This window comes from Humulus lupulus, chromosome X (assembly GCF_963169125.1).
Source record: "Humulus lupulus chromosome X, drHumLupu1.1, whole genome shotgun sequence".
Classification (NCBI taxonomy): Eukaryota; Viridiplantae; Streptophyta; class Magnoliopsida; order Rosales; family Cannabaceae; genus Humulus; species Humulus lupulus.
In genome coordinates, this window is record NC_084802.1 from 126,930,987 (window position 1) to 127,003,075 (window position 72,089).

Sequence of the window (72,089 nt, forward strand, 5' to 3'; positions counted from 1 at the left end):
GAGCAAGCAAATGTTTAGTCCCATTACTACTCTCTCCCCCTAATTTCCTCCCACAATGGTTACAAACTGCCTTTAGTTTACCATCAATTTTTTGCAATGTAAAATGATCCCATGCAGGAGATGTTCTCTTTCTTTTAGTACTTCTACTCTCACTTTCATCTCTTGTATTTCCTAGAGATTGTGCCTCTTGTGTATGTGTTGAATGAACATAATCAACATCATCGACAAAATTAGATTCGATAAAATCTTGGTTAGACATGTTTAGTGTTTGGTCTAACCTACATTATATCCACATAACAATTAGGAACTGCTTGGCTCCAAAAATATTATACATATGTATAAATATAACTTAAAGATTACAACACATAAATTCTAACCAGTAAAGGCTTTGACCAAGAAAATAGTGCCACTGATAGTCCTAATGAAACACAATCCGCAGGGGTCCCTGAGTAGAAGAATCATCATGAAACCTATTATTATCAATGACCCCAACCAAAACACAAAAAAAAAGTACACATAGCAGAAGCTTTGAATGATTATGAGGCAATCTAATTCCAAAATAACTCAAAAGTACAAAAGAAGTTAAAAATATTATTTGGCTTCAAAGAAACAGTTACTGCAGAGACAGCTAGAATATTATACAACTAACAAAAAATGCTATTTGGCTTCAAAGAAATAGTTACTGCAGAGACAACCAGAATATTATACAACTAACAAAAAATTAAATGTCACCAAAAAAAATGTTTCTTATGTTTTACTGTAGAGACAGCCAGAATATATGCACCTATTCTCTTTTGAATTTATCTCTCTCTCTCTCTTTCTCTCTCTTTATTTCTTATGTTTTTTTTTCACTTTCCAATATCTATTATCTTTTCTCTCTTTTCTCTCTTTTTCTATTTTTCTTGCTAATTTCTATTGGCACCAATAGCTTTATTCTTAACAAAGTATCTCTGTTTAGTTTAGAATAGTTCCCCCTCTTTTCTAGTTGATGCAGAGCACATGAATATAGGGATAATGTTAGACAGTCAATTTAGTTAGTCTACGATTTCATCAATTTGTCCCTGCGGTACATTCTCTAACAAGCAAGAGTCCAGTAGTAAGCTCAAGGGATTAGAGTTGGATCCCCTTAGCTTAAATTACAAGCAAGAGTGGAACTTTCCTATTTCAATGTGGATGCTTTCTAATCCGTGAGCCAATAGAAAAACAACAACCAAATTGGTAGTCATAATGGGGTTCAAAAGGGTCCACATAGCAGAGCTTATTGACCATGGATCACAAAAAAGATAGAAACTTTAAAGACCCCACCTCACCTCATCTCACCTCACCCCACTCCAAACCCACTTGTTATGTTCATTTTTAATCCTTATTAATATCAATGAAAGAACTCCATGGAATCTCTCCAGAGATTGTTCACTACGGTTGTATGGTTGGTCTTCTCCATAGAGCTAGGATGCTAAAGGAAGCTAGTGATCTAATAAAGAGCAGGCCAATGGAATCTAATGATGTAATTTAGGGGTCTTTCTTGGTCGCTTGTCGAACACATAGAAACATTGAAATGGAAGCCTATGCAGCTGAAAGAGTGAAAGAGTTGGATTCTCAGAGGAGTGGAATTCATGTACTTCTATCAAATATATATGCTTTTTCTGGGAAATGGACTGGCGTGGCAAAAGTGAGGCTACATTTGAAGGAGAAAGGGATCACCAAAGTGCCTGGCACAAGCCTAATCGAAGTTAATGGAATGATTCATGAGTTCACCTCTACTGATGATTCACACAGAGCACAGTCAAATTTCATACATGCTGGAAGAAATAAACTGCAGGCTTAGAGATGCTGGCCCTAAACCTGATTTGGCTAAAGTCCTGCTTGATGTGGATTAGCTTGAGAAAGAGTATTTTCTAAGCAGCACAATGAGAAATGTGCTATGGCCTTTGAGCTTATCAGCACAGGTCAAGGAATGCCAATTTGTGTTGTTAAGAACCTCCAAATATGCTCTGGTTGCCACTCATTTGCCAAACTAGTTTCACAGATATATGATCGCGAAATAGTCATTTGAGATAACTACGGACCCAAATTCCTCATCAACACAAAACATAATTCAAATCATACCATAACTATGGACCCAAATTAAAGAAATCATAAATACCCATCACACAAACTCAAAAAATTTCAATAATAAAAGATCATTATCACCCATATATCTAAATATCATATTAATCTAACCCTAAAATTTTAATCAAGTTGTGTAGTTCTTGCAAAAATAAAAAATTATTGTAAGAGAATTTTACCTGTGAAACGACGACGTGTTGAACTCCACCTTCCTCATCTCCACTTCCGATTTTTCCCTAAAGAATCCAATTTCAAACAAACAAAAATTCAAATATCCCACTAACAACAAAATACAACCAGTCTTGATGACTAATACTGAAATAATACAATACCCATTTGAAAAAATGCGTAGAAGATGGAGATGGAGAAGAGAGCACTCACCAATACCCAAAACTTAGCAAAGAAGATGGAGAAGGTTGGATCGGCAGCAGCAGCTTTGGTTTGGAGAAGAAGGGCTTCATTTTGGGCTTTGGAGAAAAAGGGTTCAAAGTATTGTATAACTCACTTGAGAATAAAAAAAAAAGTAATCGGGGCGGGTTTGCCCCGACCCGCCTGAATTCATATCGGGGCCCAATTTTACTGGGGTAATGATGCCCCACCGGGTCGGGGCCCCGACCCGCCCCGCTCCATAGACCCATTTTGCCATTCCTAGAAGGGTTATGACCAACGGGTCATTAGGAAGGAACTGTACATGGGATGCGTCATCTTCAGTAAAAGTTATGGGTTGGGATTCAACCCTTTGCTGTTTCGGAGCTCTAGGTTCGGGTTTGTAGGGAGACCCGTCACCAATTTTCAGCTCATTCACATATCTTTTCTGGGCATTCCTACCCGATCCTGCAATATGGGGTCCCCCCGAGATGGTTATGACATCTTCTCCATCAATTGGAGGGGGTCATTCATCTTCTCGTGCTCGGGAGTTGCTGTTCTAGGAAGGTGGTGCAACTGCTGCCCTTTGGCTGGTGGAGGCCTGATTGGGGTTTTGATTTCTCACATATTGTCTGAAATATCCTCCAAAGATCAGACCTTCGATCTCATCTTTTGATTACCTGCATTCATCGATTGTATGTTCGATATCTCTATGGAATCTGTAGTACTTGTTGGAGTCTCTTTTCGTCTCTTGGTTTCTCATGGGTTCAGGCCGTCTGAAAGGGACCTAGTTTTCATTAGCCAGGTAGATATTCTCCTGAGACTCATTGAGCTCGGTATACACCTTGTATACGAAGAAATATCTTTCCCCCCTCCACCTTGGGATTATTCCCTTCATTTTTCTTTCTTTTAGAAGTGTTGTCCCCTGAAGGTTTTGACGTCGTAGGATCTGCCGAGGTCGAGGCAGAGTTTGTGTTTGTTGTTGTAGTTATGGGCTGAGAGGTCATATTCAACGCTGACCTCACCTCTTCTACATTAACAAACCTCTAAGCTCATTGATTGAAATCGGTTAAGGACCTTACTGACTTCCAGGCATTACTCCAGCTCGGACAACCATTAAATGGCCACTGTCATCGACGTCACGGGCTCGAGCGACTTCCAAGTTAAAGTTGTGATATAGCTTTTCAGTGTCTCATTTGGCTGCTATCGGACATTGGTCAAGGCAGACGCCTCAGACCTAATGCCGACCATAGCCTTGAATTGCTTCTTGAAATCTCTTGATAATTGATCCCAAGAAGCAGTCGAATGTCTCTTATACTTTTCTAACTAGTTTTTTGCTGGTCCTGTGAGCGAGGCTGGGAACATCATGCATTTGAGCTTGTAGGCCACATTACTGGCTCGCATGATTGTGTTGAATATACTTAAATGAATGTACAGATCCGAATTCCTATCAAATGGTGGGACATGGGGAATTCTGAATCCTTGAGGAAATGGGGTGCTGGAGATGTGCGGGGCAAAAGGCTCAAGCTCTTTGTCGAACTCTTTGTCCCTTTCCCGACTTCGTTCATTTTGTAAGAGCCTGAATGCTCTTTCCAGCTGGTCAATCTTTTATTCGATTGAATCTACGGGGGGTTTGACTTGAATCAGCGGGAACTGGTTATAATTGATTATAACTCCAGTTTTGCGCCTCGGCGTAGGGTTCTTATGCTCATTGAGATGATCCCTCAGATCTGGATTTAATTGAATATCATGCCCCCGATTATGGTTCAGATATTCTCGTAAATCTGGGTTATTTCTTTGATTCCCAGTGTTTCTGGTCGTATATACTCATAGACCTGGTGTCACCTGAGCCTTCGCTGACATGACTCGTTGCATGATTATTTCTAGATGGGTTTCTTGCTTGTCGCCTTGTCTCAACAGTTTGAGATCGAGACATTTGGCTTCTCGTGGGATTGGGACCCCTATGCTCCCTAGCTGTTTCCCCATTTCCACGCCTTCGCACAACCCGCCTTTCCTTATCACCATGGGTTGGTTGTGCATTCCTCCAAGTTGGTGAGGGATGCCTTATTGGCAATGGTGGGTGCCTAATCGGCGATGGTGGCTGCCATCCATTACGGGGCCTAGAAGGTTCTGAATTTGCTCGATCAGGTTCTGTAATGTTCTGTGCGGTACCAGGATTTTGGGTCCGAGCCTCCGAGGGGGCTCGGTTATTCCCTACTCCAGTTAGTGCCTCCGCAATTGGGTTGGCCATACCTTTAGCCCGGTTACTTCTCCGGGTTCTTGGCGTAGCAGGTTATTCTGCTGGCGGTGGAGGTTGCTTCGCTCTTCGGGTGGCGAGATTTTTGCGCGGCCATCCTTGAGGCCTACGTGGTGGAACGTGAACATCCTGCGGAGGCGGAGCCTGGGCATTTGGCGGAGGTGGGGCCTCAGCCACCTGCGCTTCAGCAGCTAGTCCGGCTAGCTCTTCGTTGCATTTCTTAGCCTCTGCCAATTGCTTTCGCAGTTGATGATTTTTGAGCTCCACTACCAAGACAAATCGTTCAGGATTATAGTACATGTCCTCATCGTCCCTGGGGGTTGGTGGTCCCCGAGAGTCGGATGAACCACTTCTCTCATCAGGATCTGAATTCACCATAGGCTGCTTTCCAGGGCGCCGGGGGTACTCAGCTTCATCTAAAATTTCCTCCTTAGGAACATTGGGATCATTTGCTGCCATTGTTGATTCGAGAGGCTCTCCGACTGAACAGACTCTTGCACGTACTGTTCAATAGCTCTCAATGAAAGCACCAAACTGTTGACGCTGTTTTTCATTAACTTAAATAGTAGAGCTATTAAACAATGAAATACTGATGCAAATGAATAAAGAGGAAAACCAGAGGATTTTTACGTGGTTCAGCAGGCCTAGTCCACAAGTCTGTGTTATTAATTGGGAGTTTTCTGGAAACTTTTCAGAGAAAATTTACCCAGAGTTTTTTCTCCAGAAATCAGAAATCGGTCCCTTACAAATGGTGTCTCCTTCTCTATTTATAGAGAAGGTTGCAGAATTCATTCCCACATATCTTGGGAAGATATTCTGTAAATCAATTAATATAATGCTATTTAATGCATTATTTCCTACATACACGGAAACGTCCCATGAAGATCGGGAACAGATAACAGATTAAATGATATCCCTTAAATATTGGGATTGTACAACAATAAACATATTCACACATAACTGATTAACCCAGATGATTCATCAAATCTTCGAGATCAGTCATTGGTATTGAACTTGCCGAGACCATGAGGCAATCACGAGCCTGTCACCTAGCTTCACGTTATGTTCGAAACATGTTGACGATGCTGTCACATCCGAGCTTGAGCCATCTTGTGTCATACCATGGCCATTGCGAGTTCAGAGAATATTTGAGGCTACACATCCTCGAGGTCGTTATTTACTTCAAAGAGGTCCGATGGTTGGATCATATGATGACCGCATATGTTTTGAGCTCACACCTGACGAACCCAGTTTTCGGGGTCATAACTTCTTATCTCGAAATCTGGGTGTAACAACATTGTCTATTTATTTAAAATTTATATGTCAATTAAAAAAATAAGCAAATATAGTTTCTAAATAAAACTAAGAAAATATAAATTACGCGTTGCTTTTACTTAGTATATATATATTTATATATTATAAATGTGAATTTAATGGAAATTGTTAGTTTCCATTAGATTTAACAATTTTTTTTATTGTTTTTTAACACCGTTAGTTTCAAAGTCATCTAGATAAGATAAATAAATAAATAAATAATAATAAAATCATATAAATAAGGTAAATAAAAATAATAAATGAGCCATAATAATTTCTCATCACATATTTTAAAATTTCATATTAACTTATTTAAATTACTCTATCAAGTATGTTTTCAAAACTATAACCGAAAAATATTTACGTGTTTAAATATATTCTTTTCTTTCTTTTATAAATTATTTATTTTGTTATTTAATGTATTTTGTTTATCCAAACATATATGTAGTAGTGACATAAAACATAAATATACATATTTATTATTTTGTCATTTAGTGTTTTTTTAATGAGAAATTACTTATTTTAATTGTTCTAGCCATTAATTAAATAATATATATTTGAATATAATTTTATTTTTTTTGTAAATTAAATAATTAAAATTTGATCAAATAAACTTTTTAAATTCATAGTTTTAATTTAGAATTATTGAATATTTTATTATATTAAATATTTTTCTAAAAGGAAGGTAGAAAAAAATATTTAATTTTGTAATTAGAATCACCTTATATAATATATATAAATCAAAACATAAAAAATACCAAAATTTAAATTATTATGAACACTAAATTTCAAGATAATAAACAATATCAAATAATTTACTTTAAAACTAGAAGGGATAATTGCGGCATAAGTACCCAATGTTTGGGTTTTGTACGCGGCATAGACCCAATGTTTATTTTTAGTGGCAATAGTACCCAAAATCAGTAAATGTGTAATTCCGCCAGCCTCCTTCGTTAGGTCTCCGTTTTGTGATGACTGGACCATAATGTGTCACTCCGTGATTGGTCCAGCTCAATAATATTTTAAAAATAATTATGATTTGGACCAATAAAAACGTGAGACGTGTCTGCCTAATCAGCTCATTAACAGACCTAATGGAGGAGACTGACAGAATTACACTTTTACTGACTTTGGGTACTATTTCCACTAAAAATAAACATTGGGTCTATGCCGCGTACAAAACCCAAACATTGGGTACTTATGGCAGAATTATCCCAAACTAGAATGCACCATATCTTTATATGTAAAAAGTGTGTATTTGATAGATTCTTAGTTTAACATTTTTTTTAAATAAAAAATTATTATATATATTTTTTAAAATATAGACAATTATCATATTATTTAAAAAAAAAAAAAAAAACTATAGACAATGTTTTGGCATAATTTTTTTAGTATCACTACAAGAAAAAATGCTTTTAATAACACCAAAAATGTGTTATCAAAACATACCATAACACTTTTTGATGTGTTAAGATCGACTATGTTTTCGTAGGTCAGGGTACTTTACATAACACTTTATCATTGTTATACAGATGTGTTATTATACTGTCAACGATAACACACTTTCTGTGTTATTTTAATAAATAAATAAGTGTTTAATTATATTATTTATAGTCGATTATATAACATATTTCTATACTTATAAATTTGTGTTATACTACACTTTAGTATAACACATTATTTGTGTTATATAATGAAGTTTGCATAACAAAACTCTTTACTTATAAAAAGTGTTATTGTAACAGATATTATAACACATTTTTTGTATTATTTTAATATTTAGATAAGTTTAAATTCTCATTATATATTCATTTATATAACACTAATTTATTCTATTATATTTTAATTTTTTTTTATATAATTAAAATTAGCTTTCTAATATATACTAGCATCATCAAATGAACTTGATTTTTAAATAACAAATAGTAAAAACATTCAACATTATATTAACAATCCACAAATTAGTTTAAAACATTCAACACTGTCATCAACAACAAAATGTTCTTAAAGTATTCAAGTAGTCTTAAATATTCAACATATTGAAAAGTTACTACTTTCAGCACAAAATATTCTACAGCTGCCCAACACAAAGCCTTCAGAATTAAGTGTTATCCAAAAAATTAGCATTGATGACGTGGCAAGTGGTCCCTGGACACGTGGCTGACACCTGGAAAAGTTCTGCTAGAGTATCGACCAGAAGACGCATTCAGAGCAGTAAGCAGCCTAGTCTTACCTGGGACCAGTCTGGTCGATGGTTCCGAATACAAAGCAACATTACTGAGAAGATCTTTGTAAATCCCGAATTTAACTCACACAATCTCCTGAGTATCTGATTATTCAGGAGAGAATATCTGTAACAATCTTTTGTAATCCCCTTGAGCCTATAAATAGCAAAAGATAGCTCAAGGAAGGGACTTTTGGCTTTTGAATCATTTGAGACTATAGTTATTCTCCTAGTGATATTGTATTTTTCTTGAGAGGTTAGTGAAACTCATTGAACCCGTGTTCTTTGATCACTCCTTTGGTTCTCATATCAATAACAATCTAAGTGGACGTAGGTTATTACCAGATACTGGTGCCGAACCACTATAAAAATATCGTGTTGTTATTACTTTTTGCCATTACGTTCTTCTCTACACATTCATTCATATCAAGCATATTCTGACTCCGTGTCAGTTGGCCAAATCTTGGGTCAACATTCTGGTGCTTTCATTGAGAGCTTGATTAATCATTGCTGAGCAAACTAATGGCGAAAACTGGAAGGAAAGCTGGACAGGCGGCCACTGCTGCGCCATCAAATCCACCTCCTCCTCCCCCTGCAAGTGTGGCAGAGGATGAGCCACATCTGGACTTTGAGGAGGAAGAAATGGATGATGCAATGCTGAAGAGTACCCTGGGCGCGTTGCAGGAAGAGCTGGCTAATCTGAGAGCCAGTCAGGAGACTGCTGCCGGAGTTGTGGCACGACAGCAGCAGGAGATTGAAAGGCAACGCGCGGAACTAAGCAAAAGGCAGGCGGAGATGGACCGCCGCCAGAGTGAAGCCATGGCAGCCCTCGAGGCGGCCTTGCAGCTGGCAAGGAATCAGGCCACACCTGTTTCGCAACCTGACCAACCTGGCAATGGGCCACCCCAGAGGGGTCCTAACCCAAGCCCACCGATCCAGCCTTCAAATCCACAAAGGCCCGACCAGCCTCAAGCGCCCCATGACGACGCCCTGCTGGACCCTGAGGCGCAGCCACCATCCCAGGCTGGTCACGGTGATCCCCCGCAACAAAGGCAGAATAGGGCCGAGCATCAGCCTCGTAGTCCTAGACGCTGTAGGGGTGATGTGCCAAACCTACCGAACAGAGGTCAGTATCCCCCTAGTAACAGGAGGGACTCAGAGTTAGGCTCTGCGGTCCGGGGTCCCCCACGGCACGATGATGCACGGGGACACCACGACCAGCGCAGGCCGCCCTCTAACGCTCGGGACGTTTTAGCCAGGAATGGAAATCGAGGGAACAGTCGATCCCACCATAGCCAGTCGAGGTTTAGAGATGGCCATGGATATAATGAGGCTGACTCAGGCAAGGGGAACGCTGGCCGAAGGAATGAAGAAAGAGGTAAAGGCAGGAGCCAGGTACCTCAAGATGACCAACCCAATAGATGAGATGCCGGGGGGCAGCCCAAACAAAATAATGTCTTCAATAGGCTCGGGGGTAGCGAGCAGCGGAGAAGAGATGAGGATTTGCATGACGTACTCAACGATCGCCGCGAGCGGCATGGCGAGAACGTCCCCCCAGCAACAGAGGCCACATCGATTCCTGCCGCTGTACAGGCCCAGATAGACGCCCTCAACCAGGCAGTGCAAGAGCTGGTCAGGGGAAGGACGTCTTACATCGACCACGATAGGAGGAAAGGCACTCCTTTCGTACAGAGGATAGCTAATGCCGAAACTCCAAGCAAGTTCAAAATGCCTACACTCCCAAACTTTGACAGGTATGGAGACCCAGTGTCCCATGTCAATAAGTTTGAAATTCAAATGGACATTCAGAAAGTGTCCGAAGACGCTCGGTGCAGGATCTTCCCTGCAACACTTTCTGAAGCTGCGCAGAAATGGTTTTTTAAGTTCCCTCCCGTAAGCATAGTTTCCTGGGAAATGTTCGTAAGGGAGTTTTACGGACAGTTCTATGCAGGTCGTGTGCATCCAACCGAAGCAAACCAGCTGGTTGAAATTCGCCAGCAGGATGGGGAGTCAGTAAAGGACTACATCCAGCGCTTTATGCGAGCGGCGGCTGGAGCAAAAATGGTGGGAGACGAAGGCAAAATGATGGCCATTACCGCAGGAGTAAAACGTCGTTCTCCCCTCTGGAAAAGTCTCCGAAAGGAAGGAGTGAGAACTACCCAAGAATTTTTAGACCGAGCTGTTCGCTACATCAAGCTCGAAGAAGCCATTGCTGATGACGGGAAGCCCTCAGACAAGGGTAAGAAGGCTTCCGAACCCGCCAATGGTTCCAAACCTAATGGCAACGACAAAGGCAACGGGAACGGCAATGGCAATGGCAAGAACGGTGGAAAACGGCCGTATAACGAGCCTTCCACCTCCGACAACAAACGAGCCAAGGGTAATCGTTATGAACCTCGGTTCACTAACTACACTGCCCTCGTTGAGTCTCGGGGAGAGGTTTATCAGGCCACAAGTTCTAGTGTGCGTTACAAAAAACCTGGCCCCATTCAGAAGGATATTTCGAAGAGAGACACTACCAAGTTCTGTCGTTATCATAACGACTACGGACATGACACCAATGAATGCAACCAGTTGAAAGACGAAATCGAGTTCCTTATTAGACAAGGACACTTGAGAAGATACGTACGGGCCTCGGGAAATTCTCAACGAGAAGCTCCGGGTGGCAACGAGCAAGCGTCCGCGCGCCAACGCTCGCCACCCTTACAGCCTGCCCACGTGACTGGAACACTCTTAACCATCTGTGGAGGCCCGCACCTCGCGGGAAATAGCAGAAAGGCCAAGGAACGATATGCTCGGACTCTGCGCCACGACCAGGACATCGAGATGATGACTGTGGAGGACCGTGCACCAAAAAAGGCTCGGTCAGAGGAGGGTGAGATAACCTTCTCTGATGGCGACGCCCAACACGTCAGGTTCCCACATTCCGATCCACTGGTTGTGGACATCCAGATGGCCAACATGATGGTGAAGAGAGTACTGGTCGATACAGGAAGTTCAGTGAATATCCTGTATAAATCTACGCTGGAACGCATGAAATTGTCCGTTAAGGACTTGGAGCCCTGCAACCAAACGATATACGGCTTCTCTGGAGAAGGACTCGCCCCCGCCGGATTGATCAAACTCCCAGTAACGACGGGTACAGCGCCTGCAACAAGGACATTACTCGCCACTTTTGTAGTGGTCGATTGTCCTTCGGCGTACAATGCCGTTATTGGAAGGCCCATAATGGTTGATCTGCGGGCCGTCATCTCTATGTGGCACTTGGCCATGAAGTTCCCAACAGACGCGGGGGTAGGTTGCGTGTTGGGAAACCAGAGGGAAGCCAGGGAGTGCTACAACGCCTCAATCACAAAGGCGAAGAGTGGAACGTCGAAGAGCGCTACCTCAGATAGGTTGTAGATGGCAGTTGATACACAAGCCCAATCTGGTGATGAAGTCACCAAATAGGGTGTTGCCCAAAGTGAGGATAGAGATTTGGATCCTCGCTTTGGGGATTTTGAAGAAAATGTTGGACCCGTCGAGGACCTGGAGGAGGTCTAACTCGACAAAGAAGACCCGACCAGAGTCGTAAAGGTTGGGAAAAACTTAGATCCTACCACAAAGAGCGCGCTGGTGGAATTTTTGCGAAAGAACCAGGAGGTTTTCGCCTGATCACATAAAGACATGGCTGGGATAGATCCCACAGTTATCAGCCATGTCCTGAATATAGACAAGACCTTTCCACCCGTGCAACAAAAGAGAAGGCTGCTCGATAAAGATAGATCAAGAGCCTTAAAAGAAGAAGTCGAAAGACTAAAGGACAATGGATTCATCAGGGTGGCATTTTATCCATCATGGGTCTCAAATCCAGTGCTGGTTCCCAAGCCTAACAGCAAATGGCGGACCTGCGTGGATTTTACGGACCTCAATAAGGCCTGCCCGAAAGACTGCTTCCCACTCCCAAGAATCGACCAGTTGGTCGATGCAACTGCAGGGCACGAGATCCTCTCGTTCATGGATGCATATTCAGGCTACAACCAGATTAGCATGCACCCCCCTGACGAGGATCACACCAGCTTTCAGACCGATACGGGCTTATACTGTTACAAAGTAATGCCCTTCGGATTGAAAAACGCAGGTGCGACTTACCAACGGCTAGTCAACCACATGTTTAAGGAGCAAATCGGAGTGAACATGGAGGTATACGTGGATGACATGCTGGTAAAGTCTAAAAAGGCAGAAGGACATGTGAGGGATTTGCAAGAGTGCTTTAGTGTATTGAACAAATACCAGATGAAGTTAAATCCCCTCAAATGTTCCTTCGGAGTTGGATCAGGGAAGTTTTTGGGGTTTATTGTGAATTCAAGAGGAATCGAGGCCAACCCCGACAAGATAAAAGCCCTGATCGACATGAAGTCGCCAGAAAGGATCAAAGATGTACAAAGTTTAACCGGAAGAATCACAGCCCTAAGTAGATTCATTTCAAAATCCACAGACAAGTGTGTCCCTTTTTTCAATCTACTTAGGGGAAATAAGAAGTTTGAATGGACAGGAGACTGCGAGCAAGCATTCCAGGCCTTGAAAGCCCATATGGCACAGCCTCCCATCTTATCAAAGCCAATTGAAGGAGAAACTTTGTTTATTTACCTGGTGATTACTGAAGTTGCTGCTAGCGCGGTACTAGTGCGAGAGGAGGAAGGTATACAAAAAGCAGTCTACTATGTCAGCAAGAGATTGATCGGGGCAGAATTGAGATATCCACCAATTGAGAGGTTAGCATACTGCTTGATCCTGGCCTCTAGGAAGCTATGCCCCTATTTTCAAGCCCATCCTATTACAGTTCTAACTGACCAGCCCCTTCGGCAAGTCCTCCAAAAACCAGAAGCGGCTGGACGATTATTAAAATGGGCAGTCGAACTGGGGCAGTTCGATATAACTTATTCACCGCGAGCAGCAGTCAAGGGACAAGTCTTGGCCGACCTTATTGCGGAGTTCACCGAACTCCCAGACAGCGAGCAGTGCGAACAGCCTGAAGCGCCCGAGCCTCAAGACAAAGCTCCTTCGTGGAAGCTATTCACAGATGGTTCATCCAACGAATCCCACGCTGGAGCGGGAGTGATATTGATAACGCCGGAGGGGCATCGATTTCACTGCGCCATCAGGTTCAATTTTACCGCGTCAAATAATGAAGCGGAATACGAAGCACTCCTCGCTGGTTTGAGAATGGAAAAGGATATGAGCATAAAGATGCTTGATATCTATAGTGATTCACAGCTGGTGGTGAATCAGATCCTGGGAGAATATCAAGCGCGAGGCTTGAAAATGGTGGCCTACTTAAATAAATCAAAAGATCTGCTAGCCCAGTTCACGAAGTACACCCTCCAGCAAATCCCGCGAGATCAGAATTCGAACGCAGATGCCTTAGCCAAACTCACGAGCGCGAAGGATGCTGGCACTTTGAACATCGTGCCAGTAGAGAGACTGAGTGAGCCAAGCATTCAAACAATCGAATCCAGTATGGAGATACGGATGGAAGATACATGGATGGCACCTTATTTGGAGTATCTGACAGATGGTACGCTGCCAACAGATAGGAACAAAGCCAGAACTCTACAAAGGCGAGCCGCTAGGTACATAGTGGTCGATGGTGTTATGTACCGAAGAGGATATTCAATGCCACTACTCAGGTGCGTTACACCAGAAAAAGCTAAGGAACTCATGAAGGAGGTGCATGAAGGCTTCTGTGGGGATCATGCTGGGGGGCAGAGTTTGGCAAAGAAGATTCTAAAGCAAGGCTACTTCTGGCCAACTATGAATGAGGATTCGATGGAGTTTGTACGAAGATGTGATAAATTTCAAAGATTCTCCAAGATTCCACGAGCAACTCTAAACGAATTGAAATAGATGCAAAGTCCTTGGCCTTTTGCAGTGTGGGGGATAGATTTGATTGGATCCCTACCTACAGGAAAAGGCGGAGTAAAGTACGCGGTCGTAGCGGTCGATTACTTCACCAAATGGGCCGAAGCTGAACCGCTCACTACCATCACGACCAAGAAAGTCCTTGACTTCGTTATCAAAAACATTGTCTATCGATATGGTTTGCCTAGAAAGATAGTTTCAGACAACGGGACTCAATTCAACAGCGACTTATTCACCGATTTCTGCGAAAGACATGGAGTCATTAAAAGCTTTTCTTCAGTTGCACACCCCCAGGCGAATGGGCAGGTCGAAGCCGTGAATAAAACTCTTAAAGACACCCTGAAGAAGAGGCTCGAAGAAGCTAAGGGAGCATGGCCAGAGCAATTGCCTGAAGTCCTCTGGTCGTATAGAACGTCTCACTGAACAGCGACAGGACATACCCCATTTTCCTTGGCCTACGGATATGAGGCGATGTTGCCTGTCGAATTAGATCCCCCCTCACATCGACGTCTAACATACGACCAGGACCAGAACAACCAACTAATGATGGAATCCCTAGACTCGATTGACGAGATACGGGAGAAGGCCCAACTCCGAGTTGTTGCATACCAACAAAAAGTCGCCCGGTACTTTAACTCCAAAGTTAAAGAAAGAAAATTCAACGTCGGAGACCTAGTGCTACGACGAGTTTTCTTAAATACCCGCGACCCTACTGCTGGAGTGCTCGGACCTAATTGGGAAGGACCTTACCAAATTGAAGAAGTCCTTCATCCGGGCACCTACAAACTTGCACGCTTAAACGGAGATCTCGTTCCATGCTATTGGAATGGAGAACACCTGCGCAAGTATTATCAGTGAACAATCCTTTTTAAAGGACTGGCTTGTATTAATTTTACTTTTTACAAGTTTAGCAAAGAGGGTTAGCCACGCTATATGGCTAATCGCTCATATATGTAAGATTCTATTTCAGAATCACTCGTAAATACGAGATTATAAGGGACTGTGCGCAGCCAGTCATTCTTGCCAACCTTTGTGAATTTATATTTGCAAGTATTTGTTCATTACGTGTGTTGTTTTGCTGTATTACAAGTATTATTTTTACGCACGAACAGGAATGTTCGAACAGGTCATGGTCAAGGCAAGTGACCAAGGACCTAAAGCTCCTCGATCACTTGGGGGGCATATAAGGCACATCGATAGCAAAGCATACCATGAGGTATGTAAACACATGAACAAAATGAGTGAAAGCATGCTAAGGTACTTAGAGTATTTTTCAAAATTTATATTTTGTTAAATCATGCCAAAGTACTATGCTAAGTTCGGTCATACGGAAAAATGTTATAATAAATGAAAATATTATAGCATCATGCAACCTTTTACACCGCAAGCATCACTGCTTGGATGTAATTGTTCAAGTAAAAGAAAATGATTTACTGCCCATGCAGCAAAGTTTAAAATAAAAATATTGTCTTTACATCACGACCCGTGGGTCGTGCAATCAAAAAGAAAGAAAAAAATAATGGAAAAAGTTCAAGAGGCATTTGGGGCCGGAGGGTCATTAGCAGCATTCTGGTTGACAGCATCCTCAATAACCCCTTCTTCTTCAGCACCAGCCAGGCTTGGGGAAGCAGGGATCCTCGCTCTTGCCTCCTCTTCGGCCAGTTGGACAGCACAGCGAGCCAGCTCGGCAGCCCTGATATCCTCTGAAAGATAGTTGAAGTTGGCTCCCTGATTGTGCTCCCAGAAGTTGTAGAAACATCAGAGTGTCGTCCTCTTATACCTTTCCAGATTTTTGGAGTTGTCGAGCTCTAGCTGCTTTACTTTGCCCTCGAGAGTGGCGATGGCCTTGTCCTTGGATTTAAGCACCTCTTCCAACCTTCTGATTTTGCGAAGGTGAGTGCGGCTGGCATCTTGATAGTCCTGCCTCGACTTTATCGCAGCTTCTTTTACAGCTTCAGCCTCCGACAACTTTGTCACCGCAACGTCCCTCTGTTGGACCATCGCCTCCAAATCCATGGCGTGCCTGGCCTCTGCAGCCGAAAGCTCATCGGCTGCCTTCACTTGGTACCCCTCAATGGCCTTTGCCCTAGCCTGCTCGATGGTAGCTTGGGTGCGGGTACGAGCAGTGGTGGCAGACAGCAAAGCCTAAAGACAGAGGATAAGAGTTAGAACTTGTGGCAAAGACTAAAAGACTAAGGCCAAAAGGATTAAAGAAGTACTTACGCTGGCTATTTCGTTCAAGGTCTTGTTCAGGATCAGGTCGAACATCATGTTTTCTGCCTCAACCATTGCATCCTTGACGCGGTCATTTTTCTCGATGTACACGATGCGGTCTTTTGCTACTCGCACGGCACAGCTCGAGAGTTTGGCCCCAAGGGTCTCTTCCCGCCTATCTTGTTCCTTGCTGGGTGCAGCCGGAGGAGGGTTCTTTGGAGCCGGAGGAGGGATCTTTGGAGCGGGAGGAGTCTCTTTCTCAGTAGGAGCTGGAGGATGAATAGTAGTTTGCCTAGCAGGCACGTCCCTGGGAGGGTCCTCTGTTCGACCTTTCTTGGCCGGTCTCTGGCTTGTTTCGCCAGTTTGTCTCCGCGACGACTTCCTTCGGAGCTGAGGAACTTCTTCTTCCTCCTCAGCATTGTATAGATCGAAGACGTTGGGAGTGGCCATATCTGCACACAAGAAAAAACATGCAATGGGTAAAGATAAAAGCAGATGAAGACTATCGATCAAAACGAAGAAGAAGGTCACAAAGTTAATACCCGAGCTACAACTACTGGTCGGTATACTATTGACTCTATTAGTCATACACTCATTATCTGGCATGAAGAACTCTGGCCCTAAATTTGGAGTATATGTAAAGTTGCCCTCCCCGTCAAACAAATAACAGGGAATTGGCAAGCTACTTAAAAGCAAAATAACTTTACCATTTTCATCAGAGGACTCCCCCAGGTCCACAACTGGCTCTTTAGCCTTTTGTTTCCCCTTGCCTTGGGGAGCAGAAGGCCTTTCTGCGGAAGGATTGCCCGTGGGCTCCTTGATTGTAACCCCCGTTGGCCTCCTTCGAGGAGGGGACGCGGGAGGTTGCTGCTCGGGAACCCCCTCGGCAGTGGCATCGTCTACCACGGACCCTCTTGTTTCATGGCGAGGAGCCAGGAGGCCAGACAGCCTCAAGTTTTCATTGGTGACCAAGGACTTGACGCTCTTTTCTGCGTCTGTCATCCTGGCCAGTCTGTTGGACCTCAACACCATGTCTGGTGTTGGGGTCGGACGTAACCATGGGCCTAAAAGACAAAGTGCAATTTGAGAAAAATGAAAGGAAACTCTTTGATTAAAGGTATCGACCAGTCAAAGACAAGCAATTACCTCCTCGAGCGAAGGCCGGGTTGTTGTTGGTTATGTCCGGTGTAAGGAAGTACTCCTTACTGTACTGCCCCACGTTCGATATATGCGTGGTGTCACTCAGGAACGTCCGGTTGGTCTCCTGGTGACAGAAGTGGAAGAAACCCGTTCCATATTGTTGCGGGTTGGATTTAAGGTCAAAAAGATAGTTGACCTCGTGAGGGGTAGGTTCTGGCCATTTCTTGAGTTTGTACAGGATATAGAGTGCGGCCAGCATTCTATATCCGTTTGGAGTAATTTGGAAGGGGGAGACACTGAAATAATTGGCCACCCCCTCGTAAAAAGGATGTAAAGGGAGGTAAGCCCCCGCCTCTAAGTGATACCGAGACCAGGCGCTGTATATGCCCCCAGGGAGGTTAGCCCTTTGGTCTGCGGTAGGAATTATAATGGAAACCCCTGTAAGAGGGTATTTCCTGAAGTAGTTAGCAACCATCCGCACGGTCACTGAGCTGGTCGGAGAAGTATACCACTCGACATCAGGCAGATTCTGATGGTGAGGGCGAGCCCTGGTTTGGATATTAGGGTTAGGAACAAGATTTTCTCGACCACTGGTCGAGGGAGCCCTAGCCTGTGAATCAGGCTGGGGAGAAAGGTTCAATTGTTTTCAGACTCAGGTCTTTTCTTGCCTACAGATTTGGAACAGGCCATTTGAGGAGGAGAAGGACGAGGTCTAGTAGATGATCGTGAGAAGGGAATCTCGTGAACTCGGTCGGCCAGTTGTTCTTCACCCTCGAGCAGCTGGGCGAGAAGGTCATCGTCGATGGGCCGTTCACCTCCCCACAAATCTGGCATCAATGTCTGCAAACAGAAGAATGGGGAGGTGAGGATAAAGAATTTTTAAAAGCTTTTTAGAATAACGCTGGTCGAGTATGAAAGCCAAGCTTTTATACAACAACATTCTAACAAAAAGCTAAGTGTTCCATACGAACAGTTTGAAAGACGGATCAAAGGGTGAAAGTAAAAAGTTTTTCAAAAAAGCTTTTTCAACTCCCCTTAGGGCGGGAAAAACCTATTTTCCAACTAGCCTAAAGGTCGAATTTTTACTTCGATCTTACGTCCTAAAAGTATGATCCTGACTATTAAACTAACTCGTAACCCTTTTTTGCCTACAAAACATTCTACTCACAAGCATCTCGAACCAGAAACAGATAAACTCATACAGTCAACATACAGAAGCATGCACCACGAAAATTTGAAGCATAAGGATTCAAAAACTTACCAAGAAAATGATCGTGGAGATGGAAAAAGGGCCTTCGGAGATCAAGGAACTCTCGGTCTGGGCCTTGGAAGTACAGAAGAAACGGTCTCCGGGGACGGTTAAAGCTCTGGCTTTTAGGGTTTCTTGTGAAGACAATGGCGTGCGTAAAAAGAAAAGGAAGATTTCGAAGGTATTATATAAGTTTGCCTGTGGAATTAAAAAGGTGTAATCATCAGTTTCCCTTTTTCGAAGTATGGGGAAGCGGAATGGCCGTCGAATTATTTCTGGGGAACCGAAAAGACGTGATTAGACGGAAGTAGGTTACTTTTTCCAAGAACACATGAAGGGTTCTGACACATAAGGCGGGGTTATCGAAGAGTCGTTGTCTAAAAGTTTATTTATTGCTCGTGATAAATAAACTTGGGGGGCAAATGTTATCCAAAAAATTAGCATTGATGACGTGGCAAGTGGTCCTTGGACACGTGGCTGACACCTGGAAAAGTTTTGCTAGAGTATCGACCAGAAGACGCATTCGGAGCAGTAAGCAGCCTAGTCTTACCTGGGACCAGTCTGGTCGATGGTTCCGAATACAAAGCAACATTACCGAGAAGATCTTTGTAAATCCCGAATTTAACTCACACAATCTCCAGAGTATCCGATTATTCAGGAGAGAATATCTGTAACAATCTTTTGTAATCCCCCTTGAGCCTATAAATAGCAAGAGATAGCTCAAGGAAGGGACTTTTGGCTTTTGAATCATTTGAGACTATAGTAATTCTCCTAGTGATATTGTATTGTTCTTGAGAGGTTAGTGAAACTCATTGAACCCTTGTTCTTTGATCACTCCTTTGGTTCTCATATCAATAACAATCTAAGTGGACGTAGGTTATTACCAGATACTGGGGCCGAACCACTATAAAAATATCGTGTTGTTATTACTTTTTGTCATTACGTTCTTCTCTACACATTCATTCATATCAAGCATATTTTGATTCCGTGTCAGTTGGCCAAATCTTGGGTCAACATTAAGTATCATTTTCTATTTCGCTTGTCACATCTGCAAAATAAACAAAGAAATATTTTATTGTTATTATCTAGCATCACAAATTACTTCAAGAAAAATGCTATGGAAATTATTTACAAGAGAGGACACTTGTAATGAGCATAATATTAAGTCAAATTGGCCCCATTATCATTTTGTCTTTCTCATCTTCCCTATCAAATCAATCAAATTATACTATCATAATACTATCATTTGAACCAACAACTTCTCGTATTGTTAATCCATCCTCATCGGTATTATCAAAACACAGACCAACTTATTACTTTACACAAAACACTACCCAAAAACAAAGGCAAAGGGTTGTGTATGCAGCTGACTCCTACTTTCGATGCCCTGATGATGCCATAAGAACATCAATAGCCACAATAAACATAGACAACATACTTACTAGCAATATATATGTTCTTCTTGACGATTTTCTGTATTCTCCAAACAAAAGAATTCCCCAGAAAGTGCTTACTAGTGGAAGTGCCTGCCAATCACCACCCCAAAAAAGTCCATATTAGTATGTGATGCATATTTTGGTTCTGTTGAAATTTTGCACAAACAAGTTTATCCCACAAAAGAGAAGTTTGGAATCAAGACAAAAAAATATATTTGAACCAACCTGAACAGCATCTGTTGCAGCATACCCTGCAGCTTGGCCTCCCATGAATTGGAGACCATTGCCAAAACCGCAGAGCAGACCGACCATTAAGGCCCAGCCTCTGCCATTCCAGTCATTCATATAAGCCTTGAATGATGATTTCGGTAAGTCCAGCACAGGGTAGTAAAGGAATGTGATGTGAGGATTATAGCAAGGACAAAAAAAGATACTGAGAAGTAAAAGAATGCTGTGTAGAGAACCAAGTGAGGAACCCCATCTTTCAATGTATGCCATTGATCATTTGTTGCCAAGTTAAATGCTGGTGAGAATAGAGAAAAGCAAACACCATCAAAGAAACATATGGACAGTCCAATGAGAGTGCTTTTCCCAAACACCTATAGCAAGAGTTATAATTATTAAATGTGATAGAGAATCTGAGATGTTTGGATTTGAATGTCAGGTGATGAACGTCCAAATATTGTTGTGTAGTATTTTTGCAACACAAGATTATCACTTTTCATCTAAATGTGAGAATTTTAATTGATTTTCCATACTAAAAATTATTGTCTTTTACAGTGCCATCTATAGTGGTACAACTAGTTTTCTACTCATTCTCATTATCCTTAAGTGCACCATCAAACAAAACAATTAAGTAAAAATTGCATCACTCAACAAGCTCGATGATTTTATTTTTAAAAATGAATAAAAACAAGATAATTCTTTGACAACCTTAACATTTAATGAATGAAACATACCCCTCTTTAGATGAAAAACCTTCAAGCTTTTCTTTATTATCAGCTGCATTAGATGAGTGGACAGTAGAAGCAAGGCAAACTGCAACCAAGAAGCAACCAATGCTAGGGAAAAGGATCTCAGCTCTATTAATTCTATTGTCTAAAAAGTAATTCAAGGTTGTTCCTGTTACCATTAAAGATCGCAAGAGAAGCAAAAAATTCAGTATCTATAAGAGCAACACAGACAAACATCAACTTCTATGACTGATAAGCCAACAAAATCCCAAGCAAGGACTTATAATAACTGTTATGCTTGCAGTGATCACTTCTATGACTGATAAGCCAACAAAATCCCAAGCATACTAAGTTGAGAGATTTCCAAGGCTAAGTACCACCCCTCCTGCCATTGCAAACATCACAGAAGGCCAATTATCCTGCACCAATCACCCTAACATGAATCGAAACCAAATACATACAATACAATACAACTCCATTATGGCAAACAGATTAAATTTTCATTATGATGTGTTCCTTATCACTGGTCTCTCCAAATAGCACCACATTCATCAAAGAGAATAGAGAATGAATGAGCTAAACTTTATCTAAATATATGCAAGTGTTGAATATTTGTGATTCAACACTTGTAATGAGCTAAAAAATATAATCAATACTGAATTAATCATGAGAAGGAGCAGCCAAAAGAATTATATAAACAAAAAGAAGAGGAAAAACAAAAAAGAATGGATTCTAGACATGTCTCATAATAATTGGACCTTTTTATTAAACTTCATGGAGACAAGACTGTCACAATAAAATTGTCTAGCAATATTTTTATCTCATTTTCTTATCTAACTTTTAGCTTCTAGCTTCTATAAAAATAAATTTATTTTCACCTCTCCTAAATTGATTTTCAGCTCTGTTAGGGTAAAAATAAAAAAAATAAAAAGGAGAACAGAAGATTCTGTTTTGGGGGTAATCTCTGAAAATTACATAGGCCAAAAAAATATGACAAAAGCCTTTGGCATGCCTTAGTAATCAATGGTGGTCATTATCTAGATGGTATCATCATAGGAAGGAGCACCATCACATTGTACTACATGGTATCATCAGCATTCCTTTGTGATTAAATAATAGCATTTCATACTTCCAAATAGGGCCCCCTATGTGATCGCTGCCATCACACACACATAAGAGTACTTAATAGAAAATGAATTGGATAAAATGATCTCTGTAAATGTACCAGAGATATGGGACTTTATTATTTATAGCTAAATAGTACAAAGATACAAAGAGAGGGAAAAAGGAGCTGGAAACCAAGAAGTGATTAACAAGAAACTAACCACACTAATCTACTAACTATAGCTTAACCTATATTACAGTTAGAGCTAACTAACTACATGTGCAAAAGTATTTGAAAACCACATGAATATAGTTAACTCATAGTATTTAGAAATCACATGAATGTTAAATTCTGCAAAATTAGGAACCAAATAAAATTAGAAAGAGATCCAATTCGTTTCATTCCTAAAAATATCAAGGTACCAAATACACATAAGGACCGAGTATGACTACCGCAAATAAGTACAAATTTAAGGTACTCAAATACAATACATCAAGCAAGCCCAAATGAAAGGTCAAGTACAACTACCACAGGTAAATTATTTGTTCAGTGTATTTTGTTCAGGTAAATTACTTTAAGTGGGCAATATTCTATTTCCTACAAATTTAGAAGGATTAATACTATAGTCAAAGACTTTTTCGATTATATATTTATCATAAAATTTGAAGCAACTTTAAGTTGTATTTTCTATCTTTCTTTTTAATGTTTGGTGTGATTTCTTGGTGCATCTGAGCTGGAAGTCTGTTGCTTAAAAGTGTAAATTAAGTTGGTATAATTGCAATGGTTAAAATAACATAATGTTTCTGCTCAAATTCTGTTTTTGAAGAATAAATTGTCTCAACCAAAAGATAGTTAACATGCATGCCAGAAAAATAGCATAAGAAAACTGAATTCAAACCTTTACTTTTCTAGCCGAAACATCTTCCAATTGTCACATAGTCCAAGTAAGAACAAAAGCACACACCTGAAATTTTTCTTAACAATATTTCAGCAACTTAAAAACAAAGGTAAGAGTGGAGATTATCATGCTCTTAGGGCCAAAAAAAAATGTTGGAGCTTATTTTTTCAAGTCAGTATTGAGATGGCTAATTAAGATTCAAACCCCATTGGACAGTATGTGGATTCGAGAAAGAAATAATGAGCTTTAATGCAACCACACCTTGTTTGATTTAAAACATGAAAATTTAAGCAATAGCATGCTAGAGAGGCTGATGTATAACTTACTAATTACAGAGTCTCAAGTGTCTTACACAACTTAAACACTTTTATATAGTGATAATAATAAACAAACCTGAAGGGCACGACGAGCTAACTGAGTTGGACATGTCCTGCGAGCAATGCTAGAAACATCAAGAACAGAATCACCTCCTACTGCATGAACAGCATCTGCCATGGCTGCTGCTTCCCTGCTTCCAGCATTAGGAATAGAGGATATGAGAGAAGCTTTTATCTCCTTCCATTTATGTTCTTCCTTCTCCAAGAGAGCCTTTTGTCTTTCTTTACCTTTACCCTCCTCTTCACATCTTTGCATTAATAGCTCCTCTTCCATCTCCTTTTCTCTTATGTAATTGCAAAGTGGTACATACAAGAGTATTTAGAAACTTGCACAAGACACTGCACAGTCTCATACGTCGTAAAAGAACGATTTTCCTTTTATGAGCATTTAAAGGTAAGTAAAAATATATACACGTATTTACTTGCACATTAGAAAAGTTGAATACTTGAATTCAAGTGTCAAAACTCAACATGTTCATATATATTTTGATGCATTCAGAATGAAGAAAATGACCATAAGGAAAAAAGAGAAAATTTAAAGATGTTGAAGACAATGTGGACTGTTTATGCCAAAATTAAATTTAGACTGGCTCTTTGGCTAATCGATGTAAAAGATTCTGTGAAGGATAGGAGCTTTTTTTCTAAAAAAATTTATTTTTATTTTCTTATAGTCTGATTTCCTTTTCCACAATTGTTTATTTGTATTATTATCACTACTCATTAATACTATTTTCATTTTTATTAAAAACTAATGATTATATATTAAAATAATTATACATACAGGAACCTACTAAAAATAAGTGCCCAACTCTTTAAAAAAAAAAAGAAGTGTCCAACAAAATTTTCTAGACATTTTCTTTGGTTGCTGAAATATTCTTTGGCTGTGTATTAAATTTGATTTAATCAAACTTATATCATTCACTTCTGATTGATTTATTTAATTGTTCATTTCTTTTGGGTCGTTTAGTTATTTTCAACTTAGAACCAACTTTTGAAATATTAGGGGTTTTTATTTTGTTAGCTTATTGGAGTAACTTTGTGTTGTCTGCATGCATAGTTATGTTTGTTGCAAATTAAATGCCCAAAACAGATATTCATTTAGCAAATTCAAGCCTAGAAGAGAAGCATACCTTGCGGGATTTCGAGGTCATAGCCATTTCTTCTACTTGAAGTGAACATAGAAAAGCCATTATTGAACAAACAAAGAGAGACAGTAGCAGCACTGCAATCCCAAATTCAAACACGAACCATTTGATTAAAATGAACTAATCAGGTAAATGTAAATTATACAACTAAATATTCAAATAAATCCAATTTAACATACACACTTACATGTATAAATATACAAATATATGTTGTTCTATGGACAATAAATACTTCTTGAAATGTGTCTTCTCTTTTCTTTTTTATGTTATGAACATTTGAATGATTCCAAAAACTGCAGTAGGTGACATTTATTAAAAAAAAAATATCATGGTTTACTCAAACCAGTTACAATTTACAATTTGTATAACTTGACATTAAAAGTAACTAAATAAAATGTAGAACAATGACTATAAAAGCTATAATCTCCAATAATGTAACCTTATAAAATTTATATGCAACTAAACCATCCCTTCTCATTAAGTTATTCATATAATATGTATATTATTGATTTATTGGAAAAAAAATGGAGACACCATCTCTACATGCACATAAAACTTTTCAGTTCCAAGGAACGCATAATGCACATCTTTTGTTCTTATGCCAAGGGAACCATGTTATTCACACCCCTAATTATATTAATGCGCACTAATCAAGTTATAAATATTTAAATAACTCCTCACTGCCACTGATACAAAGAAAATACCACCACCACCACCATAACTAGGAGCACATATAAGATCAAGCAGTCATCTATAATTGAGCACCACCACTACTTAACATCTCTGTCGAGACCAACAACTCAAAAAACTAGTTTGGTACAACTAATTTCTATAAAATAATAAAGCCAACCCAGATTTTGACCAAAACCAGAAAAGAGGAACTGCAAACCAATAATTTCTTTTATAAAAGAACTCTGTAATCATTCTTTTGAAGATTTTGTTGATATACTACGATTTGAAGTGTGAAATACAAAAAAAAAAAGGTTCATATAAAACAGGAGGCTTACTTATACTTCAATCCCTCCCGAAGTTCTATAAATTAAAGATGATGAAATGGGATGAGGAAACACTGAAAAAAAAATCATTAACTCACTAAGAGCAACTTAATTTTATTAGTATAACAACACAAAACCAGAACAGAAACCTACAGAGAACTACTTTACTATAACCAAAAAGTGGAATTTATGGAGAACTTTTCGAGCCCATAACAGAAACCATAACAAACTTCAACCATCAATAGAGGAAAACTCATGAAGCAAAAACTAAGATGCTACAGTATTAGTGAACTTCTAACTTGAATAAAAAAAATTCAGACAAATAATCACAAACAAATTGATCTTAGATAAAAAGGCTAACACAGAGAGCTTGAGAAAGAGAGAAAGAGAGAGAGACCACACTTCGGTAGAGAAAGATAGAGACAAACAAAAACCAGATTATCTCCTTCATGAAATATTTAGCTTTGCAAATTGAGAATGATGTGAACAAACCTTGAGAGTCAAGTAGGGACGGGACACAGCAAAACCAAAGGAAACAACAAGCTTGGGTAACTGCTGATACCGCAGCACCAGCAAATGGAAGATAAATTTTCAAACATAGACAGGGAGAACTCGGGGAGAGTAAACTACAATAGGTGGTGAAAGAAGAACCTGCAAAGAATACCAAAAATACAATTTTTTTTCTTCGCCTATATAAAACATGACCGCAAAACATCATTAGATAACGAAGAAAATTATTGAATTACTAGAACATGACCAGGAAAAAGTATGAACTTGGTCTCCTCCAAGAGAGAAGACACAAGTATCATATCATGAACAAAACTACCAAGACTAGAGGGAAAAAAAACTAGTAAGAATAAAAATGTTACCACCCAAATGCAAATCCTCCTCGCCATCACCTTGAACAACAAACCTACGATGCCCTGATGAAGAGGCAGCCATTGGCAAAAATGGTTGAAAGGAGAAGCCATTGACAGTATCTGAAGTGTCACACATACAAAAATAAGTTATAAAGGAAAGCGCAAGTCATCTCGAATACAAATTTTTCCACATTCTAGTGGACCAAAATCACAAGCCAAAATAGCAAATACCTGCAAAAGTTAAAATATCCATATTGACCTTCCATTCAAATTAAAAACAACTAATTTTAAAAATCATTTCAAAGGAAAAAAATGACTAGTTAACTAGAAATAGGAAACATATATACAAATGAAAAGGTAGCGATTAACAATTATTACTTGATAAAATCAGTGGTCCTTTCATACATTCCACGCCCAACATAATAGCGTTCCTACAAAAATGATTAATAATAATTAATAGACCAAAATTGAAAGTAAAGCAATGAACAATAGGAAAAATGATAGTCAATGCATAATTAAATAAAGATTAAGTCAACAGAATTATCTCATTTCATATGATAAAAAAAATAAAACACAACTTGGCGCATCCATTTGACGAAACAAATTAAAGGCCAGCGATCACATTGATTAGTTAGTCGGTGACAGGCAGGAATTCGCATCATGAAACTAATGAAAAATTGGATGCCACCATAAATGGCAATGACAATCAAGTATAATCTGAATATAACACCATTTCCATTTGGTTTACTCTCCTCCTGAAGTGCTTTCATGAATTAAAACAAAGAATAAAGATTAAATTTGACTCAAAGAGTTAAGCCCAAACAAACCAAAGACAAAACAAAGATTGAGTGCATACACATATAGGAGAGGTACAACAACTGAAGCAGAGCCAAACCAAATAAAACAAAGAAAAATATGAGCAATAGCAAGCCTCCGTGATGTAGAGTATGCCCCAAACATCATGATAACATCTAGGATACCTAAGAGAAAGGGTAGAATTTCTTAATATAAGAAATCTAATTTGCCAGCTAAGTAGCTAACAATAATAAAACGACATTGTTTGCACGAGATAAAGACATACTCTCAAAAAATTTCATTACAACAAATGTTGGAGCAAGACTGAGAACCTCCTGAAAGGTCTTACCGTTAAGTTTTTCATCATTGAATGCGATAATGACAAGTCCCTGAAAATCAGAAAGGAAGTAAAACTATTAAAAACGCAAAAGACTGCAAAGTCCTAGAGTTAACTAATATTAGTTGATATAGACTGCAATATCAGAAGCTAAAACACAACAAAATACAACAATAAAAAGTAAAAGAATGGAGAATACAAATCAAAGAAATAGAAAAAGACTCAAACATGAAGTTTGACTAATTAATGATAGCAAGTTACAACAAAGACTATAAGATATCGATAAATTGGCAATTCAGTGTAATTTGTTAATATGTATACCTGGAACATCATCACAAGGAATATCCATAGGCGATGAAAGCTATGATAGAGATGAAGAAAAGTCCGGTGCTCAACAAATGAAGTTTTCCCTCGATGTTTACTTCTGCCTGATTTAAGCATGTTCTGTATTAAAACAAATCAAAATCAGTAGCAAATGTTTATGAGTAGGTTTAGTTCATAAAGGTCAACAAAAAATTAAAAAGTAAATTAAGTTTACAAGTTTAGTGTAGAACTCAGCAACCGATAGTGAAAACAAAAACGACTTAAATTAACATAAACCAATACTTCTAAATTTAATGTAAGATAGTGTTGTTTTCAAGAACCTTTTCATTATCACTTCACCTAGGAATAAAAATGAACTTTGAATGCCCATACCTATAGTAACATCTAAATGCAGTACAACTGCCAGTAACTTCAATAATCTTAGGGAGAAAGTAACCAACCTTCGATAGTTCTGGCTTTTGAAAAAAGGGTGAGCTTTTCCGCCATGGCCAGCCAAGTTCAAAACAATGAAGTGACCTGAAATAAAAATTGTTAGCACCGAAAATGTGAATAATAACTAAAAACAAGCATTGCCCCAAAAAAATCTCACCAAAAATTCTCATTAAAATCATCATAATTGCGCCAGACAGAGTGTGGTGCTTTTCTGTTTTTATTACTTCTTGTTTCCTGTGCACTTTTAAATATGAGAACTTTACCAAAAACATTATAAACATTTTATAAAACAAAGAATCATCCTAAAACAAAATAAATAAAAAAATTATAAAGAGGAAAAAGAAAATGATTACATCACTTTCTAGTAATAAACCCAAAATCCCAATCTTAGTTAGGAATACCAACACCCAAGTTAGATAAACACAATTCTAACTCTTAAGTAAGAGTTATAAAATATAAATTAGAATTTAAAGCAAGAAAATCCTTGTCGGATATTAAAAATTACTTCTTTTAATTTCAATTTGACAATAATATATTTACTTAAACATACCGCTTCCAAAACATCATAGAGAGGAAATATAACTTGATCAAGGAATGAAACATTATCCCCAGACTTGCAACTATTGGCTGGCTGTGGAACCTGCTGCCTTAAAATTTCATCTAATTCTCTTGCCATCTGCACATGAAATTTATGGTTCAAAGGAAGGAATTCAGAAGAAGAAAAAAACACTTTATTAGCAAGAAAACAGAACCTACAAAACAATTTTGAAAACAAATATCAACGTTTTCAGTATAGCAAAATAACATAGCCACATGCCTCATATTATAGGCATGTGACATAACAAAGATGGTTTGGTTTATTCAAATGATTTGGTATGGATGGAAATTCTATGGTAACTGCAATTCTAGATGTAGGTATGGGAATTTCGAACGCCAGTAGAATGCTCATTATTATACCAGCTGTTGACGGTAAGAACTCGTCAACTAAGGTAAGTTGGAAAAAATTGCAAAGTAAAGATTATTAATCAGAAAGCCTTAGAAATTTAAATAATAACTCAAGAACACTAGCAGAACAACAATGGAGAAATTAATATTTCATTCACTCTCATGCACTTGCTATAGTAAATTTTCCAACCCACCTTCAGGTGGAGTTAGAGTTCATTTTATAGTAGGCTCTAATGGCCCTGGGTACATGGTGGTCAAGGAGACCAAGTGGTACCTAAGTACTCAGTCAGGAGAGTGGTTTCAGAGGTTGTGGTCATGCATCCAGAACAGGGGCAGGCGTCAGGAGGATGTCTCCACTACTTGTCCGTACCCATGTCAGAGGAGTGGTGATAGACATAGTGGCACAGGTGGTAGTGGTGTCGACTCTGACTCCTGGCCGTAGACGTACGAGCCATAACCCTTATCCCAGCGTTCCCACTACCTGCTTTGCATGAAAGCCACGGTCAGACGTACGGGCCCTTACAAGCCGTACCCCGTACGAGATTGTACTATCATGACCCTTCAGAATCATACTTGGACCTTCCCTTTTAAACGGTGGGGTTTTCATAGGCCCCCATGGGTGATGCCATTTCGTGATGAAGGGTGCGGGATGCCCTCTCACGAGGCCCTCATGACATGGTCGTGGCGAGGCGAGGGCTTGACGCGCGAGGAGGATGCGCGTAGGGGCGCGGGGCCGTGGGACGCGCCTGACGCTGGCGCGCGCGAGGAGGATGCGCGCAAGGGCGCAGGGCCGTGGGACGCGCCTGACACTGGCGCGCGCGAGGCGGATGTGCGCAGGGGCACGGGACCGTGGGACGCGCCTGACGCTGGCGCACGCGAGGCGGATGCGCGTAGGGGCACGGGACCGTGGGACACACCTGATGCTGGCGCGCGCGAGGAGGATGCGCGCAGGGGTGTGTGGCCATGGGACGCGCCTGACGCTGGCGCGCGCGAGGCGGATGCGCGCAGGGGTGCGGGACCGTGGGACGCGCCTGACGCTGGTGCGCGCGAGGAGGATGCGCGCAGGGGCGCGGGACCGTGGGACGCGCCTGACGCTGGCGCGCGCGAGGCCACGGTGCGGGGCATGAGCCTGGGCACGCGAGGCCATCTCGTGGGGCTTGGCCCTAAGCACGCGAGGCCTTTCTACAAGACATGCACCTGGGCACACGAGGCCTCCCCTGTGCGTCATGCACCTAGGCACGCAAGGTCATCTCGCGGGGCATGGTCCTAGGCATGCGTGGCCATTGGGAGAAGGTGGTGGCCTGAGCGTCTCGTGGCTTAAACATGAATTTAGGCCTTTAAGGGACCTTTGCACACGTCTTGGACCTTTTATGGGCCAGGGAATATTGAGCGTCCACACTTGCCCCCCAGTCTAGGAGGGGACCTTTAGGTGCTCTTGTAGACTATTCTTCTTGATTCTTATAAATAGGCCTTCATGCAAGGCCTATTATTTTCACCTTACTTCCTTGGCTTAGTGGTTTGGAGAATCCTTCCTCTTTCAAGAGGTGACGGGTTCAATCCCCCACAGCCTCACTTTTGCCATAGTTTCCTTTATTTTATTTTTTCACTTCATTTTCATAATTCACCCCCCCCCCCCCCCCATTTTTTTTTTTTTTTACATATAAGCTAATTTTTGGCATGTCTATTTGGAGTCTTACACATCCTTTTGGTCTATTCTTGCAGACGCGTACTTTCGACCCTTTGGTGCTTTTTGGCCCTCAACCTCCTTTCATCCCCGACAGTACTCCATCTTATCTGCTTGAGGTATATATATATATATTTTTTACATTCATCGGGTCCAAATTAGCATTACTTGGGATGGGGTACCTTGGCCTGAGCTCGTAGTGAGTCTGACCATATGCATGCCCCTCTTTTTTGCACCCGGTAGTGGGCCATTTAGGACGTTTGCATCTAGAGATATTAAGCCTATTCCTTTGTGTTTTGTAGCCACCCCCTCATTTATACGTGAACCCCTTTTTGCTTTCGGGACAAGGTCTAATGGCCAGTGATGGCCCGTCCAACATACCTCCGGGGGTTGAGTTTATTGACCTGTCCTCAGACTCAGAGTCCCTTGAGGGAAACCCTTACCAGGACTATGACTCCTTAAGGCAGGCCCGTATCCGCCATCTAGAGTACATGGCTGAACTTAGGCGTAAAATTTGGGTGGTGGAGAGCGAAATTGACTCGGTGTCGAGAGGAGATGGAGCACCTTTCCCCCCAGACTTTAATAACCATGTAGCGAGCCTTAGGATGACCCTCTTAGAGTTGCAGAGGGAGTTGGAGTTTATGGAGGAACACCTTCCGCCTGAGCCTTCCAGCCCATCCTTGCCTGATGACTGTCATGGGGCTGCCTCTGCTTCTCCTCAGCCCCTAGTCTCGGTTTTTCCTAGCTTAGCACTCCCGCGATCGCTCCCTCGATGGAAGACTCTTGCTAGGAAGAAAAAATGGAGGGTCAAGTGTTCTGTTCCTTCCTCACATTTTTCTTTTGAGTTTGCAGATATGCCGAGGGCACGACGACAGGTATCTATCCATGAAGAGGACGATGCTCCTTTACTGGCGTCCGAGCTGGTGTCGCATGTGTCAGAGAATAAGTTGAAAGAAATTGTGAAGCATTATCATGTTCCCCCGGAATACGCCTTATACGCTCCTTTGGAGACATGTCGGGCCAACCGCCCCAGGCCTGGCCTCGTGGCTCTTAGCGAGAACATTTTGAAGGCGGGTGGCACCATCCCATTGCACCCGTTTTTCGTGGCGGTCCTTAACTATTTTGACCTGGCCCCCCTTCAGCTGTCACCCAACAGTTGGTTGACCTTGAGCTGCCTTTTTGTGGCGTTCAAGCAACTGGCTAAACGTGCTCCTACGACGCAAGAGGTGCACTTCCTATACAACCTCATGGCCTCTCCCAAGTCCAAGGGCTTCTACTATTTGCAAAAGGCCAATAATGAGCTCCCATTGATAGAAGACTCAGTGTCCAATACGGGGGATTGGAAACGAGAATCTTTCTTCGTGGATGTCCCTCTCTCTGTCTGCGAGCGCTTTCGCGCCACCCCCAGTAAGTACCCTGGTCCTCCTTTTCCTTTTGTTAGAACTTACTATTTTGTACCTACGTTTGTATTGGCAATGGCGTGGATCATGCAGAGCAATTTGCTGTTCCCGTGGTCCTTGGGTCGGAGGCAAACGCCGTGACAGACCTCATTAATGCTGACTCCGCCATGAAGAAGGCGGCATTCTTATTCACCATGGAAAATCTCGACCTCCATCAACTGTCCCCGATTTTGGACCCCAAGTTCCTGTGGCCAATCCCTGGGTCAAAGAAGACAATGGCTGCGCCGACAGAGCCTTTCCCAGACGAAGGTGAGGCTGAGGATGAGCCAGGGGAAGCCCCCCTTGAACGCGGGGGACCTCACCAGCGATCCTCGTCTCCCGGGGGATGCCCCCCTTACGATTCTTATGATCAAGACATAGCCTTCCAATCACGAGGCCAGCATGTCACACAGGGATGTTATGTTTGCCCTGACCCTGAGGGCTAGGAGGCCTTTACTCAAGCTCCTCTTGACCCTGGACCGTCAGGGGCTTCTTTCGCCGACCTTCCGGAGCCTCCCTCCGATCTACCAGAGCCTCAGTTTTCCGCCTTCAATGTGCCCCCTCCCGTTTCAGCGAGCAGGTCGTCCATCCTCATCCAGCCAGGCGCCCCTGGTGCGGATGGGGAGCCCTGGGTGACTAGGATGGCGACGTCTTATGGGTAGGGATATATCCAACTTGCTTCAAGCCTCCCCATATCTGACTGGAATGGCCTTGGGAACGTTGCTCAGTCGGATCTTGGGGAGAACTTAAGGCGTACCATGACTTGGGTAAGTTCCTACACCTCGCATCGGCTCTATTATGTATAGGCGTTTATGTACACATCTTTTGCTTTTGTCACTTATTGCTGCTATTGTTAACCTTTTTGTGCAGGCCTATATGGTAGCCATGCGGTTTGCCGACTCAGCTAGAAATCTCTCCACGTCGTGCATCGAGAGGGACCGTCTCGCAACACGGGCTCATGAGCTTGAGAGAGATCTTAATGAGACCAAGGACAAATTGTCAAGGGTTCAGACCAAACTTGCCAATTCATCAACAAAGAGGAAGAAAGCGGTTGCCAAGGCCTCGGGGCTGCAGGACACGGTTGCCAAGCTAAAGAAAGAGCTCCAGGATGCCCAGGCTACCGCGGCTGCTGCACAGGCGAGGGTCTCCTCCCTAGAGACCAATCTTGAAGCTGCTAGAGCTGAGGTGGCTGCGTCGCAGGAGAGGGTTGCCTCTTTAGAAGCGGAGAGAGCGACTACTGAGCATAGGTCCATAGAGCGCGCCCTCTTTGGCGTTTGGAGGCAGGACCCCAATTTCGACTTCTCCTCCTTTGGCGAGTATGCCGTGACCCGGGCGGTTGAGTGGAGCGCCCGGGGCAGGAGGCCCCGAGGTTGCTGTTTCATCACCTCCGCCAACCCGTAGTAGGTGTATGCTCGCCTGAGTTGTTGTAATATTGTTGTTCTTGCTATTTTTTTCTTTTGTAACTCTTGTACTGTCTCCAAAACTTTCTTTTTCATTGTATATATACATGCGTTGCTATTTATCTCTTATTCTACTGCATTTAAGGCCCTTTTGAGCCTGTATGATGGGGTTTGGCAGGTTCCCCTCTTTTCTTTACTAGGCTGGAGGTCCTTCAGAGCCCATGTGGAAGGGTTCCCTGGGACCTCTTTTGGTTCCTCTTGATTGCTTTTATAAGGATATTTTGACCCCTTGGGTCCTAACTATCCTTTTATATGTTCTTGCGCAGGCTTATTATTTGTTGCAAGAAGCGTCCTTCTCGTCGTTATTCATAGTACTATTTTTGCAAGGGTCTCTTTTGGGACCCTTTTTGGCTAGGCGGCTTGGTGGCCGCTCTAGACTTATTATTGTTGTTACCATATATTGGCTAGACTTGTTACTGGCTAGACGGCTTGGTGGCCGCTCTAGACTTATTATTGCCGTTACCATACACATTTTTTTGTAAGTCCCTATGGCCTCGTTGGTGTTCACAAGGGTAGCTAATCCTTGTGATCCTAGGAGATGCCTTGTAAGAACTTCGCTTATGGCCCTGATATAGGGGGTCCTTCTAGGATCCCCCATTAAAGGGGTCCTTTTTAGGATCCTCCGTTAGAGGGTCCTTTTTAGGTTCCCCTTGCCAGTTGCATGTTTTCGCCTCCTGTCCTGCCCCCGAAGTGCTTGGTGAAATTTATTTCGGCAGGCACTTTGGCTGATGCCCGCGTAGCGAATAAAAGTACATATGAAGTTGTAAACAGTTTCATTCATAAATTCTGGCTACAGCGATACATATGAGATTTTCATAGAAAGTAAAATAAAAAAAAAAAACTCACACCTACTCGGGAGGTTATCTAAGTAACCTCTTTGATTCTTCTTTACCATACTAAGATAGCGTGCAACACTTTTCCTTTTAGCACTGGGCGTGGGCGCCTTACTAGTAGTACTTCCTAAGGTGCTCCGCGTTCCATGCTCGAGGTATGACAGTGTCGTCCATGCGCGCCAGCTTATAAGTGTTCGGGGGTATGCACTGAGCAACCTGGTAGGGCCCCTCCCAGTTCGCCCCAAGCACTCCTGCTCCTGGGTCTCGCGTGTTAGGGAGTACCTTCCTCAGCACCAGATCGCCAACTCTGAAAGTTCTCTCTCGCACCCTCGAATTGTAGTACCTTGCGGCGCGCTGTTCGTATACCGCCACCCTCATCTGTACTTTTTCTCTCTTCTCTTCAAGCATGTCCAGGCTCTCGGCCAGAGCTACGCGGTTGGCCTCGTCTCCATACGCCTGTATCCTGAGGGATTCAACCTGCATCTCAACCGGGAGTACGCCCTTGCATTCGTAGGCCAAGGAGAATGGGGACTCCCTAGTAGTCGTGTGTGGGGTGGTTCTGTATGCCCACAGCACATTTGGTAGTTCCTCTACCCAGGCTCCCTTCATCTTTTCTAGCTTTGCCTTCAAGTTCTTCTTAAGGACCCTGTTTATGGCCTCCACCTGTCCATTGGCCTGTGGGTGTACAACCGCGGAGAAACTTCTCCTTATCCCCCTTCCCCTACAATACTCCTCGAAAGCTCCCCCCTCGAACTGGGTACCGTTGTCAGAAACGATTTTGTAGGGTACTCCATATCTACAGACAATGAATTTGTTGTCGAAAGAGGTGATGTGCTTGGCCGTTATCTTCACGAGGGGTTTTGCTTCAACCCACTTAGTGAAGTAGTCCACTGCTACCACCGCGTATTTCGCTCCACCCCTGCCTGCGGGAAGAGCGCCGATCAAGTCTATCCCCCAGATAGTGAAGGGCCAGGGACTGGTCATGCTAGTTAGCTCACTTGGGGGTTTCCGAGGGTAGTTGGCGTGCCTCTGGCATTTGTCGCATTTCTTGGCAAAGTCATGCGCGTCTCTCTCCATGGAAGCCCAGTAGTATCCTTGTCTTATGTCCTTCCTAGCGGTGGAGGGTTCGCTCTCATGGTTCCCACACTCTCCCTCGTGTATTTCATGCAATACTCTCAACGCCTCCTCCCCTTCCACACACCGCAGGAGTGGCATTGAGAACCCTCTCTTGTAAAGAATCCCATCTACCAGGGTGTATCTAGCGGCCCTGTACACCAACCTCCGGGACTCGTTTTTGTCTACAACAAGGTTCCTTCCTCCAGGTATCTTTTGATTGGCTCAGTCCACGACTCCCTTGGGACACTAATCATATGCACGTCCGCGCCTTCGATGCTGAGTTTGGGTAAGTACTCCACGGGTATCGACTCCAAGATATCACCGTCCTTGGTGGACGCCAGCTTCGCTAGTGCATCAGCATGGGTATTCCTTTCTCTGGGGATTTGCTCTATGCTATATGCCACTAACCGTCCTAGATAGCCCTTTACCCTTTCCAAGTAGGCTGCTATCTTGGGTCCCCTCGCCTGGTATTCCCCCTTTACTTGGTACACCACCAACTGAGAGTCGCTAAAAATACGAAGCCGCGTCACTCTCAGCTCCTGGGCCAAACGCAAGCCAGCCAGGAGCACCTCGTACTCCGCCTCGTTATTGGAGGCCTCAAACCCGAACCGGATCGCGCAATACATTTTGTGCCCCTCGGGCCCTGTCATCATGATACTTGCTCCGGATCCTCCCTCATTGGACGCCCCATCAACATGCAGACTCCATTCTTCCAGACCCCCTCGCTCTTCCTCTATAACAGGCTGCTCCCCTTCTTCACTTCTTCCTCCATTCGGCTGATGGGTGAACTCTACTATAAAGTCTGCCAACACCTGTCCATTGATGGAAGCTCTTGGGGTATACACAATATCAAACTGACTCAACTCGATCGACCATTTCATCAGCCTCCCTGAGGTCTCAGGTTTATGCAAGACCTGCCTCAAAGGACTATCTGTCAGGACTTCAATTGCGTGTGCGTGGAAGTAGGGCCTCAACTTCCTTGAGGCCACAACTAACGCATAGGCCAACTTTTCAATCTTTGGGTACCGGTTCTCTGCGTCCACTAAACGCTTGCTGATATAGTACACGGGTTGTTGCTGCTTCTTCTCCCCTTTAACCAAGGCTGCGCTTATGGCATGCTCAGACACTGCCAAGTACAGGTATAGCTTCTCGCCTTTCTAAGGTTTTGCCAACAGGGGTGGCTTCCCCAAGAGCTCCTTCAGCTTGACAAATGCCTCTTCGCATTTTTCATCCTAAGCGAACTTTTTGCTCCCTTTGAGGATGTCAAAGAAGGGGAGGCACTTATCGGTGGACCTTGAAATAAATCTATTAAGGGCCGCCACCCTTCCCGTTAAGCATTGCACTTCCTTCTTGTTCTTTGGCGGGCTCATCTCTATTAGGGCCTTTATCTTATCAGGATTGGCCTTGATGCCTCTGGAATTGACCATGAAGCCCAAGAATTTTCCTGAGGATACACCGAAGGTGCACTTGACGAGATTCAACTTCATTCGGTATTTCCTAAGTGTGTCGAACATCTCACCAAGGTCCTTGTTGAGCTCTGTTGCATTCTTGGTCTTCACTAACATATCATCAACATACACCTCCATGTTCCTCCCTATCTGGTTAGCGAACATCTTATTTACCAACCTATGATAAGTGGCAACCGCGTTCTTTAACCCGAAGGGCATCACCTTGTAACAGTAGAGCCCTTTATCTGTAATGAATGACGTGTGCTCTTCATCTACTAGGTTCATTAGGATCTGGTTGTACCCCGAGTAGGCGTCCATGAAACTCAGTAATTCATGTCCTGCCGTCGCATCTACTAGCTGATCTATCCTTGGGAGTGGGAGGCTGTCCTTAGGACAAGCTTTATTGAGGTTCGAGAAATCGACACAGGTCCTTCATTTCCCATTTGGCTTTGGCACGAGTACTGGGTTCGACACCCACACAGGGTAAAAAGACTCATGGATGAACCCGTTGGCCTTCAGCTTGTCGACCTCCTCCTTTAATGTCGCGTACCTTTCTGGGTCTAGCGCCCGCCTCTTCTGCCTAACAGGCCTCGCTTCTGGGGAGATATTCAGATGGTGGCACATCACACCGGGGTCTATACCCACCATATCCTCATGAATCCATGCGAATACATCTAGATTATCCTTCAAAAATCTTATCAACTCCTCCTTCATGTCACTTTGCAGGCTTCTCCCTATCTTCAATTTTCTTAATGGTTCTTCCGTCACTGTAACCTCCTCTACTTCCTCCACTGGTTCCGCTCTTGACTCTTCCACGACTCGAGGGTCTAACTCCTGCGGGTTCCCCGCTGGCACACGTAACGCCTCATGTATCACCATGGCCATTGGTTCCCGCAGTTTTACTGGTGTGCGGAGTGAGGTGTTGTAACACTCCCTTGCCTCTCTCTGTTCTCCTTTCATGCTAGAGACCCCTCCTGGAGTTGGGAATTTGACAACCAGGTGATTTATTGAAGTTATGGCTTTCAATTCTCTTAGGGATGGTCTCCCCAATACCGCATTGAATGCCGACGCGCAATTTACTACGACAAAGTTTGCCATGACTGTAGTCTGCCGGGGTTGCTCCCCCATGGTGAGTGCTAACTCGATCATTCCTAAAGGTTGCACCGAATCCCACGTGAATCCGTATAAGGACGATTGGCAGGGCTTTAGATGACGAATGCCCAGTCCCATCTTTTCCAAGGCAGGGCGATATAGGATGTCCACCGAGCTCCCGTTGTCCACTAGGACTCGATGCACGCACATGTTTGCCAACTGAACTTTCAACACCAGCAGATCATTGTGGGGAAAGTGTACCCCCCCCCCCCCCCCCCCCCGCGCATCCTCCTCAGTGAATGTTATCGAGTCATTTTCCCCCTTGAAGCTTTTCGGGGGTTGCTATTCCAAACTCATGACGCAGGGGGGTGGACTTCGCCGAGCCTCTCTTGCATATCTATCTCGCCCCTTCCGAGAGTCCCCCCCCCCCCCCCAAATCTTGGACCTCCGAAAATGGTTCGGACCTCCCCTTGTATTTCTGGGGCTCGCCCTTGTGTCTGGGGTGCCGCAGGCTCGTCCTCTGGCTTTGGCCTTTCTCTCCTGACATAACGGCCTAGGTGTCCCCTGCGGATGAGCTCCTCAATTTCTTCCTTCAAGTGGATACACTCTGCCGTGGTGTGACCAATATCCTTGTGGTACTGGCAGTATCTACTGGGATCCCTTTTGGATTGGTCCTTTCTCATTGGTGGGGGCTTTTTGAAAGGAACTCGATCTTTGTTGGTGAGGTAAATATGCTCCCTCGTATCTGTGAGGTTTGTATAGTAAGTATAAGCTGATTGCCTATGATCATTCCCCCGTTTGGTTTTCCTCTGCTGGTCATCTCTTGACCCATCGTACGCCCTTTTCTTCTTTGTTACATTCGACCCGTCATTAGCTGGGGGCTTCGCGTGGGGCTCCTCCTTTCCTGCCTTTAGGTTTGCGTGGCCATCCTCCACACGAATGTACTTCTGCGCTCTCTTGTAGAAGTCATCTAAGTCGGTGACTTCCCTCTTCAACATGTTGTCCCACAACTTGCTTCCTGGGAGCACTCCGGCTGTAATGGCCATTTTTAACTCTCAGCGAGTTAGGCTCCCCACTTTCGCGGCCTCATTGTGTAGTCCTGCACGGCATGGTGTTGTTGGAGGAATTCGTCAGAAAACTGCTGCCAGGACCTGATGGTCCCTGGCCTTAATCTTTTGAACCATTTGTAGGCGGGTCCTTTCAAAGTGACGGCGAAGCAGTGGCATCTAGCTCCACTTCCAATCACTCTCAGTTTCATCAGGTTGTTAAACACATCCAGGTGGTATTTTGGATCCGTGTTTCCTTCGTAGGGGGTCATATTGGGTTCCTTAAAGTTGGCAGGGAGCCGGATGGCCTGAATCTCTCTCACAAAGGGCGACTCATGGTCGAATTCTTCCTCAAAAACCTGGCCGCCTGATGCGGTGACGATCTTGCTTCGCAGGCTCCTCATTTTCGTGTCCAGGTCCTGCCTCCTCTTGCTTAGAGAGTCCCTCAAAGCGGACGGGCTAAGATCCGCCTTTCCCTTGCCCTCTTGAGGTGCCATAGGGGGCGTGGTCCCTTTGCCCGCCCTCTTTTTATTGAGCTCCTCCTGTAAATCTGATGGTGCTCTTTTAGAGGTGACCTCGTCCTCGTTACGAGGGGCAGCGTTGGTCCTTGGCGCTGGTTTCTGGGCCTGCTTAGGTGGTTCAGGATGCTCGCGTTGCTTCGCTCGGGGGGTGTTACTGGTAGAGTGTCGGGTTCTCCCATCATCTATTGGTACGGTGGTCTCCATCCCCTCCCAGCCTTTCTCCTTCCTCTTAGGCAAGGTCACGCTCGATTTACCCTGCAACAAGCCATTCAGGACCTCTTGCATGTTCTCCAGGGTGGTCTCCAACCTTTGGTTCTTACGGTGGAGCTCACGTATTTCCTCTTCATAGAATTAAGATTTCGAACTCGAGCTCACGGAATGGACCCGGGGATGCTTATCATGCCTACGGGTAGAGGGGCTCGGGTCTTGCTGGCCGGAGTTCGGTACCTGTGGTGGTTTTGGGAGGGGGAACATATTAGCATTTCCCGGAACTGCTCTTGGAGGACTTTCTCCAGGTGGAGCGGCCGGTGACGAGGCCTCTCTATCACCTCTGTGAACCTCAGGGTCCCTCGGGGGTTCCACGTCTTTGGGCGGAGGAGCGTCCTTCATGGAGGCCTTCAGCTGGACTCCGTTCAGGTGGACCTCTACTTCCCGTGGCTCCCTGAGTCGCTTTGAACGTCTTGGCATTTCTTCTTGCCGAAAGTTATGGTAGAACAATAGCTTGGAACTGACGCTCCCACAGACGGCGCCAAACTGTTGACGGTAAGAACTCGTCAACTAAAGATTGCAAAGTAAGGTAAGTTGGAAAAAATTGCAAAGTAAAGATTATTAATCAGAAAGCCTTAGAAATTTAAATAATAACTCAAGAACACTAGCAGAACAACAATGGAGAAATTAATATTTCATTCACTCTCATGCACTTGCTACAGTAAATTTTCCAACCCCCCTTCAGGTGGAGTTAGAGTTCATTTTATAGTAGGCTCTAATGGCCCTGGGTACATGGTGGTCCAGGAGACCAAGTGGTACATAAGTACTCTGTCAGGAGAGTGGTTTCAAAGGATGTGGTCGTGCATCCAGTACAGGGGCAGGCGTCAGGAGGATGTCTCCACTACTTGTCCATACCCATGTCAGAGGAGTGGTGACAGACATAGTGGTGCAGGTGGTAGTGGTGTCGACTCTGACTCCTGGTCGTAGACGTACGGGCCATAACCCTTATCCCAGCGTTCCCACTACTTGCTTGGCATGAAAGCCACGGTCAGACGTATGGGCCCTTACAAGCCGTACCCCGTACGAGATTGTACTATCATGACCCTTCAGAATCATACTTGGAACTTCCCTTTTAAATGGTGGGGTTTTCATAGGCCTCCATGGGTGCGGGATGCGCTCTCGCGAGGCCCTCATGATAGGTCGTGGCGAGGCAAGGGCTTGACGCGCGAGGAGGATGCGCGCAGGGGTGCGGGGCCGTGGGACGCGCCTGACGCTGGCACGCGCGAGGAGGATGCGCGCAGGGCCGTGGGACGCGCCTGATGCTGGCGCGCGCGAGGCGGATGCTCGCAGGGGCACGGGACCGTGGGACGCGCCTGACGCTGGCGCGCGCGAGGACGATGCGAGCAGGGGCATGGGGCCTTGGGACGCGCCTGACGCTGGCGCGCGCAAGGCGGATGCGCGCAGGGGCGTGGGACCGTGGGACGCGCCTGACGTTGGCGCGCGCGAGGAGGATGTGCGCAGGGGCGCGGGACTGTGGGACGCGCCTGACGCTGGCGCGCGCGAGGCCATGGGACACGCACATGTGAGGCCACGGCGCGGGGCATGAGCCTGAGCACGCGAGGCCATCTCGCGGGGCTCGGCCCTAAGCACGCGAGGCCTTCCTACGAGACATGCATCTGGGCACACGAGGCCTCCCCTGTGCGTCACGCACCTAGGCACGCAAGGTCATCTCATGGGGCGTGGTCCTAGGCATGCGTGGCCATTGGGAGAAGGTGGTGGCCTGCGCGTCTCGTGGCTCAAACATGCATTTAGGCCTTTAAGGGTCCTTTGCACACGTCTTGGACCTTTTACGGGCCAGGGAATATTGAGCGTCCACACCAGCCCTAAAACCTTTTTAAAAATTAACCCTTCTGGTTAAAGATAAGAATTTCCATTTCTTTTATAACAAAATCTATTCCATTTCATTTCAACACTTAAAGCCAAACACATTATCAAGATACCACCATAATTTGAGTCCCACCAAATATTAACCTCGTATTCCACCAATCACTAGCAAAACAAGACCCAAGTTTTCTGATCTCTTTTCCCCTAGTAAATATTATTTTTATATTCCACAATTTGGTTGAAAAGAAATAGTCAATTTTTTAAGGAACAGAGTATGATATGGTTTCTTTGTAGGGAAAAATTAAATATTTAACTTTTCTCTGGTCTTCATTGGTGAAAAAAAATAAGGATCTCCCATTACTTCTTTTTATAGGAATCAAAAACAAATTTGAATGATTTTTACCAAATGATTAGAAGAGTTGAATCCAGAGAAACCAACCACCATATTAAAATTATCACATATGAACCTAGAATGAAATACTCTACAAAATACAAATGTCAGAATCAATACCACATATCTTCTTCAATTTGTGTACAACCAAGAAAAAACTCAGCCAACTTCAATTAGAGAGAATAAGGAGAAAGAGTACATAGAATCAAATAATGCATTCCACTATAGAAGAAAAAAAAAGTTAAATTCATTGTTCCTAAGACATTGCATACACCGCTTGAGGGTTGACTTACATGATGAAATATGTAGCACAAGCATTCTGGAATGAATCTGACATTGGCTGCTTCACCCCATATCAGAAAGTACAAGGAAACAAATAGTATTTTCTTTTCCTTGACAATAACTTCAGAACTAAATGCCATCAAAATATTTTACAAGTGTCAATCACCTTAATCCAAATAAACATATAACATAAAGTTGAGTAGCATCATATGAATAATATAGAAAAAAATTGAGACGCATACTTGTTCCAAATAGGCTGAATGCACAAGTAGTTGCACCACTTTATATAATTATCAAGGGACTTCAGGAATACATTTTGCACTGCATCTTCATCCAATTCCTAAAGCAAAATCAAGAAACATATTGGTATAAAAACACATAATGAATTTCAGAGCTCAATGATAATTAAAGGAATCAATGAAATTAATATCCAAACAAATTCAATTAATAAAAAAAACTGTCACATACATGTTTTTGATATACTCCGTTGAATATACCTCTTCTAACATTATAAAGGCTAGAATTTTATTTATACATTGTAAAAACCTTATAAAATAAATAATTCTCATGCGTTGGTTCGGCCCAACAGGTTACTAAAACTCAGGGCCTGTTACCAAGCCAGGCTTTGGGTTTCTAGGCTTAAAAGGTGGCACAGCTCTTCAGCCCTGTTATTTAGTACATTTTTTGCTTGAATTGGACAGGTTCTTCAGGCTGGGCCAAAATTTGAGCACCCTATAAGATATACCACAACTTTATTACACTATGTTCTTTAAGGGCGCACTCAATTAGCAACCCCTCTTCCTAAATTATTATTATTTCTTAACTAGGCTCTCCGCCTAACTCTACAATATTTGGAGACTACAAAATACAGACTAGGAATGCATAATATGTAGGTACCCAGAGAGATCAACCTCAGACTTTGTAAAAGCAAACCATATGCTTGACAATTTGAGCTACCCCTCTTTGGTAAACCACTCATCCTACATTATGAAACACTTTAGAACACTATATATCCCTTATAAGAGAAAATTTAAGAATCAGCCTCAATGGTAATAACCAATCACTTTAAATATAGATCAAATAAATAGATGTCTATAGCTTTTTTTTTCATTCAAACATTCAATCAAACATCATAACTACATTAATTAGATAGTTAGATTGTATATTTTATAAACATTTCCATTCTCACAAATGAATCACTGATAATGGAACACCACTATCAAATACACACATTTTCAACAAAATCAGTAATACTCAATCAAATTTATTTAAATATAAGTTATTTTGTAGAAAAAAACTCATCATAGAAAAAAAAAGAGAAAAATACCAAAATGCTTAAATGCTCAGCTGAAATGCTCGGCTTGCATGTCTCTAGGTTGGAGAAGGTGGCTGGGCGACGAAGAATTCTCGAACTGAAGTCTCGATGGAGCTAGCTGGTCTCACGCCGGGAAGAAGAAGGCTTGGTCGCACACAGGGAAGAGGAGAAGAAGAGCTGGCCTCCGGTGTCGTCGTTCACCTCTGGTGTCGTGTGAGGGCTTGGGCCCGCATGGCTTGAAGCTTCGACGGCCTCTGAAGATCCCTAGCCATCGCGTGTAGGGGAAGGTCGGGCTCCATAAAGACACAGGAGAGAGAGAAAGAGTGAAGGAGAGAGGTCTGGTGGGAGAAAGAGATCCGAGAGAGAGGAGAGAGAACGATGAGGAAAAAGCAGAAGAAAAGAAAGAGAAAGAGAGATCTGAATTAAGTGAGACATAGAAAATTAAAAAGAATACAAGAAAAAGAAGAAAAAAGAAGGAAATAACGAGAGAGAGGAAAGGATAACACATTTTTTTTATTCTGGCGCCATTTGTTTTGCCAATTTTCACTTTACCGCTTTTTTCTATTATCAATTATAATACTTTTTAAATAAGCTTATATTAATGTGTTGTAGAAAGTATTATTTGGTGTAGTGTATGTTTATGTCATTCTTTTATAATATATGACATTGTTCATTTATTTAAAATTTATATGACAATTAAAAAATATAATAAAAATAATCAAATTTATTTTCTAAATAAAACTAAGAAAATATAAATTAGGCGTTGCTTTTACCTAGTATATATATGTTTACCCTAAAAAATACTTACTTGTTGACGTGGCAAGATTAGTGTGCACGTGGGTTGCACGTGTTTATTTAGTGATTACATCTAGGTCGACCAATGACCAGAAGAGAAGTTTCTTGATTGATTTAAGAAAGATAATCGTACGACAAAAGCTGTGCTGCATATGCGATCAGGTCTGGTTGTGGTAACGACGCCAAAGTTTAAATACAGTTATAAGTCAGATATTTATAAGATATTTGACCCTATTTTTATGTAAAGATTATGATTTCTATTATTATTTTAATATGCTTGAATCAAAATGTAGACACAACCCATCGACCCATATGTATATCCTTGAGCCTATAAATAGGACTCAAGGAACTCATTGAAAAGGGGGAAGAACTTTGTATTCAGAGAGAATCAGTGTTTTCTATACACAAATCTTTGTATCCTTAATTGGAGCTTGTAAAACTCAGTAAACCCTAGTTTGCTGATCGCAGGTTTCATAATACATCAATAAAAATACTAAGTGGAAGTAGGTTATTACCAATATCTCGAGCCGAACCACTATATTTCCTAGTGTCGTTTAATTCTTGCATTCAGCTTACAAATCTTTATCGTTTTGGTGACTCTGTGTCGTTGGCTAAATCATCAGTCAACAATATATATATTTATGGGTTAACTCTTAATGGTGATTGCATTTTTTCTCCATGGATGTGTTGTCAATTAATAGCTCTTGGATTAAGATCCAATGGTCCACATTTAAAGATGTTAATTAATGTTATCTTTTACTTTTTCAAACGTGGTAATGGGCTACCTGCTGACATGACGGTCACCTTTTAATTTAATTAAATAATTAAAAAATCATTATTTAAGATTCATTCCAAGACTCCATATCTCCATTCATTCTCCACTCCTTTCATTCCTTGTTCATTCCATGTTCTTTCCATATTCATTCTTTATGCATTAATGACTCCTATATTCAAAAGTACAATTAGTTGGATAATTAATTGTGCCTATTTTGAAATTTATATATATTACATAAATGTCTTTATACAAAATTTACTCATATTTAAAAACTTGTTTATTGAAGAAGCTCCAATTTTTTAAAGTGTTTTCAAGTAAGATTTTCAAGTTTATGTCATTTTCGAAAATCACTAGTAGAGTTTCTTTTTTTTTTTAAAAAAATCCAACTTATTTTTTTTGTTATGTAGGATTTGAAATTTAAATAGATGAGTAAATCTTATTTCTCTTGAAAAACTTGTTTTGTAAGAACCCACAAGAATTTTTTTTTTTTTAAGTGTTTGATGAGAAAGTCTAGATTTTTCATAGTGTTTCTTGTAAGATTTTCAATCATTTTTTGTGCTTTATTTATTTTTACAAAAAAATTATCATCTATTTCTCCAATTTCATATTTTGAAATTCACTACTAGAGCTTTTCTTTTAAAAAAAATTCCAACTTATTTTTATTTGTCATGTAGGATTTGAAATTCAAAAGATGACTAAATCTTATTTCTCTTGAAAAACTTGTTTAGTAAAAACCTACATAAACTATTTTTTAAAAAAAGTGTTTGATAATAATCAAACAATTAAAATAATAAAAAAATTTGGATCACTACAATCTACCCTCCTTAAAAGAAATTTCATCCTCGAAATTATCCCTTATTAAACAACTCAGGGTTGTGTTCCCTCATGTCCTCTTCCAACTCCCTGGTTGCCTTTCTAGTTGAATAGTTCTTCCACGGGACCTTAACTAGCAGAATGTTCTTGAACCTTAGTTCCTTGACTCCTATCTCCAAGATTTTCACTGGCTGCTCATCATAACTTAGGTCCTACTTCAGTTCCACCAACTCATAACTCAACATGTGGGAGGGATCAGGCACATACTTTCTCAACATAGAAATATGGAATACATTATGCGTCTCAGCGAGTGTTGGTTGTAAAGCCAAGCGATAGGCAACTTGCCCAAATTTCTCCAAAATATCAAATGGACCTATATACCTTGGGCTTAGTTTTCCCTTCTTCCCAAAACGCATAGCCCCTTTCATAGGCGAGACTCTCAAAAACACTTGATCACCTATTGAAAATTATAAATCTCTTATCTTAAGATCCACATAGCTTTTCTGTCTACTCTGAGCAGTCAGCATTCTCTGCCTGATCTTGGCGTCTGCTTTAGTGGCATCTCTCACTACATCTAGACCTAAAATCTGTTTCTCCCCCACCTTGTCCCAATGTAGAGGTGTGCTGCATTTGTGTCCATATAGCACCTCATACAGGGCCATACAATTAGTATACTGGTAGCTATTGTTCTAAGATAATTTTATTAGAGGTAAATATCGACTCCATGATCCCTCCAAAATCTGTATTGTCCGCTCTGACTGGCCATCTGTTTGGGGATGGAAGGGCATACTATGTTTAAGCCTTGTCCCCATAACTTGCTGTAAGCTCTTCCAAAACATTAAAGTGAACACAGTCCCTCTATCAAAGATTATATATTTCGGCACTCCATGTAATCAGACAATCTCACTTACATATAACTCTGCATAGCAGTATAAGTTGTCTTAACCGGTAGGAAGTGAGCTAACTTGGTGACTCTGTCGATTATTACCCAAGGTGAATCATGTTGCTTTGTGGTCCTTTGCAAGCCTACTGCAAAGTCCACGACTATGTCCTCCCATTTCCATTCTAGGATACTGGTGGGTTGAAGCAAACCTACTAGCCTTTGGTGCTCCACTTTAACCTACTGACAGGTGAGACATCGCATCACATACTTCACTATGTCACGCTTCATTCCAGGCCACCAGTACAATGCTTTTAAGTCATCGTACATCTTGGTAGAACCTAGGTGTAGAGAGTAAGGGGTAGTGTGAGCCTTCGACATGATGCCCTCCTTCAGTTCCTTATCTATTGGCACACAAATTTAATCCTTTTACCGCAACAATCCACCCTTGGACTTAGTGAAGTTATTGTCACTCCCTTCCATGATTAGTGCTTCCTGCCTAACCAAAACATCATCTAGATTTTGCTTCTCCTTTATTTGCTCAAGTAGAGATGATTGCAGAGTTAGACTTGACAAGCTCTCAGTTGCTAATTCAATTCCAGCTGCTACCATTTCTTTCTTGGAGTGGTCCTCTATTGAACTTAGTGCAAAGGGAGTCCCATAACTGTGTCTACTCAAGGCATCTGCCACAATGTTTTCCATGCCTGGGTGATAAAGGATCTCATAGTCATAGTCCTTTACTAACTCCAACCACCTTCTTTGCCTCATATTCAGCTCTTTTTGAGTGAAGAAGTACTTTAGTCTCTTATGGTCTATGTATATCTTGCATTTCTCTCCGTAAAGGTGGTGCCTCCATATCTTTAGTGCAAACAATATCGTAGACAACTCTAAATTGTGGTTAGGGTATCTTTGTTCATAGTCTTTCAACTATCTCGAGGTATAAGTCACTACTTTACCATCTTGCATCAATACACATCCTAAGCCATTATGGGAAGCATCACTATATACTACAAACTTCCCTTCTTCAGTTGGTACACACAACATTAGAGCTGATATAAGCATTCTACATGGTCTGAAAGCTCTCCTCACACTTTTCAGTACAAGTGTATTTCTGATTCTTCCTTGTCCAATTTGTTAGGGGTGCAATAATCTTATAAAACCCTTCAACAGATTTTTTGTAATACCCCACTAATCCTAAGAAACTCCTAACTTCTGCCGCATTCTTAGGTTGAGGCCAATCCCGAATAACCTTGATCTTAGTTGGGTCTACCACTACTCTCTCCTTAGACACTATATAGGCCAAGAATCCCACCTTCTCAAACCAGTATTCAAATTTCTTAAACTTTGCGTACAATTGGTGCTCTTGAAGCCTCCTTAGTGTCAATCTCAGCTACTCTTCATGTTCTGCATTAGATGTTGGTATTAAAAGAGAAAATAAGAGATACGTAGTGGGGAATGGGACTTTTTTAATAATCATTAATACCAACCAAGATCATACACACATATATATTAAATCACATACAATCAAATCAAAGATTACCTCTTGTAGCCTATCAAGCATCCTCGAATCTTTTTGTATAAAATCAACAATCTTCCTATCCAAGTTCTGAACACACACCTTGATCTTCCATACCAATCCTCAAACACGCAAGGACATGTGTGGGCACACATAATTCAAAATATTGACTTATGACTTTCTTGATGTGCTCAACACATGAGATCTAGAGATGTTTGATAGAGAGAAGAGGAATTGAATAGTTTTTCAGGTCTAGGAAAACTATCGCTTCTGTTTATGAGAGAGAGTCTGTATCTAACAATAATTTCTTTTTTGGTTTATAAAGATAATTAACTTATTTAATTAATCTTTATTTTATTGAAATAAAACTGAGCAGTTATAACTTTATATAATTATTTAATTTAAATCATATTTTAAAAAACTAATTAAATATATATAATAAAAGAAAAAAATTATTTTAAATTCAAAATTCAAATCACAAGAATAGAAAATATCCCTCTGTGGTGCCACTCATTGTGTGGTACAGTGAGTGGCGTGAGCCACATTAGGGTTTTCTCTAATTTTCTCATTTGTTTATTTAATTAATATTTAAGAAATATATTTATCCCAAAATAAATATCAGTTAAATCAAAATTAACTTTATCTTAAAATATCAGTTTTAAATAAATAAATAAATATCTTATTCTAAATAAGATAATTATTAACATTTCTTTATATATTAATCCAAACAAGATTAATATTTAATTGAACCAATAGTTTTTCAAAATAAAAACTATATAGTTAAATAATTAATTAATTCATAATTAATCAATTGCCCATAACTATCACATAATTATTTCATTGCCCTGAAAAAGTAATTCCTTTGAAATTAAGTTCTTCTCTCTATAAATCTTTCTTTTGACATCCTTACCCTTGACATTGTAGGATAGAAGTATTCTAGGGACCATGGACCTATAATACGGAACTCCAATAAACCAGATTATTAATTAAATTCTCTAATACAATAATATTATTTATTAATTTCATGATTACTCCACTATAGATATGGAACTTCACTCTAAGTATTTATAGAATTATATTTATAGAGTTTTCTCTTGTAGTCCATTGATATAATCAATAATTTAGTTATGTTCTCCATTTATTGGTTCGTTAATTAGAGCTGGTCAAGATTACCCTCTTACCCTTCTAATTACCTCTTGATCCTTAAGTACCATTCATTCACTAGCGAATAATTAATCTATAATCAAATTATAGATTTTAGCTTAATAACTATCGAGTTCCAAAATTAACCCTTAAGGGAACTAATATTTGATTCGTTAGGAAAGTATGTATTCCATTTTTTATAATTCATGTTTCCAGCCATTCATGATATTGAATCTCCAAAGAAAAAGTCATTAGCCTCATTATACTAAAAAACCTTAACGAGTGAATCAAAAGATCCAATAAACACAAACAAGAGTTCATGAATACTCAGGATTTAGACTGATCTACAAATGATCATCTACTATGATAAGAATCAAATAAAGATAATTAATTCTTATCGGTCTAGTCATATATAATCTCTATTATTTACATCACATTTACTAAGATGTCTATCCACATCAATAATTCGAATCTATATCACTTGCATCCCATATGCTTAGTAAACTGCACTAGTAACCATTCATTAAAGATTCCTTACTGTAATATGTTACTGACAATTTTATTCATTAATTACCTCTTGATCTTAATTCTCTTGTACTAATACAAGAACATATTCTCATTAATGAATAAGGAGTTTTCTTAATATTATCATATAATTAATTCAAGCAATAATTATAATATTCAAATATAATAAAATTGTTCTTTTTATTTAATTCAATAAAATGTCTTTACATGGTTTTAGGGCATTAATCCTAATAATCTCCCACTTGCCCTCAAAGCAAGTGAGGCACCTCCCTTAATCCCATGTTACATATATGACCTAGAAACAACTTTGCCAGAAGTGTCTTGGTAAATGGGTCAGCCAGATTTTGTTCCGACACTATCTTCATAACAGTGACATCACCTTGGTGTACAATCTCTCAAACCAGATGGTATTTCATTTCTATATGCTTTCCTCTCTTGTGGCTTCTTGGTTCCTTGAAGTTAGCTACTGTTCCAATGTTGTCATAGGATAGGATTAGTGGCTTGTCCATATATGGAACTACTTCCATGGTTGAATCTGCTATGCTGGATTGTTTAATACTCCTCCAGACCACAGCTCCTCCACCAAGAGTGAACACTGACCCAGACGTCAACTTACGACTATCTTTGTCTGATTGGAAATCAGAATCAGTGTATCCAGTATGGTTTAACTCACCCTCTGAATATACATGCATATAATCTCTCGTTCTCCTAAGATATCTGAGAATGTGCATTGCTGCAATTGAGTGTTCCAAACCAGGATTTGATTGATAATGACTCACAATCCCTACTGCATAGCATATGTCAAGTCTAGTACACAACATGGCATACATTAGACTCCCAATTGCTGAAGCATATGGAAATTTTTTAATATCCTCTTTCTCCTGAGGTGTCTTAGGACACTGTTCCTTGGAGAGAGTAATTCCATGTCTGGTCGCTAACTGACCTTTCTTGGAATTCTCCATGGAGAATTTTTCAAGCACCTTGTCGATATAATTAGCCTGAGAAAATGCCAAGAGCTTGTTCTTCCTATCCTTTAGGATTTGGATTCCCAGAACAAAGCTTGCCTCGCCCAAATCTTTCATTTGGAACTTTTCGGCTAACCACTTCTTCACGTTTGACAATTTATCTACATTGTTGCCAATGAGGAGAATGTCATCCACATAAAGAACTAGGAAGACCACTACTTTTCCTTTGATGTATTTGTACACACATGCTTAGTTAACATTCTGTTCGAAGCCATATTTTTTAATTGTTTCATCAAAGGTGATATTCCAAGATCTAGATGCTTACTTTAATCCATAAATGGGTTTAGGAAACTTACACACCTTTTGATCTTCCCCATGCTTGATGAACCATTCTGGTTATACCATATAGATACTTTCATCAAGATAGCCATTCAGAAAAGCTTTCTTGACGTCCATTTGCTATATCTCATAGTCATAGGTGGCAACTATTGATAAGAGGATGCGAATGGATTTAAGCATGGCCACAAGAGAAAATGTTTCTTCATAATCAACACCTTATTTCTTAGTGTAGCCTTTGACAACTAGCCTTGCTTTGAAAGTCTCCACTTTCCCATCCACACCTCTTTTCTTATTGTATATCCATTTGCACCAAATGGGCCTGTCATCTTCAGGTGGATCTACAAGATCCCAGGAAGAATTAGAATACATAGATTCCATTTCTTGGTTCATGGCTTCTTACCATTTCTCTTTTTCAGAATCATCCATTGCCTCTTTGAAGGTTAATGGATCATCCTCTTCTGTATCAGAAACAAGGACATGTGTCTCATATTCGTAGCGAACAAGTTGTCTTAAAATCCTCCCACTACGACATTGAATCGGGGTTTCTTTTCCAGGAATAGGGGTTTCCTTGATTTGTCATTTATCATTTAATGATGATGATGAAATTGATGGAATCTTATCAGCTGTGAGTTCCTCCAAAACTATTTTGCTCCGAGATTTATAATTATTCATACAATCATGTTCAAGGAAGATCGCATTTATTGAAACAAATACCTTTCGGTCCTTGGGACTATAGAAATAACCGCCTCTTGTTTCTAGAGCGTAGCCCACAAAAATGAACACTTTAGACGTTGAATCAAATTTCCCTGATTTAGGTCTAAGAACATGAGCAGGACAACCTCAAATGCGGAAATGGTGCAAACTAGGTTTGTTTCCATTCCACAGTTCCAGTGGTGTTTCTTATGGTCTTAGATGGGACTGCATTCGAAATGTAAGTCATTGTTTGAAGTGAACATCCCCGGAATGAGAGAGGAAGTGAAGAGTAGCTTAACATAGACCTGACCATGTCTAACAAGGTCTTGTTTCTTCTTTTAGAAACACCATTTTGCTATGGCGTTCCTAGTGCTATGAGTTGGGATAGAATACCATGCTCCAGCAAAAAATCTTTGATTTCTAAATCCAAATATTCTCCACCTCGATAAGATCGAAGTGTCTTAAGAGTTTTACCTAATTGCTTCTCAGCCTCAACTTTGAATTCTTGAAACTTACTAAAGGTTTAAGATTTCATAAGCATTAAGTATGACCATGTCTTGAGTAATCATCAATAAAAGTGATGAAGTAATCATACCCACCTCTTGCATGTACATTGATTGGACTGCAGACATTGTTGTGTACAAGCTCCAAAGGTTCTTTAACTCTGTTGCCTTTTGCTGAGAAAGGGTTTTTGGTCATTTTTCCTTCTAGACAAGATTGACAAGCCGGAAGAGTTCTAACTCTTAGTTCTCTCAAAGGTCCATCTTTTGTTAACCAGTTTATCCTGTCTAGACCTACATGATCGAGTCTAAGATTCCAAAGATATGTGTCATCCTCATTTAAAAAGTTTTTTCTTTTGTTTCCTTGTAGTTTTGCTACTTTAAATAATTCTAAGTTATTAAGCATTCGTTCATTAGGTTTGAGCATATATAGTCCGTTTGTATGTTCTGCTTGACAAATTTTGAAACCATTCTTCGAAAGAATAATCGCATTATTACTAAAAGAAATATCAAAAGATTGTTCATCCAACATAGATAAATAAACTAAATTTCTAGAGTTATTGTCATTCTTGTTCTCCTTGGCTTTTGGTGCCTTCTTACTTTTATTGGAATTCTTGCCCTTTCCTTTGTCCTCATCATTGCTCTTCTTCCTCTTATTGGATTTATCCTCAGAGTTTGAAGGTTTCTCATCTACCATATTTGCCTCAGCCTCTTTTGTAATGGATTTGTTAAAAGACTCAAATGTCTGCAGTTCATTCAACAATTGGGTCATGTTGAATTCCAACTTATTCATAATATAGTTGGTTGTGAACACAGAAAAGGCAGGAGTGTGTGATTCAAGTATGATGCTTACTTGTGTACGCTCCTCAATGATGGCCTCATGTATTTCTGCTTCATGCATCACGTTAATCATGTTCAAAACATGTTCACGTACAGAAACACCCTTCTTCATCTTCGTAGTCATGTAGGTTCTAGTAGCCTCATGTCTACTTTGATCAAATTGTTGTCCAAACATGGCCAACAGAGAATCCATTATCTCAAACGCAGTATCCATTGGTTCATGCTTTGTTCTCAGAACATCATTCATGCTCACACGCATGTAACACTTTGTCTTGTTATTGGATTGAATCCAAGCATCACACTTGTCCCGAACATTCTTTGGGGCATTGGTAGTGGGATCTTCAGGACATTACTCAGTTAGGACAAATTTATGGTTCTTACAGATGAACATAAGATTCAGGTTTTATTTTCGTCTTATAAAATTATCACCATTAATTTTTTCAAGTGAAAGTAATGCAGTTATATGATTGCCACCGTTCAACATTACTGAAAGAAATAAAATAATATTACTATTTGAAAAAATATCAATTATTCAGAAAGTAAATATGATGCATGAATGCAACAATTAAAATACATAAATAAATATTTACTTTTCCACAATAAAACTACCCAACAAATAAAGTGTCGCTTTAGGGTCGGTCAAGTTAAAATCAAATAGCTTATAAGACAATCTTATTTTTATAATTTAAAACTCAAAATAACACTTTATTTTCTCTTTTAAAAATAAAGTACCGCTAGTTTGGTCAAGATGCAATTATCCACTGCAAAAGCTTAATTGCATCTTTGTAAGTGTAACCCAATATTTCAGAATTAATGACTTTACTTAGAGAGTACCGCCTTAGTGTCGGTCAAGCCTAAAATATATCGATCCTTCCTATCTTCGTAAGAAACCAACCTTGGTATTAATATGTCTAGAAACCTTCCTTAGGGGGATGGAAACAAAGCTGCCTCGAGGCCCTATTCATATCTCACGATGTTGTACTAATAATGGAGACCATAGGTCACATTGGGATGTTCACCTTCTCCCACTTACTATTTTAGAAATAAAGTGTTTTATTAAACTAATAATATAATTCCAAATTAATTACTAGTTTATTTAATAGCCTATGAATGTAATTAATTACGAAATACATTAAATTATAAAAAAGCCTATTTATACAATTAATGTGATCTAGATAATTACCCATTACATTAATCTATATTTACTAAAACACTTTTTAAATAAAGTTGGTTATCTTAAAGGCCTATAAAAACGATTTCCTTTATTATGGTGTGAGTTACCAAGTTTTAACTAATTTAATACTTAGTAGTTTATATGCAATTGATTTCTCCAAAACAATTTACATAAACAATTAGGACAATCCTCATGCTTCTAAAAGATGCATGATTAATGAAAACTGTGTGGGGTTTCATGAATGACATGTAATTGAATCATACATGATCATGTTATCAATCAAACATTAATTAACATTTATTTAACAATAAATAAAATAAATGATAACCGAGTACTATTGGGTATTTCTAAATTTATAACCTTTGAAAAAATAGAAATAAATTTTAAAATAGCCTATGAATTGTTTTCAAGACTCTAAGAATGCTTCTCCTCTTTTTTAGGCTTTCTTGCAAATCTTTAGGAGTTTGTTAGGCCCAACTAATTAATTGGAAACTAACTTTCCAATTAATTTATTTAATTAAAACTAACTTTTAATTAAATAATTATTTTTTTTTATCTTTTTAATTTAGTTGAATTTAAATAATTAAAGAATCAAATTTAAATAATTATTTTGTAAAACGCCCTAATCTAGTACTTTATAAAACATTCGCATACTCATGGGTTTAAAAGAGAAATGCCACTTATTATAAAATTCCAGTGGGGTCTTGCTAAAACATACAAGTTGGGCCCAATAGTTTAAAAAAAATATAAATTTTCATGCAAAGTTCTTAAAACAACAAAAGTTCAAGTCTCACTGTTAAGTTTAGAAAGTCCAATTTAACATAACATTATTAAAAGAAAATAGAGTTTAAACTGATCATTTCTCATCCATAGGATTCCCCCACACCATACACACCATGACGATTGAACTCCCCACATCACCACGCGTGCCATAGAGAAACCTATTTGCTACTTGGAAGGAAAAGTAAGGGGATGAGCTAAAAGCCTAGTAAGGAAGTACAAAAATCACACAAGTAAATCACAACAAATCATAATCGCATTCATACAGCGTCACACATCATAGCATCATTATCGTAATGGCATCAATATCGTAAACAACATAATCATAACTACATTGGCATCATATGAAAAGTCATCATCATCATAACATCATATCGTAAACATCATATCCTTGTGATCATGGCCCGCTAACTTGTCCATGTCACCCTTTGAGGTAAACAGGATCTCTGGTCCTTGAATAACCTCGGCGTGTCCACCCTTTGAGCTACGTCTTCACATCCTTAGTAACTCGGGTTACGTCTTCATATCCTTAACAACCCCTTTTTGATGTGTCGCGTTCATCACGCTAACATCCATTCATATCATACAACATTCAAAATGACATACAATCTAGTCACATCATCATAATAAAGCATTTCATAATTCATAACGCGTAAATCATTACATTCTCATTCATACAAGCGATCTTACCAATAACAGCATAAATAAACAAAATTCTATCTAACTTCCTTACCTCATGTCCAAGTAAGGTAAAATGAGAACTTCACAACAAGCTTATACCATAATCAAAATAACCTTCCTTAGCATCACATAAACTCTACTTTGCCCACTCATATAACCCATGCACACATGGTGAAAGTTATTCACAACATCCAAACAAGGCATATTTACGCATAAGGTCATAAAAGAATAATGCACATTCTACCTATATTACATGCATGATCTTGCTATAAAAATTATATGGTTGCATAATAGACATATTTTTGAATGTAAAAGTGAAATTGCATGCGCCATGCATACGTGAGAACGTTGTTTAAAAGCGACATTAAAATGATAATTCCTACGCGCTTATTTCTAGCGTTTTTAAAAATAATGAAATTGTAACATGCTTGATTACCATTGTTTGTCCTCTTAAAATTACTAGGGTGATTAAATCTCTGAAGACATTATTTTATTTCATAAAATAATTTATTTAACCAATTTAAAATATAATAATCCCATTCTTTACTTGTAAACCCCCCCCCCCCCCCCCCCCCCCCCCCCCCCAAAAAAAAAAAAAAAACAAAGACTAGAACTATATGTGAAATACTTATAGTTTAACATGTTTGCTTAGAAAATAACATTATAATAAACTTATCAAATTTATAAATTTAATGTGAGCAAATATAATTTTAGATGTGGAAAAATATATTTTTACTTGTATTATTTTTAAGACTTAATTTTAAAATATAATAAATTCATAAACGATAATTCAATAATTATTTTAAAAATATTTTATTAAACTTTCAGCCATTATTTGATTTACTTAAAGATTCACAAATAAACTAATTTTACCATTTTTCTTAACTAAAATAAAGGAAAATCATAACCATTAAAATAAACACTCATGTTATATTAAAAATACTACTTTTAATATTTTCATAGTTTAAGGCATTAACTTAATTCAACACACATCAAATTCCTTTTATCAAAATATAACTTCACATTTTTTTTACAAAAATCCCAGTAACCAATTATATCATTAAGACCACCATTTTTATTTTTTAAAAACTGAAATTCTCATCAAAATAAAAAAAATATGTAGGTAATTATTTGTGCAAAAATATCATTTTAAGTGGGAAATAAAACACCATTTTATTCTCATAAATACAACACATCATAAAAGACATTTCTTATGCATGCATATCATTATTTCATCAAACTTTTCACCAATTATTCACAAAATCAGCAAGCATAAATCATCATGAAATTCATATTTAGTTGATATTTCTCAAAACCCAATCCATAACTTTCATGAAATTATTCATATATCGATTTATAGAAATTCAAAACAATCATTTCTTTTATCTAAATTAACCTAGCATGTTTCTAAGATCACAATTAAAACATACAAGGAAAACAAACATGCTTGAACATCACCTTTGCATGCCTTTACGTAAATCAATCGCTTCAAAATGATCATAGCAACATAGACACAAAACACAGCCTTCACATAAAACCTAGCATGTTTTTAACATGTATGTGACACAAGAAAAACAATCAACACAATATACCCCAAACCCCATAGGCACATCTCAAGATCAAACATGCATATAACACACTATAAGACACCCTAGGGCCGAAACCCTTAATTGACAATCTACCCTTCTCAAACTCATCACCAATGAACATATGAACATTATCATTCAAAAAAATTGTCATACAAAATCATAGCCATGCCTAGATAAAATCTCCCATACATGCATCCAATACAACCTTTCTTGATTGATAGAATCAAGAACACAAGGTGACCAATACCCAAACTTTACCACCCCTTGTTCAAGCCTAGGGTTTTTTTCTTTTCAAAATCCACCATGAGAAGAAGAAGAGATTCAACAACACACAATAGAAACAATAGTTAAAATTACTAGAATCAAAAGAAGAGAATAAACAAGCATAAACACAAAAAGGCATACCCTAGACTTGGTCTTCCCTTCTCCTTCTTCTTCGTTTCTTTCTTCTCCTCCTTCTCTCTAGCTCACGTCCCTCTCTCTCTAATTTCGGCAGCCAAGAGCATAATGGCTCTTCTCCAATTTTCCTTTCCCCTTTATCTTAATTCCATCATAATAGCCTAATAAAATAAAAGGGTAAGTTTCCTATTTCTAATTATCTTCTCTTATTTTTTTTATTAAATTGTTTTTATCTCTAATTGGTATGGAATAAAGATGACAACATATTTTCCTTTTTAACCAATATTTATCCACACAAAATAGGTAAAGAAAATCCTCCTTTCCCATTTACTCTACACGTCCAAGCCTATCATTTCCCCTTTTCTTTTATTTTTTTTATAAATAATTAAATCTAATAAAAGGAAACTACAAGTGTGTAGAAAATTCTACACATGTGCACCATGCAACCATGCACTTGCATACACTTAATAACTAAGGTGTATCACTACCTACCATGCACCTTAGTGCATTAAACCAAAACTCAAATAATCACATTTTTAAATAAAATAAATAAATAACATTTAACAATTAAAATCACAAAATTCAACCAAACAATTCTAACAATTAATTTAAACAAACAAATAATTAAATAAAATAATTCACAACACTTAACAATTAATTAAAATAAAACTAAAAAATTTAATAACTAAAATTTTTTTTGGTGCACTACATATTTAAACTTAAGATAAAATCTAAACCAACTAAAAGAGATTTTATTTTTCTAAAAAAAATAAAATAAGATAAATAAACTTTTAAATTCAAACAATTTAAAATTAATTAAATAAAATATTAATAACACAAATATAGGATCTTGATTTGGGCACCAATAATGGTGCCCTAGATTGCCCTAGATCACTAGGGCCGGTGGCATGGAGGACCCACAGGGGCTCGGGTTGGTGGCTGCCGCATGCAGTGAGCACGACAGTTGGGTGCACACGTAGTGGGCATAGGGGCGCTGGCATGTAGGCACACGGGCACGGGTGCGCAGGCGCAGCGGCGCGAGCTCGTAGGCGCACGGGCACAGAGGCGCGGTCTCGCAGGCGCAGGGGCGCGTGCGGCTACGGCTCAGGCCATATGGGTTGGGTCCTTCTTTCTTCTTTGTTTATAAATTTTTAAAATACATATTTCAAAAATAAAATTTTACAAAAATCTTATGCCCTTTATGGCTTATACAAGATCTAGAAATTCAAATTCCTAACCCAATAGCACCATATAATTAACGATCCATCATTCAACCATTCATTCAAAAAACATATCCATCCATTCAATATACATATAAACATACATATAAGAAATGCAAGAAATTCACACAACATTTAATATATATATATATATGTAGACTGCTCTGGTAGCAATTGTTGGTATTAAAAGAGTAAACCAGAGATACGCAGCGGGGAGTGGGCTCTTTTTAATAATTATTAATACCAACCAAGATCATACACACACACACACACACACACACATATATATATATTAAATCACATACAATCAGATTATAGATTACATCTTGTAGTCTATCAAGTGTCCTTGAATCTTATTGTATAAAATCAACGATCTTCCTATCCAAGTTCTGAAGACTCACACATTGATATTCCAGACCAATCCTCAAAAATACAAGGACGTGTGTGAGCACATAGGATTCAAAAGGTTGATTTATGACTCTCTAGATGTACTCAACACATAAGATCTAGAGATGTTTGATAGAGAGAAGATGAATTTAATAGTTTTCAAGTTTAGGAAAACTATTGCTTCTGTTTCTGAGAGAGAGTATGTATCTAACACTAATTTCTTTATAGGTTTATAAAGATAATTAACTTATTTAATTAATATTTATTTTATCAAAATAAAACTCATCAGTTATATAATTAAATAAACAAATTATTTGAAATTCAAAATTCAATCCCAGGGATAGAAAATATCCATGTGTGGCGCCACTCACTGTGCAGTGTTGTGAGTGGCGTGAGCCACATTAGGATTTTCCCTAATTTTCTCATTTGTTTATTTAATTAATATTTAAGACGATATATTTATCCCAAAATAAATATCAGTTAAATCAAAATTAACTTTATCTTAAAATATTCATTTTAAATAAATAAATAAATATCTTATTCTAAATAAGATAATTATTAATATCTCTTTATATATTAATCCAAACAAGATTAATATTTATTTTAACCTATATTTTTTCAAAATAAAAACTATATAGTTAAATAATTAATTAATTCATAATTAATAAATTGCCCATAACTATCACATCATTATTTCATTGCCGTGAAAAATTAATTCCTTTGCAATTAAGTCATTCTCTCTACAAATCTTCTTTTGACATCCTTACCCTTGATAGTGTAGGGCAGAGGTATCCAGGGGACCATGGACCTATAATACGAAGCTCCAATAAACCAGCATATTAATTAAACTCTTTAATTTAATAATCTTATTTATTAATTCCATGATTACTCCACTATAAATATGAAATTGCACTCTAAGTATTTATAGAATTATATTTACAGAGTTTTCTCTTGTAGTCCACTGATATAATCAATAAATGTAGTTCTGTCATCCATTTATTGGTTCGTTAATTAGAGCTGGTCAAGATTACCGTTTTACCCTTATAATTACCTCTTGATCCTTAAGTACTATTCATTCACTAGCGAATAATTAATCTATAATCAAATTATAGATTTTAGCTCAATAACCATCCAGTTCCAGAATTAACACTTAAGGGAACTAATATTTGATTCGTTAGGAAAGTATGTATTCCATTTTTTATAATTCATGTTCCTAGCCATTCATGATATTGAATCTCCAAAGCAAAAGTCATTAGCCTCATTATACTAAGAAACCTTAACGAGTGAATCAAAAGATCCAATAAACTCAAACAAGAGTTCATGAATACTCAAGATTTAGACTGATCTACAAATGATCATCTATTATGATAAGACTTAAATCTTTATGTCAAACAGGAAGTTTATAAAGATAAGTAATTCTTATCGGTCCAGTCATATATAATCTCTATTATATACAACACTTTTACTAAGATATCTATCCACATCAGTAATCTAAATCTTGATCACTTACATCTCGTATGCTTAGTAAACTGCACTAGTAACCATTCATTAAAGATTCCTTACTTTATTATGTTAATGAAAATTTTATTCATTATATATGATCTTAATTCTCTCGTACTAATATAAGATCATATTCTCATTAATGAATAACGAATTTTCTTGATATTATCATATAATTAATTCAAGCAACAGTTATATTATTCAAATATAAGAAAATTATTCTTTTTATTTAAATCAATAAAATATCTTTATATGCTTTTAGCGCATTAATCCTAACATACAATTTGGAGTAGATGAAAATGTCATCAATAAACACTACCACAAATTTGTCCAGAAAGTCCTTGAAGGCTCGGTTCATCAAATCCATGAAAGCTGCTGGAGCATTTGTTAGTCCAAAAAGCATAACCAGAAATCCGTAATACCCATACTAGGTCCGAAATGAGGTCTTTGGGATATCTTATTCCCTCACCTTCAATCGATGGTACACCGACCTCAAGTCAATTTTAGAAAATACTACCGCTCCCTGAAGTTGGTCGAAGAGATCATTGATTCGCGGTAGCGGGCACTTGTTCCTGATTGTGACCTCATTAAGTTATCGATAATCTATGCACATTCTCATGCTCTCGTCCTTCTTCTTAACAAACAGTACTGGAGCACCCCATGGCGAATAACTTGGTCTTATGAAACCTTTATACAACAACTCCTATAGTAGTATTTTCAGTTCACTTTAGCTTTGTTGGTGCCATTTTATAGGGCGCCTTTGATATGGGTGTAGTCTTTGTAATCAAATCAATCACAAATTCAATTTCCCTATTTGGAGGTAGGTCGGGTAAGTCCTCCAGAAACACCTCTGGGAATTCACACACCACATGAACGTCCTCAAGTCTTAGTTTGGTTTCTTTTGTCTTATCCACTACGTTTGCAAGATACGCCTGACATCCATTGCAAACCATGTTGTGTGCTTTTTAAACCGAGATTAGCAGTGTATGAAGTTCTCCTGCATTGCCCACAAAGGTGAACTATTTCCCGTCGTCTGGCTTAAACTTCACTGCCTTCTTGCGACAGGTGATGGTTGCTCCATACTTAACCAACCAACTCAAGCCAAGAATCACCTCGTAGTCTGTCCTTTCTTTGAAAGGTACTAAATTCCTTCAAGTTTCGTTAATTGTTCATAGTATGTTTGTTCTAAAACTTTTATTTTATTTTGAATGTAGTTGTAGAAATTCAGATTTGAGGTTTGCGTCATGTTGCAACTCATTACTTGTCCTCATCGTTGCATCAGTTCGTAGCTTGTCATTGTCCTCTATGTTGAACTCCGTTTTAATGGATTTATTCGTCTCACCGCGTCCTTAGTCTCTGTCTACTGCATCGAGGTTTTGTTGTTGTCTACTACCAAATGTTGCGGCGTGTCCACTTTGTATGCTCCTCCACTGAAGACTCCCTAGCGACTGCATATATCTATTTAGTTAACAGCATCACCTTGCAAGATAATGTAGTGGAGTAAACTTCCAAACCTATGTCTTCTAACTTATTAACGCCTGCGTCGTAAAGCTTGTGTGTCCTTTGATTTTGATAATGTCTAGTTATATTAACGCCATCGTATTCCATTCTCCGCTTCACTTGAAATTTCACATTGACCCCTCTCACTGTAGCCATATCTGTGACTTGAGCAATTCCATTGGCATAAAACTCTCTTACTATAGGGATTAATGTAGCATCGGGTTGTGAACAAAATTTCTTCCAATTTCTTTTATCAATTTGCTCCGCAATGGATGGATACCCATGGTGAACTTCCATATCAAACCCCATCTCTTCAATCATCGCTTTCTGTTTCACTACCGTATCTTGATAGCATTTTAATGCCTCCTTAGAAATAAATTTGTTGGCATCAAACTGAACCTCAGATGAGGAAGCACCTTTGGTATTCTTTCTAAATCTCTTTGGTACCATTCTTCACTTCAAAACTCAGTGACAAGCTTCCTTTAACAAAAATAATCAAGCACTAAGAGAATAGTTCAAGATACCCCAAAAATATAAATTCAAACTCCTCTAATTACACCAACTAAATATCAACTAAGCAAGTGAATACTTTCTCTTAAAAAATATTTAATCAATTCCCCTTAAAACTCAATCACACTACTCTTATAACTTTTATCAAACACTTATTAGGCATAAGGTAATCCAAGAGTTGAAAATTATGTTGTAGTAATCCAATCTCCCCATCACTAATATAATAACATAAACACTTAATCCAAGTCAATGATCACAATATATAAGTAATTCATCCACCAAAAATCATATAATCCAAAATACACCAATTCTTGTTCTTCAATACTCAAAAACCAATAATAAAATAATGAAGAGAAGCTACTTACTTGTGATTGACATCAGAAAGTCTTGGAAACTTAATTGTGCCAATGAATCACCTTGAAACTAGTTGGAGAACCTCAATTGTCAAATTTGGAATTATGAGGCTTTAGGTTTTGAAAGGGAAATTTTATAAAAGATGAGGATTTTGGTGAGAATAGATGAAAAATGGTAGAAAATGAAGATTGATGATTGGAATTGTTATGCTTTTGGGGAAGAATTTGAGTGAAAATGAGTGAGAAGTGATGAAATTTAGTGAAAATTAGAGATCTTTTTCAGTTTAGAAAACTTTGTTTTTTAGGGAGGTGGAAAAAAAATGAAATGGGCATTTTTTAAAAAAAAATGTTTGCTGAAAATGCACAATGCCCGCAGCCTAGGATTATTGGTGGTCGCGGCCATTTCTTTCTGTTCTCCAGTTCGCGGCCACAGGCCAGTTGGCCCAAAAGAAAATTTCTTCACGATTTTCACGGTTCTAAAATAAAAAAATATATATTAAAAATAAGTTCAAAAAGAAAAAATTACATGGAAAAATAAATTAAACAAAAATATCTTAAAAATAAAGTACGTAAACCTGGGCTAAGTTTAACGTCCTTTTCATACCTCATCAACATATTTCAGATCGAAGAGGTGAATCACAGTAGCTTGTTCCTCCTCGAAAGACTAATAATAAGGCTTCAATCTCTGGCCATTAACCTTGTGTATTATTCCCACTGATGGACTTGAAATTTCTACCGCTCCATGAGGATAATGGTGTACCATTATGAATGGTCCAACCCATCGGGATTTCAACTTACCTGGAAAGAGTTTAAGACGAGAATGATACAATACTACTTTATATCCCACATCAAACCTTTTCCGAATATTTCTATTTCGATCATGAAAGGCTTTGGTCTTTTCTTTATAAATCTTAGAGCTCTCATAATCATCATTACGAATTTCCCCCAGCACTTGTAATTGCAGCATTCTATGTTGGCCTGCATTGTCCATCTCCATGTTACACTTTTTCACAGCCCACCAAGCTTTATGCTCTAATTCAACCGGTAGATGATCAGGCTTTCCATACACCAATTGATACGATGACATACCAAGTGGGGTCTTGTATGTCGTTCGATATGCCCATAGAGCATCATCTAATCTTATACTTCAATCCTTCCTATTTGGATTCACTGTATTTTCAAGAATAGACTCGACATCTCTATTCAATACCTCGGCATGGCCATTTTCTTGTGGATGGTAGGCAGTGGTTACTTTATGAGTCACTTGATAGCTTTAAAATAAAGCTTCAATAGTTTTATTGCAGAAATGAGTACCTTGGTCACTAATTATTTCCCTTGGAGTGCTAAATCTCACAATGATATTTGATCTAATGAACTCAACCACTGTTTTAGAATTATTCGCTTTAGTTGCTTTTGCTTCCACCCACTTAGACACATAATCCACTGCTAAAATAATATACTCCAAAACCGAATGACAATGGAAATGGTCCCATAAAATTAATGCCCCATTGGGGCATTTGATCCCTATCAGTAATATTACCAACTCGTTGACAACGGTCACATGCCTTGCAATATGCATATGAATCTTTAAAGATGGTAGGCCAATAAAAATCATTGTCAAGTACTTTATGGGCTATTCTTTTTGGTCCAAAATGACCTCCACAAGCATGAGAATGTGAGAAAGCAAGGATAGATTGAAATTCAGAATCGGGAACACACCTTCGAATGACTTGATCAGCGCAATGTTTCCATAAATAAGGCTCATCCCAAATGTAGAACTTAGTATCATGCTTAATCTTGTTCTTTTGAGCTTGTGTAAGGTCTCTTGGTAACCCTTTAGTGGCTAAATAATTAACAATATCAGCAAACCATGGAATAACTTCTTTAAGAGCTAGGAGTTGTTCATTGGGAAAATTTTCATTTAATTGCAAGTTATCTTCATCCCGAATAAGTCTACTTAAATGATCAGCCACCAAGGTTTCTAACCCTCTCTTATCTTTTATTTCAAGATCAAATTCTTGAAGGAGTAAAATCCACTGAATAAGTCTGGGCTTCGCTTCTTTCTTAGCTAGTAAATATTTAAGAGCTGCATGGCCAGTGTAAACAATAATTTTGGTTCCAATCAAGTAAGACAGAAACCTTTCTATAGCAAAGATGACCGCTAAAATATCTTTCTCCATGGTAGAGTAATTCAACTGAGCATCATTAAGAGTCACAGAGTCATAGTATATAACATGAGAAACCTTACCAACTTTTTGCCCAAGGACCGCTCCTACTGAATAATCACTAGCATCACACATTATTTCAAATGGTAACTCCCAATTTGGTGGATGAATAATAGGTGTTGATGTCAAGGATTCCTTCAATTTGTTGAATGCCAACAAACATTTATCATTAAATTGAAATGTCACATCCTTTTGAAGAAGCTTGCATGAAGGAGAAGCAATCTTTGAGAAATCCTTTATAAACCGCCTATAGAATCCTGCATGACCAAGAAAGGATCTTATTTCTTTCACACATGATATTAGTTGAAGAGAACGAATGAGATAAATTTTTTCCTTGTCCACTCCAATCCCTTTTTTCGAAATAACATGCCCCAAAACAATACCTTGTTACACCATAACGTGACACTTTTCCTAATTCAATACAAGATTATTGTCATTACATCGTTTAAGAACTAGAGTTAAGTTGTGGTGGCACTTATCAAAATAATCACCATGGACATTGAATCATCCATAAACACTTCTATCATGTTCTCTATGTAATCTGAGAAAATACTAACCATACATTGCTGAAAAGTTGTGGGAGCATTGCATAATCCAAATGGCATTCTACGAAAAGAAAATGTGCCAAATGGGCATGTATATGTGGTCTTCTCTTGGTCTTTAGGAGAAGTAACAATATGACTATAACCTGAATAACCATCAAGAAAGCAGTAATAAGTGTCTCCCGCTTATTTTTCAAGCATTTGATCGATGAATGTCAAAGGGAAGTGGTATTTTCCAGTTGCAGTGTTCAACTTTCTATAATCAATACAAACTCGCCAACCTGTTTGGACTCTCATGGGCACTAACTCATCCTCATCATTCTTTACCATAGTGATGCCTGATTTCTCAGTAACTACTTGAACTAGACTCACCCACTTGCTATCTGAAATAGGGTAAATCATACCCACACTTAAGAGCTTCAGTCTCTCCTTTTTAGCTACTTCCATCATAGGTGGATTTAACCTTCTTTGAGCTTCTCTAGAAGGCTTTGACCCATCTTCAAGGAGAATATGATGCATACACATAGTTGGGGTTATTCCCTTGATATCTGCTATGGTCCACCCTATGGTTGTTTTGTATTTTTAAGTACCCTTATCAAATGATCCTCTTGTACTTGGGTAAGTTGTGTGGTGATAATAATCGACAATGTCTCTCTCTCACCCAAGTAAATATATTTGAGATGCTCCGGTAGTGGTTTTAATTCAAGCTTGGGTGGTGATTTAACATATGGTTGAAGTTGCTCATGAAAAACAGGCAACTCTAAGAACAACACCTCTTTAGAAACCTATCCACCACTATTAAGTGCAGCCACCGTTTCCTTTACTTCAGTAGTGACATCGTCTTTCTTCAAGTCTATTGGTTCCCTCAAAATAACATCTAACCCATCCTTTCCATGTAAATCAAGAATTCTTTGCGACAATGAGTCCAAAATATCAATTGAAGAAACTGAATGAACATCACTTGAATACCTCATAGCCTCAAAAATATTAAAGTGAATCACTTCACCATCAAACTCCATGGCCAAAGTTCCCTCAGGAACATCTATCTTAGTTCTAGCTGTCTTTAAGAATGGCTTTCCCAATAAAGCTGGTGTAGAACATGGAACTGAGTCATCTTCCATATCAAGAATGTAGAAGTCCGCCGTAAAAACCAATTCATTTACTTTAACCAATACATCTTCTACTACTCCCCTTGGATAGGCATTAGAGTGATTCGCTAATTGTATGATCACCCCCGTTTCTTCAAATGGTCCCAAATTCAAGGAGGTGTAAATAGAGTAAGGCATTACGTTGATTGAAGCACCCAAATCTAACATACATCTTTCAATCCTTTTATTTCCAATAGTGCAAGGAATAGTGAAGGTGGTGGGATCCTTACGCTTTGGTGGAAGTTTCTTTTGAAGAACTGCCGAAACATTTTTCCCCGCACTCACCTTTTCATTCTCTTTTAGCTTCCTCTTATTGGTGCATAACTCCTTTAAAAACTTTGCATATCAAGGTACTTGTTTAATGGCATCAAGTAAGGGAATGTTTACCTCAATCTTGCGAAAAGTCTCTAGTAATTCCTATTCAGCTTCATCTTTCTTCGTCTTTCTCAAACGATTAGGAAATGGAGGAGTAGTGACATAAGTGGGAATAGTTGGTTTAGGATTGGGTGTTGTTGTTGGGGTTTCATCTTTGTCTTGTTAGGCAGATTGGGTAGGAGGTAATGGTGCATCATTTGAACTTAATGGAATAGTAGGTGGATTATAAGTCTTTCCATCTCTTAATGTGATGGAATTAGCATTTTCCCTTGGATTTCGAACAGGATGGGAAGGTAATTTTCCTTGATTATGTGGCTTACTTTGACTTAATGAAGTGACAATTTGACTCATAGTGTTCTCTAAATTTTTTAGGGACGCTTGAGCACTTTGAAGAATTACTTGACTCTGTATATTGGAGGCCACTAACGTTTTTAGCATATCTGCCATTGATGGATCTTGAGCTTGTGAGATAATAGGTTGTTGAGGCTAAGGTACATAGGTTTGTTGTGGCCTTTGTTGATAAGGAAACCCTGGTTGTCTAGTAGGTACAGTTTGTTGTTGATTCCCATATCAAATATTAGGATGTTCTTTCCATCCTTCGTTATAAGTTATAGCATAAGGGTCATACCTTTGTCTAGGTTTTTCTGGGAACCCCCCCCCCCCCCCCCCCCCTCCAATTGCATTTACATGCTCATTGGTATCCTCTTGAAGTGTGGGACAAGCATCAGTAGGATGCCCCACAAACTGATATATGCTACAAGGTCTCACTTGCTGACCTAAAGCCATTTGTTGAACCATACTAGTTAATTGTGTAAGCTGCTGCTTTACTTTAGAGTTTGTCTTATTTACTCCCTTAACTGAAACTTCTTGATGAACTCTAAACCGTTGAGAGTTAGTTGTCATATTAGAAATTAAACTCCTAGTTGTAGCAGGAGTCTTGTCCACCAGTGCTCCCCCACTTGCTGCATCAATCATGCTTCTGTCCAATGGAAATAGTCCTTCATAAAAGTATTAGATCAAGAGTTGTTCACTTATTTGGTGGTGGGGGCAGCTAGCACATAGTCTCTTAAATCTCTCCCAATACTCATATAATGACTCCCCAGTCTGTTGGCGAATGCCACAAATTTCCTTCCTTATACTACCAACCTTAGATGCTAGGAAGTAACGCTCCAAGACCAATGTCTTCATTTCATCCTTGGTATTAATAGTTCTAGGAGGAAGGTAATAGAATCATTCCTTTGTACCATCCTTCAATGAAAATAGAAATTCTCGTAATTTAATTTGCTCTTCAATTACGAACGTTGGTTTCATACTAGAGCAGACTATGTGAAACTCTGTCAGATGCTTATTCGGGCCCTCTCCTGGTAGCCCATGGAAAGATTGTAGTAAATGTATGAGGCCCGACTTGAGTTCAAAGTTAACATCCAATGTCGAATATTGAATCATAGAGGTTGATGATCTTGATTCAGCGCCGCCAACTCTTTCAATGTCCTTTCCTGAGACTTAACAATATTCCCTGACAATAGCGCCAAAATTTTGATGGGTGTCGTATGTCGTATAAAATTTAAATATATTTTTTTATTCACTTATACCAGCTACTTCAATATAGCGGTAAATAAGGGTCGAACCCACGAGGACTATAATCAAATTATTATTCAAAATGAGAACTAAACTGAAATTAGAAAGGTTTTTAGTTTTAAAAACTGAAAATATAAAATGAAATAATGATCAAAGATTAAATAACTAAGGATATTAAAGAGCTTGATAAAAAAAAAAAAAAAAGGATATTAAAGAGATAGTAAAAAATTACTCTCCTCCTTCAACAATCAATTTATCAACAATGACAAATAATATTCCTTATTCCCATCAAACTATTAACCCCGCAGATAACACTTAAGCAGTCTATTATCCCAGTTTCCCTATTATAATTAATTAAAGCTAAGCACTCTTAATTAATCCTTTTTACCCATCAACAAACTCATTACGCATGTGATCTATTTAACCTAGTAAAAGCATTACACTCTATGGAAACAGGTTAATCTAGGCAATAAATTCATTAAGCATGCAATTCATTTAACCCAGGTTCTATTTTTCATCACAATCAAAATAGCCGTCACAATATCCTAATTGTAATTTATCACTCTACTTAGAATCCTAAACTATTAGGTGAATAGCAATCCTAAGATGATAGCAGAACAATGCAAAACCCTAATTAGTGGTCATCTAAACATGATTTTACAAGAATCATAACATTCAAATTGAAAAATATAAACAATTTGATATAAGGGAATAGAAGGAATAAAATTCATCAATGCATTCAAGATCTCATATCTAGGGTTTTGAAATAACCCTCAACTATAAAGAAAACTACTCCATAATCTTATTCATATTCATAAAAATAAGTATTCAATGAAAATAAAAGAGTTTCGAGATGAAAGAAAAACTAGATTGAAGAATGTTTTTGTTGATATCTTTTCTCCTCCTTTGCTGCTCTAGCCTCTAAATTTCGCAATCCAAATTCGTATTTAAAGTAAACCTTAATCCCTTTTATAGCCCACTAAAAACTACATTTAAAAATTCAAATTTTAAGAAAAGTGTTATTGCAGGCTACGGCCACTGATTCCTGGTGGTCGCGGCCATTGGATGTTTATGGGCAGGTTTCGCACGGAGGTCGCGGCCAGGAGATTGTAATGGTCGCGACCACTACTCTATGACTCCTAGGCCGCGGCCAGTAAATGTTGGTGGCCGCGGCCACAGCCCAAAATCTTCTTGTGTGCTTTTTCTTTGTAATCTTCAACTTGAAGCTCGAACCTCGGGTTTAGGAACTTCTAAAACACTTCAAACTTGTCCCAAACTTCATTTTCTCGAGTCTTATCATTGCACATCCATTCCTAACCACAAAAATATATCAAATTCATCAATAATACCTTATAAAATATTTCATGGCATAAAAATGAAATATTTGTAAAACAAAACTAAGAACACCTAAAAACACTTGAAATTAGCATTATCTATATGCGAAAGGGTAACAACTATAATATCCAAAATGCCCTTATCAGTTAACTTAGAAAAAGGAAAAATAATGGGATTGTATATATATATATTTATTTATTTTAATTTAGTATAAAGATATTGGTGATAGGACTATTAGTGGTCTTCTAGCTATATTGGGTGAGTAGATTAGATAAATGTGAATTGTGTGTGTGCTGGCCGTGTATAGAGAGAAAGGGAGAGGCAAAGGTGCTCAGTCAAGGCTAGCGTGAGTACATAGGGAAGTTTTCATTTGAAGACAATCCAATCAAGCCATAGTTTTCAATTTCATAGATTATGGGAGAGGGAATCATGGAAATTAGAAAATTTGGTACATTACCATTTTCCCATTAGCAAGGGTTCGACGAGTAGTGCCTTTATAAAAGAAAAGAGAACTTGAAATTTCTCATTTTGCTTGGCTGTCGAATCCTAGAGGAGAGAAGAGAGAGAGAGAGAGAGAGGGCTTGTGAGAAGAGGAGAGAAAGAATAGATGAAAAGAAGAAGGAAGGAAGGAGAAGGAAGTAGGGTTTTGAATCCCTTGGGTGAGTTCTTGATTCATGGTGTTAGTATTTTAGTTTCTACTCCTCCATCTTGAATCTTAGAGTACTTTGTTGTTCTTTTTCTTTTTTTATGTGTGGTTCGAAATGTTAGAATTAATGTCCTAAAGCCATGTTAAGACATTTTATTGAATTAAATAAAAAAAGAACAATTTTATTATATTTGAATATTATAATTATTGTTTGAATTAATTATATGATAATATCAAGAAAATTTCTTATTCATTCATGAGAATATGATCAT

General features: G+C 39.4%; 1 long non-coding RNA gene and 1 pseudogene across 1 annotated transcript; both read right to left on the reverse strand.

The window, feature by feature from the left end:
* Window positions 1-20,059: 20,059 nt before the first annotated feature.
* LOC133803902 (ureide permease 1-like) lies at window positions 20,060-22,269 on the reverse strand (annotated as a pseudogene).
* Window positions 22,270-28,593: 6,324 nt separating this feature from the next.
* Window positions 28,594-42,899, reverse strand: LOC133804781 (uncharacterized). The gene is made up of 3 exons (XR_009878621.1): window positions 42,788-42,899; window positions 28,979-29,104; window positions 28,594-28,662 (listed from the first exon to the last, which is right to left on the reverse strand). It is a non-coding gene; the product is annotated as an uncharacterized LOC133804781 (long non-coding RNA).
* Between the last annotated feature and the right edge of the window lie 29,190 nt (window positions 42,900-72,089).